Source organism: Saccostrea cucullata, unplaced genomic scaffold (assembly GCF_032062105.1).
Source record: "Saccostrea cucullata isolate Sc308-1 unplaced genomic scaffold, CSIRO_AGI_Scuc_v1 ctg1589, whole genome shotgun sequence".
In the NCBI taxonomy this organism is placed as follows: domain Eukaryota; kingdom Metazoa; phylum Mollusca; class Bivalvia; order Ostreida; family Ostreidae; genus Saccostrea; species Saccostrea cuccullata.
In genome coordinates, this window is record NW_026920855.1 from 64,462 (window position 1) to 136,550 (window position 72,089).

The 72,089-nt window shown below is 34.2% G+C and overlaps 3 protein-coding genes and 1 long non-coding RNA gene across 4 annotated transcripts; 3 read left to right on the forward strand and 1 right to left on the reverse strand.

Annotated features, from left to right (window-relative positions):
- Positions 1–6,699: 6,699 nt before the first annotated feature.
- Positions 6,700–14,971, reverse strand: LOC134258509 (uncharacterized). Its single transcript, XR_009990165.1, has 3 exons — positions 14,792–14,971; positions 7,795–7,843; positions 6,700–6,861 (listed from the first exon to the last, which is right to left on the reverse strand). It is a non-coding gene; the product is annotated as an uncharacterized LOC134258509 (long non-coding RNA).
- Positions 14,972–17,400: 2,429 nt separating this feature from the next.
- Positions 17,401–19,295, forward strand: LOC134258514 (cyclic AMP-dependent transcription factor ATF-6 alpha-like). The gene has a single exon (XM_062741078.1). The coding sequence runs from the start codon at positions 17,500–17,502 to the stop codon at positions 19,165–19,167; it is 1,668 nt and encodes a 555-aa protein (XP_062597062.1). The 5' UTR covers positions 17,401–17,499; the 3' UTR covers positions 19,168–19,295.
- Positions 19,296–19,885: 590 nt separating this feature from the next.
- LOC134258511 (uncharacterized) lies at positions 19,886–20,539 on the forward strand. The gene has a single exon (XM_062741074.1). The coding sequence runs from the start codon at positions 19,886–19,888 to the stop codon at positions 20,537–20,539; it is 654 nt and encodes a 217-aa protein (XP_062597058.1).
- Positions 20,540–33,409: 12,870 nt separating this feature from the next.
- Positions 33,410–55,170, forward strand: LOC134258512 (uncharacterized). Its single transcript, XM_062741075.1, has 12 exons — positions 33,410–33,458; positions 33,648–33,825; positions 37,911–38,011; positions 44,349–44,483; positions 45,343–45,516; positions 45,798–45,913; positions 48,640–48,766; positions 48,953–49,305; positions 49,998–50,045; positions 51,204–51,554; positions 52,699–53,035; positions 54,741–55,170. The coding sequence occupies exons 1-12, from the start codon at positions 33,410–33,412 to the stop codon at positions 54,899–54,901; spliced, it is 2,130 nt and encodes a 709-aa protein (XP_062597059.1). The 3' UTR covers positions 54,902–55,170.
- Positions 55,171–72,089: the final 16,919 nt, after the last annotated feature.

The following is a 72,089-nucleotide window of genomic DNA, read 5'->3' on the forward strand; positions in this document are numbered from 1 at the left end:
CCCCAAACTGAAATTGCTTCTACAGGCCTGTCTAGGTATAAAATTAAAGACTTTTAAAAACTTCTTTCGGTACGTCTTACCTAGCAGCCATCGTTTAATAATATTGCCAGTTGTAGTACTAGATTTTGAGACTGAATATTTGATGGGATGTATTTGTACAACCATTCATAAAAACTTGCATTTTTTTTCTATCTAAACGCCTTCCTTTACATTTGTAGTTTAATCAAAACAATTCTGACCTGTAATGACGTGCACACACTCCTTCAAGGTTCTTTGCAAAGCTTCATAAATCACTTCTAATTTCATATCATGTTAATAAACATTGGTATCTAAAAATGCTTTTTCGGGATAAAAATTTCTACTTTTAATTAGACCTTTCTGAGAAGTTCAAAGAACCCTGAAGCACATTGAGAGGCATATAATGAAAATTTTTGCATGAAAAGATTTAATTTTCAAGCTTCATTTAAAGACTTTTTGAATTAAATTATAAATTAAAGAGTTGTCCTTCCTGGCTGAGGGTCGGAGTCCCTTAAATAATATTGCAAGTTCAGAATTCACAGCAAATGGAATAATGATTTCTGGACTGTTTTGAATAAACAAATTTCTGGTTGTATTTATTTTTTTAAACTAACACATGAACAGAAATCCACCTTTCCGCAGACACTCACTAGAAAATAAAAGTTCAGTTTGCTTAGAAACAATCCACGTAGAAAAGGGGGAGGGGTTACATAACTTTAAATGTCTCTATGCGATTTTTAAAACACTATATGGTATCAGTGATAAATCCTCTGAAAAGGGTATTGATGATTACCCTAATTCATCACGAAAATCTGCAACAAAATTTGATTCTAATAAATCAATATCGACTTCTTTTTATCAAAAATTTCCCGAACTCTTTCGTAGTCCTCTGGCTTTTCCCTTAATTCTATGACACTCGGAACTCGAGAGTTACCCGCTAAGTGTCGTTTTTGCATCACAACCGTAATTCCTGGTTTGACATTATTCTCTATCCAGAGTTGTTCCCGCTACGCTCGCATGTAGCTAATTAAATCAATATATTATAAAATTAATGAATTGACAGAAATTGCATATATCTATTTTTTCTTTTGTTTTATTTTATTTTCATCGGCTACTACACTATTGAAAATTGTACTCAATCTGGCTGACGAAAAAAAAAAGTGTTATTACATTTTGCGTTCTTGCCTTTTGCTTGATCTCGACGCAAAATGTAACAACGCAATATGTAATAATCCAAAAATTATGTTATTACATTTTGCTTTATTACATTTTGCGTTGATCTCGACGCAAAATGTAATAACGCAAAATGTAATAATCTAGGTTTATTACATTTCGCGTTGCTATTACATTTCGCGTTGTAACACTGTCTCTTTCAAAATTCTGAATTTAATGGCCTCAGGGTCAGGGGTTCTGGTGTTAGGGCAGGGCTCTATTGATAATATAGTGAAAATGCATAAATTCTTTGAAAATCTTCTTCTCTACTCCTGGGTATTCAATAAACTACAAAGTTATGATGAACAAGAATGTTTCTTCCAAAATTGTGAATTTCATGGCCCCTGGGTCGGGGTTCAGGTGATAGGGCGGGGCTCTAATGATGATATAATGAAAATACATTTTTTCTTTAAAATCTTCCTCTCTGCTCCTGGATATTAAAAAAAAACTTAAACCAAGTTCATGATTATGTTGAATAAGGCTGCCTCTTCAAAAATTGTGAATTTCATGGCCCCAGGGTTAGGGGTTCTAGTGTTAAGATGGGGCTCTATTGATTATATATTGAAAATGCTTAAATTCTTTAAAAATCTTCTCTGCTCAAGGACTGGGTATTAAACCAATGAACTATGAGCATAGTTATGATGAGTATGATGAGGAAGGATGTTTCTTCCCAATTTTATGAATTTCAGGGCCCCTTGGTCAGGGGTTCTGGTGTTTTGACGGTGCTCTAATGATTATGTAGTGAAAATGCATGAATTCTTTAAACATTCTTTTCTTTGCTCCAAGATATTATGTCAATGATCTAAATATAAATTTACGATGAAGAAAGGTGCCTCTTCCAAAATGATTAATTTCAGGGCCTCTGGGTTAGTGGAACCTGGGGGGGGGGTTTACTCAGTCTGAAAATACTAGTAAATTAATGCTTTGAAATCGCCTTTTTGGTATAAATCAACCATTTATGATGAAATAAACTTTATGATAAAATGTCCAAAATTTTAAAATATGTGGCCCAAGGGTCAGTGGTTGCTGTGGGACGGGGAGCACAACTGGTGATTATTAAGTGGGCATGCATTTTATCCTTGTTACTCTGAAATACCTCTGGGTATTAAGTAACCAAAGTAAGCATGCTAAGTGTATAATTATGGCAAACAATGGTGCCTCTTTCAAAATTGTGAATTTCGTGGATTTTGGTTTCAGACACGAGCCAAATTCAATTGCTGGAAAGTTGTTACATTATGCTCAGGTGACCTATAATAAGGCCAATGGGCCTCTTGTCTTTATAAAAATCTGTGTTATATCATGACTTATACTTGTATGTTGTTGGACTAGAGCATTTCCCGCCGAAATATAATGAAGCGTGTGTTTAGGAACTTTTTTTTTTAAATCTGGAAATAAAAAATACGAATTTCGAGACGCATCTGAAAGACACATATCCTTTCAACAAGATAAATTTCTCCTTTAATTCTTAGAAAATAGAAATTTTGTTATGCATTAATAAAAAATATCAAAACTTTAATCCAAAAAATTGAGAGTAGAGATGCGTGAAAGCAAAACCAGCCTCGAGTATTTGCAGATGTGTGCGTAGTAACAAAATGGAATATATTGAAGTAACACGTAAATATTAACAATATACAGAATACATGTACCAGTTTGTATCCCTTATTTGATACAAGCACAAATGTATGACTTGCTGTAAAGAAAAGAAGATTAGAATGTTTGGATACCAAGAATATTCATGTAAGTTCAATCCAAAACTAGATATTTTTCTTGAATAAACACAAATTTAAATTGTAAATAACGCCATTGTGTCCAGGCCCCTTTGAAGTATATACTTTGTATTTACAATGTCAAAGAGGCATATGACCACCTGAACACACTGGCCAGGGAAAAGCACACATCACAGATTAGAATAAGTGATAGACACAATGTAGACACAGACAGATCACGATGTAGATCAGACAGATCACAATGTAGATCAGACAGGTCACAATGAAGACACAGATAGATCACAATGTAGACACAGACAGATCACAATGAAGACACAGACAGATCACAATGTAGATCAGACAGGTCACAATGTAACACAGACAGATCACAATGTAGAAACAGACAGATCACAATGTACATCACACAGATCACAATGAAGATCAGACAGATCACAATTTAGACACAGACAGATCACAATGTACATCAGACAGATCACAATGTAGACACAAACAGATGACAATGTAGACACAAATAGATCACAATGTAGACACAGACGGATCACAATGTAGATCAGACAGATCACGATGTAGACACAGACAGATCACAATGTAGATACAGACAGATCACAATGTAGACACAGACAGATCATAATGTAGATCAGACAGATCACAATGTAGACACAAACAGATCTCAGTGTAGACACAAACAGATCACAATGTAGACACAGACAGATCACAATGTAGATACAGACAGATCACAATGTAGATCAGAAAGATCACAATGTAGACACAAACAGATCACAATGTAGATCAAACAGATCACAATGTAGACACAAATAGATCACAATGTATACACAGACAGATCACAATATAGACACAAACAGATTACAAAGTAGACACAGACAGATTACAATGTAGATCAGACAGATCACAATGTAGACACAAATAGATCACAATGTAGATCAGACAGATCACAATGTAAATCAGACAGATCACAATGTAGACACAAACAGATTACAATGTACACACAGACAAATCACAATGTAGATCAGACAGATCACAATGTAGACACAAATAGATCACAATGTACACACAGACAGCAGGGATGGGGTAATTGAATAAAGTAATTGTATTTTAGTGTAATTAATTACATTTTTCAAAGTAAGATCACAATGTAGATTTCACTTTTAAAATTTTAAAAAATAAAGGTTTATATACTGATACACAGTTTTTACACTCGTGGATATAACCTACAGATCACAATGTAGACACAATTTACAGATGTACAATGTAGAAAATACACAGACAGATCACAATGTAGCACACATTTGTTTATACAACATCACAATGTAGACACAAGAACAAAAACACCGAATAAAAATTCACTATAAAAAAAATCACAAAAAAAAAATTCTATTTTTAAATAAGTCAAGTAATTGAAATGTATTTAATTACACACATTTGAAAAAATCAATGTAAGATCACAATGTAGACACAGTAACACCCCAAGCCTGATCACAATGTAGACACAAACAGATTACAATGTAGACACAGACAGATCACAATGTAGACACAAACAAATCACAATGTAGACACAGGCAAATCACATTGTAGATCAGACAGATCACAATGTAGATCAGACAGGTCACAATGTAGACACAAACAGATGACAATGTAGACACAAATAGATCACAATGTAGACACAGAGAGATCACAATGTAGATCAGACAGGTCACAATGTAGACACAAACAGATGACAATGTAGACACAAATAGATCACAATGTAGACACAGAGAGATCACAATGTAGATCAGACAGGTCACAATGTAGACACAAACAAATGACAATGTAGACACAAATAGATCACAATGTAGATACAGACAGATCACAATGTAGATCAGAAAGATCACAATGCAGACACAGACAGATCACAATGTAGACACAGACAGATCATAATGTAGACACAGAAAGATTACAACATAGACACAGACAGATCACAATGTAGATCAGACAGATCACAATATAGATACAGACAGATCACAATGTAAACACAGACAGATCACAATAGACACAGACAGATCACAATGCAGACACAGACAGATCACAATGTAGACACAGACAGATCACAATGTAGATCAGACAGATCGTTATGTAGACAGAGAAATATAACAATGTAGACACAGACAGATCACAATGTAGACACAGACAAAACACAATGCAGACACAAACAGATCACAATGTAGATACAGACAGATCACAATGTAGATCAGACAGATCACAATGCAGACACAAACAGATCCCAATGCAGACACAGACAGATCACAATGTAGATCAGACAGATCACAATGCAGACACAGACAGATCGCAATGTAGACACAGACAGATCACAATGTAGATCAAACAGATCACAATGTAGACACAGACAGATCGCAATGCAGACACAGACAGATCACAATGTAGATCAAACAGATCACAATGTAGACACAGACAGATCGCAATGCAGACACAAACAGATCACAATGTAGACACAGACAGATCACAATGTAGACACAGACAAATCACAATGAAGACACAGACAGATCACAATGTAGACACAGACAGATCACAATGTAGATCAGACAGATCACAATGTAGACACAGACAGATCGCAATGTAGACACAAACAGATCACAATGTAGACTAAGACAGATCGCAATGTAGACACAAACAGATCACAATGTAGACACAGACAAATCACAATGAAGACACAGACAGATCACAATGTAGACACAGACAGATCACAATGTAGACACAGACAAATCACAATGAAGACACAGACAGATCACAATGTAGACACAGACAGATCACAATGTAGACACAGAACATTGTGTATAATTTTGGATATAAGATATCATAGTGATTTTTTTATATCCTACTAGTATATGATTTAGTTCCTTGGTGGTAATGTTCTGTTGTAACACGTAATTTAAGGTTTTTTCGTATTTAGAAATAAGATATAATTTTCAGAGTTTAATTGGGATATGACATAAAGTCGGTCATGTGATCAAATTCTATAATGCCCAAATGGCTATAAAGGCTGATCATGTGACCTACTGAATGTCACTGAAATTCAATTTAATAAGTAATTTCACACAGGGAAAGACATATTTTCAGCCACATTTTCCATTTATTTAATCAACATACATGCCGTTTAAAGTAAAAGTCACAGTGGGTATAAAAATGGAAAATAACTGGCACTCTTACACATTATGAAATTTATTAAATTTTTGCTGGTGCAATCAGTGATTGTGGTAGTATTTAAGAAAAACTTGATTCATCTGATTTTTTTTTCACACTGTGCACAAATAAATGCTTGTAATACCTTTCAATCTACATTGAAAGAGGTTTGTCGAATCAGCAGAAGCATGCACGGATCCAGAAATATTTTCCAGAGGGGTCCACCCCAGTCCCCCCAAAAAATTCCAACCCAGAAATTTCTTGACAAGCAAGGGGAGGGGGGGGGGTAGTCGATGACTTCTCACAAATTCACGTTTACAACAACTTTTTTCTTGCTTTAGTATATAGATTTAATAACCTAGTGCAAATTCCAGGGGAGTCCTGACCCCCTATCATATAGCAGAATCTCACTATAATAGTGATTTACCACTATTAAAGTGTTTCCTCCCAACCTGTTCAAATCATAACTCAATCATCAAAGTCATTGGGCTAACACTTTGTTCAAATCATAACAGTTTTCAAAGCATAAATCAACAAGAAAAAAAACTTTTTTTTTCAGAAACCACTTTAATCCATTTGTGCTCTAAGTGCAAAATTGCATCTTATAGAATTTAGAAACAGTCAAGTGTTTTATTGTCTCTTGATTTTATCTCAATCCTGGGTAAAGTTGTGGTGAGTCTTTACTACCATTATCTAGCTCCACAACAAACTGCAAAAGAAATAGAAACCTTGCAACATTGTGAAATATACACTTTATCAAAAATGAGAATGAAAGAAACAGAGCCAATGTTTATCAAAGGACAAATTGGTCTTATATTCTGAAAAACTAAAACTTATCAACCTCAGTTGATATTCTGTTAAATATAACAAGGCCCATGGGCTATGATCTTGGCCCTCATGTTCTACAGAAAGAAAATAAATGCATTTTTACTACAACTTGTTATGACCATAGTGCCCGACTCTAATGCCCTGTTCACACAGAGAGTTGTTATTACTGTGACTTAAATTTGAATTGCGATGCGTTCACACGGAGAGTTTAATGCAAAATAGTTTAATTAGAATTAATTTACAAGGGCCATTCAAAAATTACGTGGACTCTGCTATTATTTACTCTTACAGACGTCATATGGTTTTGAAATTTCACAGAAATATGTATCTTAAAAATCTTAATAAATTTTGTGCAAAATTTTTGTATTTTAAAAATTTTCTCCTAAAATTATCGCTGTGTTGATATTGCTACTCATGGTACTAGTAACTCAAACTGTATGTACAGGAGGTCTTGGGAAAATGTTGAGAAAATGAAAGCTCATTTTTTTTTTTATAATGTCCGTGAAGTTGAAGATTTTACTGCTCCGTGACTTAATGACACGTCCTGATAAATCACCAAAAATTGATATCAATTTATAATATTTATAAATTTTGAAGACCATTTAAGTAAAGATTCTTTTATATTATGTGTGACATTTTGCCTGAATATGTCGTCAAATATTTTTTCTGTGCAACAAGTCTGCGTAATTTTTGAAGGGCCCTCGTACTCTCCATTCAAAAGGCTAAAAAATATTAAGTTTACACTGAGATAGGACAAGTGGTCTACAACATGAATGAATACAAAAGCTAAATCTATGATAAAAAGCTGACTTACCTTGAAAATGTTATTTCGGGCATTCCCTCATCTGCACCTTTTCTAAAACCTATTAAAAAAGTTAAAAACATTTAAGAATTCAAATCGAAAACATTTCTAAACAATAGGCCCACAAGCCATGACACTCCCCTACATTTGTAAGATAAAATTCTCTCTTTCTCTGAATGTATGTAGCATTATTTGTAATACAAATATTTGTATCAAAAAACCTTAACCAGGTGATTTGAAAAAACATGAATCTAAGGATTCTTGCATACATGTATCATGACTAACCACTGTTGTTTGGAATAAGTTTTTTTTCATATATCTGTATTTCTATATTCACTACACTTGACATATTTGCTTGTTCTCCTAGGATTCTGTATAGAAGTGAACAATAGTAGGAAGCATTTGATGCTGACTTTTTATGACCTTGAATGGAACTCTTCAGAGGTTTAAACAAATGTCAATGCTATGAAAAATCCATTACTTGATTTTTGGTTGGATTTAAACCCTATATCAAAAGGTGAGAAAGTGACAGTGAGTGCAGCATGTGTTACAAAGCATCACTTGTCATTATGAGCTTGCTTCTCAATCTGACTAAAGCCAGACCTCTATTTACGCTATCGCATAGAGGCCTCTATGTGATAGCGTAAGTAGTCTGGCTTTAGTCAGATTGATTGCTTCTCATTGTACTGAATCAATTATCTTGTTGACCATAATTGGCTTCCTTTATAATTTCATAGAAGAAGTAACTGTATCAATTGCTTAATATAGCCCAAAATCTTTTTTAAATTTTGACACAGTCTCTCAAAGAGATGCAATTTAATGAGTGATTTTAACATGCATTATTTTCAGAAGAGTTGAGTTTAAGGTTGTATCAACTTGTCTGCTACCACTGTACCAACAGGTCCAATACAATCTCTTGATTTAGCTATATAGCTTTATTAAGCTATTCAAAGTTGCCTGGTTTAGCTTGATTTAGCTATTTATAAGCAGTTTTTCACCAAAATGATTTTTGTAAGAAATACATGTAGACAAACAGTTGCACGTATTTAACTCTTCATATATGCACTATGGGCTATCAAAACAACAACCAATATTAAATGGTGTCTTCCCACTTAGCCAAAATTCTGAAATTGACACAGGTGACTAGGTGGGAATGGTGTACAGGTAAGGGGAGGGAGAGAACAAAAGAAATTAATTACAGGTGACCTAAAGTCTGTTTTTAGTTAAGCACAGGAAAAAGGTAAAAATATACTTAAATTCAGATAAATCAATAAATGGTAAAATAAAATAAAATTAATATTTTATATTATATTTGAGATCAAACATAGTTTAAAATTAAAAGGTCTTTCTACTTGCTTAATACTTTATATAATTTTATATATTCAAAGATAGGACTTTCCCGTAAATTACAAAATTTAAATCAATCGCATTTCATAAATATTAGTAATTTTAAACAATAACCGACGTCGCACAAATATAGTTGAATCCACACTTTTCAAATATTATGTCCCTTGGCCCCATCTTTGGGGAAAAACCCATAGAATCCTCACAGAATCCTTTATAGTTTTCCGGTTTGTAGCTTTGTCATCTGACTGGGAAAATTATGTGCATCTAATATAAGGCCATGTAAAATTAAACTTTTGATTCTCATCCTAATTTGCTAAAAAATTGGGGCGGGGCAGATTTTATTTTTTAATTGAAAATATCTACATAACACATACTCTTCTTACACAAAATTTTCACATTATGTTAATGCCAATATGAATTTATTGTTTATTCTTTTAATTTTCTACCAAAGATTCTTGCTATAAAAATTAAATATTTAAAATCATGTTTACTGAATAAAAAAAAATACACAGATACGGCACAAGCCACATGAAATGGGGTGCAAATCCCAACTTATAAACTGCAAATATGCTGTATGTAGTAGACTAAGTCAAGACTTCTCATAGGCCTTTCTCAAATTTATTACCTTTTAGATTTACCAGAAACTCCTTTTGTTCTGTGTGAAATATAACAGATTTCCAATGTCCTCATACATTCTTTCTTGAGAGTTGGACTTGACACATCAGACATTAATTAAAATATGTCATTTTTGCGAAAGAGGATCATGAGGATGTATAATACTTTAAAATAATATCTAGAAAAGCCTTAAAGCTGAACAGTTTTAGGCTTTACTATTTCTCTAGCACTATTATTTTTCTGCCTTCTCTATATTGGCAAATTATTCTTTCCCAAATTATTTACACTGCTTTTATTGCTGATTTCTGTCCATTCTTCACATGGCTTTTGTGCTATAAATAGCACCACACGACTTTTAATACAGATGGGAGATAACTCTTACATCTTTTTGAGTACAATACAGTCATGTACAAAGACTTTTTGGCCCAAAAACCAAAATAAAAACAATGGGGCAGGGCAATTTGAGAGGGGCCGGTGGGGATGAGAATTTAAAGTGTAATTTTACCTGGCCTAATGATTGTCCCAAGACAGGACATGTATCGAAAGAATTTTTTTTAAACACTGTGGATTTATCAACCCGTACCAAACATTCTAACAAATGCTCATGAGCAGCTCATGAGACTCACATGAGAATCAAGTAAGAATTGTATGCAAATAAGGTAGAATTGGATTTTGCTCATGTGCAGATTGTGGTTAGGGAGGACTAACCAAAATGCACATGTGCAAAATTATATGCTCACCTCAATGCTCATGAGCAAAAGTCTATTCAATTTGCTCACCTAAAAACAGCCTTATTTAAGATACAGCATTGGTAGTGATTTTTCTAAGTTCAGTTTTCTCACGTGAGCAAGAAGTGAGCAAGAGGTGAGGAAAGTGGACATGCTCAAAATTCAGTATTACAAGTAGAACCAAAACCAAAGAACATACTCCTGAGGCTGGAGAAGAGGAAATACTTTGACACTCTATGTGGTCCAACCTTTCAGCCTTTGTACAAATTGACCATGTGTTAAGTGTTTTCCTGCTGATAGCATCACAAATGATTGGGGGCCAGGCACAACGCATTTCTTGAGCTTCTAATCTTTATATTCATCAATTTGAAAATGCCTTCCTCTGCCTAAACAACCTGTTGTGTCCCCCACTGTTACTTAACGTGCAGCAGTATCCAATGAGGAGAGCCAGTTAGGATTTGTTACCACACCTTCAAAATTTCAATACAAAATGGACATTGAAAGTACTGGTATATGGATTAAAACAGTAAAGAACTGAAATATGCCTTTGGAAATACATGTTATCACCATTTTGAAATAGATGCCAGCCTTTAAAAGTTACAAATGTTCTATGCAAGAAATAAGGATCAACTTTTAAACATCAATGAATTAGGAAAGTTTTGATATCTGAGAATAGGGTAAGTGCTTTGAAATTTATTATCCCCCCTCTCATTTCAGATATTACTAATCAAAAAAAAATAATATGTTTTGTGTTAATTATCAGCGTATTTAATTTTGATATATTTAATGCAGAATGTTATCACTTATCAGGAATTACAGTTTAATTAAGAACTATAAATATGGTAAGGCATAACTTAAACAAGTTATTTTCAAAAATAACTTAAATTAGTTATTTTTTTGTCTCAATGAGTTACTTCTCAATTTTTTTGCTATGACCTAGATTTTTCCCAACCTTAATAACTCAAACACGTTATTTTTCCAAAATAGCTTCAATAAATAAATAACTTGTTTAAGTTATTTTGTGTGCCACTCATTTCTCCCTAACTTCACACCCCGTGCACCAAAAAGGATTTTGCATTGGATGCACCAAGACAAAAACAAATGTTTGACTAAATATAAACATTGCTCAATGCAGAAAAAGTGTTCAAAGTCTTGGGAAAAGTGGGGAATTTTTTTTATTTGATGATTAAAATTGGAGATATACACCATGTGGATAAAACCACAAAATAAGGAGTAAAATGCTGTTTATCTCCACCTCCTCACCAATTCTCCATTGGAATCGGTGAACTCCATCTCACGTGAGCTGCTCATGAGCAAATTGTGAGAATGGTTTGGTATGGGAAGCACACCCAAAATGCAATGCAAAATGGCAGGAAACATGCAAAGTGTTTCCAAGAAATCAATGTCCAAGTAGGATATAAAAATAACTTATTTAAGTTATTTTTCAAAAAAAAAATTTGTGTGTGAAATAATGTAAAATAACTCATTTGAGTTATTTTTGAAAATACATGTAACTTGTTTGAGTTATGCCCCTGACTGCTGACAGATGTTTTAAAATGATACCTTATTACTTATATTTACATTTGTGACTTATTCATACTTTATATTTGCCCGACTGTGGCCTTTAACGTCTGAGAAGCATTATTTTTCAAACCAAACAGCATGTATGTAATCCACTGAACACGCGTCGACCCTTTATGACGTCACTGAGAAATTATATCCAACATTTATCCATACGCACATCTTTGACCTCTTGACCCCGTACTGGTATTTATACAGTTATAGATACGCATTGCTTTCAGTAGTATTATATAAAGGAAAACATTTGCAAATGTAAATATTTGGTAATGTAACTGATATACGACGTCATGTGACGTCAGAGTCTAGACGCATCAAATGGCACGTGCGGCTTTACGAGCCCAATCTCAATCATAACAAAAAATATCTGCGTTCGCCATAACGGTCGCACCATCAACAAATCAGATATTATTGCGAACTCCTGTGGCGCCATGTGCAACCTTGTAAGTTGCTGTAAGCAGGTCCAGGAAAATCACTAGCTTAATTTACCTATATACCTTTATTTACCTATATAAAATAGCTTTATTTAGCTATTTTGGAAAAAGTTTCTGTTTTATGAAAAGCAGAAAAAAAGTCGCATGAAAATTAAGGCTGATATTTTTTTTAAAAGGTTTGATGAAAACAACCTAGGGCATAGATAGAAAAACATTGCCTCTTTTAAACACTTTTTAACCAAAAAATGCATCTCTATTGTTTGGATAGCTGTCCCTCACTGGAAGTGCGATGAGGCATGGCTAAGCGTGATTGCCTTGCATTGTGCTGAATTATTACCAATCAATTATCTTGTTGACCAAAACTGCTTTTCTTTGTTAAAGTACAGTGGAGTCGCCAATTCCGACAATGAGATTTGCAGTGGTTCTAGAGCATTTTGCTTTAGAGTTAAGAAGTGGCTAATTTTAAATCGCAGGTTCAAATCCCAATGAGTAAAGTTAGGAAAAAAGTTAGATAAAAACTTATGTCCAGTGTCGCAAAAGATGCTGGCTCAAAAAAGATCCCCCACTTCTTAATGGTAAAAAAGTGCTTCAGTGGTCGTCTCCAATTCCAGTGAAATTGAATGATGTGTTCACTATAGGTGAGTATTCACAAGGTGGGCCCCTCATCTACTCATAAGGCGGGCCTTACCATGGTCATTTGTTTGTTGCTTAACGTCCCTTCAAAAATTTATTCACTCACATGGAGACGCCAAGACACCAAAACACTCCTCATGATAAATTTTATTACTGAACTGTTTCAAACTGAAGAATTCCAATTAGCTAAAACCATAGAAATTAGACCTTGCCATTGTTTTATGAAGATTTTAATATGGACGTCATTTTGTGTCCAGCAAATGTTTAGAACTCGCGTGTACTTTATGCCATATTGTTAAAATTTAAGTGCAAAAAACTTAATGAATACGCTGGTCATGAAGAACTGGTCTTTCTCTATGTAATTAATTACAAAATTTTGAATATAAACTTGAACTGTGTCTTGAAGAGAGCATCTGACAATAGAAATTCTGAAACGCATGCATTAAAGACTTGGATGTGTCTGCTGCGGTGACGGGCTACTTTTGTTTTTGTTTGCTGCAGAAAGGCTGATATAAAAGTTCTAGATAAATAATAAGAGTTGAAAGTATGGTAAATGCATTTAATTTTAACTCTGTAACAATAAAAAAAATATTTGAATAATCAAAAAAATCATAATGATCGCAAAGGTATTTTTTATTTTGGCCTTGTTAAAATTTAAGTGCAAAAAATAAAATTATAATGATAATTAAATCAAACTGTAGTAGTTTCTCCAATTGCGAAAGGGTCACGCAATCATAATGATCGTGGCATGAACATGTCAAAATTCTATGTACAAAATCAATCGACAACCATGTATTTACCTTGATTATCAAAAGTATTATAACTGGAAAATATTTTTTCTAAAAATTAAAATCGAGTTAACCCTTCAATGCATTTTTTAATAAATGAATTTAATTGTATTATTTTTAATCCTAATACATTTTTTTTAATTCTACATACTGCAATTTGTTTTGTTTTAATTGTTTTAAAAATAATTGAAACATATTTCTGTGGCTGTTTTACTTTTTTCCAAGCTGCATGAATTGTTTTATGTTTCAACATCATAAAAAATGTGTTCCGAAATGTTCCATGAATATTACACAACCGTGAAGTCACATGACCCGGAAATGGAGAAAATGATTTGTAACTGGGGAAGCTAGGCCTTGCTGAAATACCCCTGTAAATATTATTCCTGTGTAGCTACTTTGAAAATGAAAAGGTGTTTGAATGACTCACTATTTTTTCTTTCAATATATTGCATAAAATATAAATTGAACAGATTTACAAAATATAAACGAAACACCCTAACGTGACCCGGAATTGGTGACTTCACTGTAGCTGCTTACTCACAGATTAACTGTTATACACAGCCCCAAAACTTTCAGATCTTTGATTGCAATTGCACAAAAGGAGAATCATTTTTCAAAGTGGGTTTTTGGTGAATTGTTTTCACTCCATTTTAAAGTTGAAAACTAGTACTGCCTCATTATACGACTTTTTGTCTGCTTTTTATAAAACAGAAATTTACTCTGAAATAGCTAAATAAAGCTATATTATACAGGTAAATAAAGCTATAAAGGTAGATATAGCTATATAGCTAAATATGGTGATTTTCCGACCACCCCGTTACCCCAATCCCTTAGAAATAACTATCGCCATAATGGCCTTGTCCTTATTGATTGAAAAGACAAATACCTAAATATATAACGGTGGGAATAAATCCGTAATGGAAGACTGTTTTAAGTGAAGATAAGAAAAAAGACAGGAGTTTTCTCATCTCTGTCATGTTGTCTTTTTTTTCAGTCTATGTAGTCAATGTGTTTGTCTTCTCTTCGTTCCAGGGCTTGCATTGGAGCGTCTCGAAGAACCGGAATTTAAACACGTGCAGTATGCGATAAACATAGTATACTATCAGTTAATCAGAAATTTGATATCATAGCATGTTTAAGCAATAATTTATTCTCTTTCCAATTGATTTCCTTTTTTGTGTTTTATTAATATGAAAACAGCGTTAAATGTAAACCAGTTTATTTTAATTATTGGTTATACATCAGACGTCGTCTCACCTCTGTGTACTTATTTTACCAGCACGGCGCTGAGTATACGGAGACAGTAGTCTCGTTCAACCAGACGCTCGGCTGTCTCCGTGAACTCCGACCAGCAGCCTCTGGGTGGTCGGAGATTTACGGAGACAGCCGAGGGTCTGGTTGAACGAGACTAACGGAGACAGCCGAGCGTGTACAACCGGAAAGGTCCGAAAATACGCGATCAGGATTATGGGTAGTTTGTTAAAAATTTCGAACCCCATTCTTTTACGCTACTAGGATATTTTATGCTACAATGGCAAACAACATATATTTAAATAGCAATACGTTAGATCTTAATTCATTTACTTAGTAATTCATTTACTTAAAATGTCGATTACAATATGTTTCGTATCTGAATCGCCATGATTATCATGATGATAGGGATAATAAGTGATAACACATTGTGTATTCTGATATTTAACATTTTCCCTAGCTTGAAAACACATTTAAATCACAAAATTCCCTGCAAGCAACATAATTCAACATTATTCAAATTTCCGACAGTGGGGTACATTTGCTGAAATACATTTATTATATATTCTACGCTGAAAAAACAAGAGATATATATCTTATGATTGTTTCCGTTTTTTCCCCCCAAACATTGTCACAAATTTAAAAAAGAAGAAGCCATATTTAAAATGTATGTGTGAATTTTCTTATGTAAGTGTTACTCCCTGTTTTGTCAGCATACATGAAAACTATACTATAGAAGAAAAAAAAACTGATTTAAGGTCGTATTCCCTGCCGTGATTATTTCTGCATGTAACCATGGTAACATTTAGATTTTTTGTCGAGTCTCTTTACCGCCACTCTCACCCTAATCCCATATGACATGATATGAAGTTCGTTGTATCACAGGTTAAACAGTTTAACGTTGCCTTTAAACAATACTTTTTACAAAGAGTCAAACACTTTAGAGTGTACGATATACATGAATAGTATATTGCAAAAGAAAGTGCTTGGAGCTAGGTTGCAGTAGATATTTATTATTTTAAAAACTTTTTCCCTCTCACCCCCCCTTTTTTTTGGGGGGGGGGGTCAAAAGGAGGCAAATGTATTGACGCGCTGCAGCTGGAAGCTCTCAGTAAAAAAAATTAATAATAAATTAGTTTGTTGATCATGTTGATAGGAAAAACTAAAAGAAACATTTTTGTGAAAGTATTTTTTTAAAGAATGATCTCAAAAATAGATTTATAATAAATACATGTGTACGTAAATAATTTAAAAAGAAATCTTTCATCGGTTGTTAGTACGGAAATTAATGTCGCAGCTGTTACAGAAAATTAAAATACATAACCACGGGCACTCCCCATATTAATCATGTTAACTGTTAAAAAAATATACATTTACTCTACCAGGCGCGGATCCAGGAATTAAAGTTAGAGGGGGCGCCAAAAGTAGGCAAGGGGTCTGGGGGCCGCCCTGAGGCCCCCAGTGGGTCCAGGGCAAAGCCCTGGTGGGGGCCCAGGGGGCGAAGCCCCCGGACGCTCATGGATTCTAGAGTTTTTGTAGGGTAAAAGTGAGGTCTACCAAGTATACATATTAACATTTTCTAGACGAAACTGTGATTTACGTTAATTTTGACAATTTTTTTGGGAGGTGGGGGGGGGGGTCGCCGGGTGAGCCCCCCCTTACATCCGCCACTGTCTACTATAGATATAACATTTTTTAAACAATTAAGATGGGGAGTGTCTTTGTACATTACCCGCGTAAGCTTTTTATTGTTTATATTTAGGCCAAAATAAAATATACTCTTGTTTCCTGTCAACCGACCTACCCTAAATTTTACCCTCCGACCCTAAAAGTTTTTTTTTTACATTTTCCAATTTTGGAGGCTAGTTTTTGAAATACCTGCAAAGTCGACCAACAATATTTACAGAACTAATACATCATAAGTGTACAGGATACATTTAATTTATAAATCTTTATTAACAAACTTGCTTTGTAAACTGCAATATGCTGTTTTCTTTTTATTATATGCTATATGTTCTGCATTCATTGAGTTTTGAAAATAAAATTTTTTCTCAAAATAATTTTTTCCCTACGTATACTTACCTTATTTTTTGGTCAGGGGACAGAAAACAAGAGTATTTTTTCTTTTGGCCTTAGATCTGTATTCTGTAGGAAAAAAATGAAACATACATAATAAGTAACACAGACCTTTGCAGAAGGTTTTTGATTGAATGGTCTTAACGCGACTCGACATGGGACGAAACGTCCGGTCACATATTTTTAAGGAACGAAGTCAACAGATACCGATATTTTAAACTGTACGTCGATATATATTGACTTTTATGAATTTAACACATCATAACAATGGCTTTCCTATGGAACGAAAGGCAAGATATTTTTCTCAACAATAATAATTTTGATGTCGAAACACCCATTTTGACACTGGATGAAGAGACAGTCAAGCTAGCAAATGAGGACAGTGAAAATTTCGATATGAACGACCACGTGTATTCCAATGAACTATTTCCAGAATACTTTACAGAAGAATCGCTTCACACTGAGCTCAGTGACAGTTCAGACAGCGGAATAGGATCAGCCAATACCCCTGATGGTAACTGGCCCCAATCTGAGGTAATGAAACTCGAGCCACAATCCCCAATCTTCTGTAGTTCAGATTGCAACATTTCAGTCAAAAGTGTCCTACAGCAACCAGTTCAGGACATGGTGACATCAGATACAACTAAGTCACAAAATCAGCTAAATCATTTAGAGGGGATGCAAACATATGCAACTTTCATCATTCCACATCGAAAATCATTAAACATCAATTCCATCATGGATTCTAAAGTGAAAATAAAACCAAAACCAGTAGCACAGAGTGATTCAAGAATGTTTATCACAAATATTGAAAGTTCTTCACCCCAACATGGTCAAGTGGTAAGTGAAGGATCAATTCATCATAGCCATCTTAGTGCCTTGAATCCACTCAACAATCATGCTCAGATGGACAGTGAATTGAAAACATTGAAACGTCAACAACGAATGATTAAAAACCGGGAATCCGCTTGTTTGTCCAGAAAAAGAAAGAGGGACTATCTTAAACAGCTGGAAGAGCAGTTGCATGAATGCAGTGTCCAAAATGAGAAGCTTAAAGAAGAAAATGATTTGCTTAAAGAAAGAATAAGAGAGTATGAAACAGAAAATGTAAATCTTAAAAGATCATTACCACTGACATCAGCGAAGAAAATCTGTTTAATGGGAGTGTTTATGATCTTATGCATGAATTTTTTCTCAGGAAAGCTGTCTTTGATACATGATGGGCAACAAATACGCAGTGCAGAAAAATTACCAAGTTACAAAGGAAGACAACTTCTGTCATATCCTGATGTTGAGAAAAATCATTTCAAATCTTCCATTCCAAAGGACAATCAACAAAAGTTAAAGCAGTTTTTTGTTGATGATGAGAGTGAGTTTGCAGCAAACAAAAGTGAAGTCAACTGTGCATCATATTTTAATCAAACTGAATCAATAAAGTTAGCTGAACAGCTTTCAGGTTGGATGCAGCGATTTAAACTTGAAAAACAGAAAAGCTCAACAAAAAAACTGAGGAAACAAAGAAAAAATCCACGTTCCAGTTACTTTCAGTCATCAATAAGAGGACAAATCCAGAAATTTTCAGCAAAATACGATCAAAGTCAGTACCAGCTACAGCTCTTCAATTACACTCGACAGGAAGATTTTTGGCAAATCATATCAAGGAGAAATGACACATTTTATGTCATGTCCTTCAATACAGATTATTATTTAGTACCAGCTACTCTGCAGAACAGAAATAAAAGACCTCGAATATCATTATTTATGCCAGCTCTTACTCTAAATGACACAGTCAAAGCTCCTGTCGGAAAAATTGGCATGATTCAAATAGACTGTGAAGTCCTAAAAACAAAATTGGTGTATGTAAGGAAGTCAATACTTCCATCTCAAGAATTTCAGCAAAATGTGCCATTTTTTTCACAGTATGGTGACAACTAATTTATTTATTATAAATGTATTTTATTTATTGTACTTTAAAAATTTTTGTCAAAGACTGAGGAGTGGTTTCTTTAAATTGTCATTATAAATGTATTTGTCTCTATGTTATTAATAAACATTTAATTTTATTTGTGTAGTATCTTTACCAAAAAAAAATATGTGTTTGTGAAACACTGATGCCCCTGTATGGCAACATAGCCAAGATTAAGTTTTCTCAAATGTAGATCAAATATGTTGGTACCAAAAGTAAGGCCTTGCATATAAAACACTAACACCACCTGTTCAAAGGTTATGACCGAGGTTACCGTTTTTAAATGTAAGACAAACTCCGGGGTCAAGGTCAAAGGGTCAAGGCTGTTGGTTTCTAAAGAAGAGCCTTGTCTCAAAGATTGCATATGGGAAGTATGAAAGCGCTGGCCCATATTGTCAAAAGTAATGGCCAAGATTAAAGTTTGTAAAAAGTAGGTCAAACTCCAATGTCAAGGTCAAAGGGTCAAGGTTCTTTATATCCAATGAAGGTCTTGTCACAAGGATTAAAAATGTTTTTTTTATAAGTACGGAAATCTCCAAGGTCAAAAGGTCAAAATTGTTGGTACTCAATGAAAGGTCTTGCCACAAAGACTACATATATGAAGTATGAAAGTCCTGGTATCTACTGTTCAAAAGATATGACCAAAGTAAAAGTTTGGATTGTCTAGGATTAAACAAGACCAAAATAATGAGAATCAATGCACGGAATAACAACCCCATACAAGTTAATGAAGAGAGTTTGGAAGATGTAGACACCTTCACATACCTAGGCTGCATTGTAACAACATCTGGAGGTACTGACGAGGATATTACATCAAGAATCAACAAAGCCCGTCATGTGTTTGCCATCTTAAAACCAGTTTGGACCTCCTCCTACATGACCACTAGGACAAAGCTTAGGATCTATAATAGTAACGTAAAATCAATACTATTATATGGATCAGAATGCTGGAAGCTCCGGAAAGACCTCGCAAGGAAACTGAGAGTGTTCGTAAATCGTTGCCTACGGACCATATTTAAGATCAGGTGGCCAAAAATAGTCTCCAACAACAAGCTCAGGGAGATGTCAGGACAGGAAGACATAGTAGTGGAGATTGTAAGAAGAAAGTGGAGATGGGTTGGACATGTGCTCAGGAAAGACCGTCATAACATCACAAGAGAGAGCATATTTTGGACAGCAGACGGCAATTTAAGAGAAAAAGGGGCAGGCCAAAAACAACATGGCGTAGAGCTAAAAGAAATAGGGCTGACATGGAAAGAAGTAGAAAGAAAAGCAAAGGATAGGACTGGGTGGAAAGACTGTGTGGCTGCCTTATGTGCCACCTGGCACGAAGAGGCCTAAGAGAGAGAGAACAGTTTGGAATTTTTATGCAAAAGGGGGTCAAACTCCAAGGTCAAAACTCAAAAAGTAAAATTTTGTGGTACTTATAAGACCATTTGTTATAAAAAAGAAAGGTCTTGTCACAAGGAATACACATGTGAAATACGAAAGTCATAGCTCCATTTAATCAAAAGTTATGAGCAAGGTTAAAGTATTTGCAGACACACAGACAGACACGACAAAAAACTACTAGTATATACCCCGAAACTTTGTTTATGGGGGCATAAAAATTGAAAAAAAATGATGCTATCTGATCTTAAAAATATTATGTCTTTCAGCGGAATACAGACATTTTACAATCAATTTAGACTATAGTTTTCATCAATTAACCAATGTATACAAACATACATAAACATTCCAAATAATCATGTTTTGAAGGCTTGAAAATATGAAAAACTTGCTGTAAAAAATACACAAACTAAGAATATTAGGTCATTGTTGTGTGTTATAATTTTTAAAACAGTGTTAAATTGTTAAATTGAAGACATTTCAGAATTCAGGAGTGTAATAATTATTTAAATAACAAACAAAAACCAATTTTTTAAACATACAAGAAAAGAATTAAACTCAAAGTTTTAATAGAAATAATCATTTAAATCTATGGTACCATTTTGAAGCATGAAAAAATTAATTTTCTTTTGATTATATATTTAAGAAAGTTTTGTAGGATGTGGGGATATTTTCTTTTTAGCTCACCATATCGAAGGCTCAAGTCAGCTTTTCTGATCACATTTTGTCCGTCGTCAGTTCGTCCATCTGTCTGTCTCTCCGTCAGTAAACTTTTCACATTTTTGATTTCTGTTCAAGAACCACGTACGGGGCCAATTTTTACCAAACTTCCTTGGGCACAGGGGAGTTTAAAAATTTTTAGTATAGTTTGCAGTTAAGTGTGACGTTTTACGTTACGTCACGATCTAGTTTGATAGCTACGTTCAAGGTAAATAGTACACGCCTCCTAACAGCAAGCTTTACTACTGGAACTTTCTTCTTATCCCTGATTAGTTGCTCGTGCAACAGACTATTTCCGTACGTGTCAATTTTGATAATATGAGTTGACCAATCACGCGAATTGTTTACGCTGGATGCATATGACAAAAAAGATCGTGACGTAATGCAAAACTTCACACTTAACTGAAATTACTAACACTTAAAAAATTACGGACCAAGTCTCCTCACAAGAGGAGACAATCAAGAAAAAACAAATATGTTGCACCTTTAGCTAGGTGATTTTGAGGCAAAATTTTGCATCATTCAGTGTTTATATGTTTATCTGTTTATATCTATGTTTGACATTTGCTTTTTGCAATTTATTTATGTTTGTATGGATTAATATATGGATTTTGACTTCTGACAAATGTGAACAGCTGATCAATGAGTACGTATTCACTTAACTTCTCTGAGCTATCGGAGTATTGTCGGTACCTTGAGTTTAAAAAAAAAACATGGCACAATTATTGAAACCTGTGTATCTTAATTTCTTAAAGACAGTGAACTGCCAAAATTACCTAATGCGTTATTATAGAAGCTGTGATGCATTGTATAGGCGATATGGTAAAATGCGTGCAATTAGACCGTGACCTCTGGAGGATATATGTCAGCGATAAAGATACAGACCCTAAACCGTGCTACTACACCACTTGAACGGTACGGTTCGGTACGCTTTGTGCACGGAACGGTACGCTTTGTGAACGGAACGGTTCGTTTTGTGAACGGTACGGTACGCTTTGTGCACGGAACGATACGGTTCGTTTCTGAGGTGTAGTAGCACGGTTTAGGGTCTGTAGCAGAGACAAAATCCTCACAGAAGGCTTTGACTTAAACAATCAGCACATTCAAGTATACGATTCGAACCCTTATTCCGAAAGTGAGACCTTAAAAATTACGATCTGCGGTGTTCCGCTATCTGTCGATGACTCTTCTATCTATGAGATGCTAAATAAGCTTGGGGTCAATCCTAAAAGTGACCTTCACACTGGGAGACCGGGCATTTCTTCAAGGTGTGCCAAAATGCACCCCGGTGCTCAGCCTGTAAAAACGAGGGCCATAAACCAGGCGATGAGATTTGTCCTCAGTTCACTCAAAACAACTCCAAAGTGGTTGCTTTCGATGGGGAGCAAAATATCCTTTCCAACTTCTACCCCTGTGACCTGAAGGTCTTTGGGGAGCATTTCAAGTCAGCGGAGCAGGCTTTTCAACTCACCAAGGCAATGCGCTATGGTGATCTTGTGGCAGCAGAACGTATTCGCCAGGCTAAATCCCCTCTTGAAAGCAAGTTTATTGGAAAAGCTATTCGTGCACCAGATTCATGGCTACAGGATGCCCCTTCCGTTATGGAGGAAATTATAGCAGAAAAATTACAACAGTGTAATGAAATGAAAGATCTCCTTACTTCCTCCACTGCAGATGCGCTCTTTGCCCATTCTGTGTATGATCAATACTGGGACACTGGATTAAACGCTGTTCAAACCCTTCACACAAAACCGGTGGCGTGACCAGGTCAAAATACTATGGGAAAGATCATCATTAAACTCGCAGAAAAGCTACGTAAAGCTCCAGGCAGCGCATGGTCTCGTCCGAAGAGGTCGGGCTCCACCAACAAAAAAAGTCAACAGGGCCTAGACAACTACCTTAAGAGGTAAATCTTCAGACAATGGCAAATATCAAACTCTGTTCATTTAACTGTAGAGGTCTAAATAATTATGACAAAAGCTCAATGATATTAAATGTAATATTATATTGATTTTTTACAAGAAACACATTTTGTTCAAGATAGGATTAACATTTATGACTCAAGGTGGCATGGTTCCTCTTATCACAATTTTTCAGATTCGCCACATAGTAAAGGTGTCTCAATACTATCTAGTAAAATTTTTCCGTTTAAAATTCTTGATGTTCATAGATCTGCTGATAGTAGAATTTTATTATTGAATATGAGAAAAGAGTTATCTCTCTTGTTAATGTATATGCTCCGAATTTAGAAAATCATAGAGAAGAATTCTTTTAAAAAGTTATGAATTCGAAGTGGATTTCCCAGCACACATTAAATGATGAAAATATTACACTTGTTAGAGACCTTAACTGTAAAATTTGTAATGAAAAAGATAGAAGCGTGGAAGTTGTTAAAGATTTAATACAGAGATTCAATATGTATGATTTGTGGTCGGATTTAAAAATCAGAAAAAGCAGGTCTAACGTGGTGTGACGGTAACAACTTGCCTAAAAGTAGAATAGATTATTTCTCGCATAATCACCAGTGTTAGATTGACTTGTCCGTGGTGAGACAGCAATGTGAGATTTTTCTGTTTTACACTGTGTACTACTACGCCGCGAACAGACGATTACGTAAACATTCCTTCTTTATTTAACAAATTGTAACAATGTTTAAAAATACATAAACTTAAAATGTTGTTATTTAACTTATTAAAATAAACTTATTTTCATTCAAAATATTGTCGTATTTTCACTTCTTAAGTGGTACTATGTTTTGATCGCGGAAGAAGTCTTCTAAAATGAATTTGTACGCTATCGGATAGATATGTTTTTTTATTTCCATTTTTTATCTATCAGTTTAATTCATATGGACCGAAATTTATTTTCGTAGTTTACACTAAGTGTAAACCATTTTCAGGTACGCTTTTTCCGATGGTGCATTCAGATATTTAATTAGATGGAAAGTTAAAAAGATATATCTTTAGCCTTATGGCGACGTCATTGACCACAGGCACCTGAAGTATGGATAATACCCCCCTTTTTTTTTAATGAAAAAAAATGTAAGAGTGTATAATACCTCGAAAATATAAAATTTCCCCGTCAAACACACCTATATGTCGTTATATGCAAACAGATTGTACTTTTTCTCACGTTTAAAGAATGGCCCTATTCGGTATAATAAAAATACACAAGGTAAGGAACAAACGTTGTAAACAAACGGGGGTTCCCCACTTCGAGACAGATTTCCAAAGTAATAACTGTGTTACCTATCATAATTTTGCAAACACTCTATCTGGGAGATGTTCTTTTACTAGTCTCTTCAACCTAAACCCCGCTATAAGCGTTTGATATGCCGTAATCGAACGATTTATTAATCGGATTCATAGATTTTCTCCATTGACAGCTTTGGAGGAGGTTTTGGAGCTGCTTTTCTATTTCGCCTTATCTGATTGGTTAATTGTAATACAGTTTAAATATCCAACCAATCAGATAAGGCGAAACAGAAAAGCAGCTCCAAAACCTCCTCCAACGCTGCCAATGGAGAAAATTTTATTTATCCGATTAATAAATCGTCCGGTTACGGCATATTAACCATCAATGGCGGGGTTTAGGTTAAATAGTTTTGTAGAAAAACATCTCCCAGACAGAGTGTTTGCAAAATTATGATAGGTAACACTGTTATTACCTTGGAAATCTGCTGTCTCGAAGTGGAGAACCCCCGTTTGTTTACAACGTTTGTTTCTTACCTTGTGTAATACATTTTTACTATACTGAATAGGGCCATTCTTTAAACGTGAGAAAAAGTACAATCTGTTTGCATATAACGACATATAGATGTGTTTGACGGGGAAATTTTATATTTTCGAGGTATTATACACTCTTACATTTTTTTTCATTAAAAAAAAGGGGGGGGGGTATTATCCATACTTCAGGTGCATTTTTTACTATACTGAATAGGGCCATTCTTTAAACGTGAGAAAAAGTACAATCTGTTTGCATATAACGACATATAGATGTGTTTGACGGGGAAATTTTTATATTTTCGAGGTATTATACACTCTTACATTTTTTTTCATTAGAAAAAAAGGGGGGGGGGGTATTATCCATACTTCAGGTGCCTGTGCATTGACAGGCCATTATTTTGTATAAAATAATGCGAGAAAAATAATCATTCATTACATACTCGTGTGGGATAGTGAAATTCCACCTCGGGGCCAAGATTCACGGTCTAGGACTCGGCAAAGCCTCGTCCTAGACTGTGAATCTTGTCCCCTCGGTGGAATAGAATGAGCGATCATCTCTCATTAATTTTTAAATGTTCCGTTTCATCTAACGATAGGGGAAAAGGATATTGGAAATTAAATACTTCTGTTCTACAAGATCCCAATTATTGTTCCTTGATAAATGATTTTTTACCAAACTTCCCAAAGATATAGAAAATGAAAATAATGCTCACACTAAATGGGAATTGATAAAACATCACATAAAGAACATAAGTATTAAATTCTGCACCCCCAAAAAATAAATCTTTGAAAAGTAGAATTCAAAATATTGAAAAAGATATCGAGAGGAAATAGTCACTATACAAAAATCAACATGATTCAAAAAAGGGATCTAGAAAACGAATTAGACAAATTATATGAATATAAATCTAAAGGTGTTCAAATACGATCGAGGGCTAAATGGATTGATGAAGGTGAAAAGAATACCTCTTATTTTCTAAGGCTTGAAAACAAACATCAATCACATAATGTTATGCATACAATAAGAAAAGACGACCAGATCTATAATAAAACTGACGACATTTTAAATCAGCTTTGTTTATTTTATGAAAATTTGTACTCGAGTGTACATATTCCAAAAGATGACATCGATAGCTATTTAAATAATATTAACTTCGTTAGCAAAATTTCAGAGGAGGAAAAAATAAATTGCGATCAATTTCCGTCTCTAAAAGAATGTTCAGAAGCAGTATATCCAATGAAACAAAACAAATCTCCCGGAATCGACGGTCTACCAGTAGAATTTTACAAAATGTTTTGGAAACACGTTAATAGATATTTTTACAATGTCTTAGTAGCGTCGTTCGAAAAAGGTGAATTATCACAAACACCAAAATGTTCTGTGCTTTCTCTTATACATAAAAAAGATGCCATAGATAAGCTTGAAAATTATCGACCAATTAGACTTACTAATACCGATTATAAAACCATAGCTTTCGTGTTAGCGGAAAGATTAAAACGTGTTATAGATAACAGAATCAGAATCAGAATCAGTTTATTCGCTCAAACCATACAGATAAAAATATTATATAATAATCCATATTTTTACATAAAAATCATGGTACATGAGGAACATAAAGTATATACAATGCATCATTATAATGTCGTCAGAGGTACATTAGTATAAATATACACACATATAAATAATTAATATAAATATATATACGTAAATAAATGTTTTACAACTGCATGTAGAGAGGATGTACCTATAGTACATGTAATAATAAAGTATATGCATGGAAAAGAAAATACCAGGAGGACAGCGAAGTTAATAATGGAGGAATAGGAATTATTGATTTTGAGACGAAAGTAAAGGCATCAAATATTTTTGAAATAAATGTACATAGTTTTTGTAAAGATTGTATATTTGAATTGGCCATGAGTTCATAAAACTTGACAACATTTGGTCAGTGTAAAGCACAAAAAAAGAAGCGGTGCAGATTTTAACTTTTGTGTAAAATTTTTTTTCTTATCTCAAAAATGAAAAAGCTGTGACACACTCTAAAATGTCAATTTTGTGGTATTCATCCGCCTATCTTTCCATTGCTCTTACAAACTATAACATACTCTATCATTTAATGGGGTGTTTTCTTCCACACCACCTCATAAAATCTTCAATTATATTTCAGAAAACATCATAAGATATAACATTGCAGGTTCAAAGCTCCAACTAACCTAAAGTCAAAATGGAAAACCTCTAAGCATGTAGACCTACAATAAAATTTAAAAATCAGACAGTCTGGGTAATTAAAGGCCTTACTGGTTGATCATAGCTGTGCTTAAATTTGCTAGCCATTAATATTATTTTAGCTGAACCTTTATTGTGAAAATAATAATAAGGAAGTTCTGGATTCTGCTTTTTGCAGATTTCCACAAGGCTTTTGATTCATTTCTGTGGAATGGGATTTTTTTGACAAGAGTTTTAATACTCTTCATAAAATATACATCCCATGTCTCTTTATATCTTGGTAAAGGGGGGACGAATACCTCTCATTAGAAGTTTTATGGAAACAATGGATAAAAATATTATATAATAATCCATATTTTTACATAAAAATCAACCTCCCTTCTGGATGGCTATCCCCATGAGTTACAATGTTCAATGAAAAGGAGAATTGAGACAACCCATCCGACAGAGAGTTGTCCTGTTTTATTCCTTTTTTGTTATGGAAGTGCTTTCTTGCATAAAAATAAATTGCTTCTGAATCTTGCTCAGACATTGAGAAATAAAAGGTTTTAGCATCATTCACTTGAAAATGAAATCAAATGTATTCAACATCTGATGACAGTCTGCACATTTCCTTTCCCGGAAGATAAATACTCTCAGACACCATCCCCAGAAAATGCATAAAAAATAATCGAAAATTTTGGTCAGAAATGCCTTTTCTGGTACAAAACTAAACATATCAAAAACTCAGATTGCTTGCATCTGTCTGTATAACTAGGACGATTCATTACAAAATTTGTGTCGAAAGATTTAAGAAGAAGCAGGAATCTGAAAATTTGGTTCTTTACTTTTGAAAAAGAATGATTAACAGTCCTATCAGACAAATAAGATGCTTGACAAAGGCATATCTATCGGAAATGATAAAACTGCATATAATGAAAAAAAAATTGGCTTAATAAACTTAAAGAGTTTCGAAGGAAAAATAGGGGCTACTGTTATCCCTAAGACAAAGGACTTTCCCTTCCCAAATAAATCTGAGAAACTTACTGAAATTCTTTGGAAAATGTCAGATGAAATAAATGTCATTTAAAGGTTTTTATCAAAACTCATATACACGGATAATGTTTTGGAAAATCCCTTGAAATGAGGAAGATTCACCGGATGGAAATTTTATTGAAAAACTGAGATTTTCCCAGTTTTGAGAAATATCAACCTGATATATGTCAAAACAGGAAATTTTAATTTGAAGTGGGAACTGATCGTGAACGCATTACTGGTAAGGAACCTGCACCACAGTTCCTTCTCTCGTTATTGTTATCATAGAAATAAAGTTAATAATCGTTTTCTTTGTGGAAGAAGGAAATCTCTCTATTATCTTTACTGTCTTTAGCTAAATATGTGAATTATTGATTTTGAGAACGTCCTCAAAGTCAACAAGGCATCAAAAGTCTTGCGTCTGTCTGTGAGATACACATGGCATTTTCCAAACTTATGAATAACATCTGAAAGTAGTTTAAAAGATCTTTTAAACGATTTTGTGTATTTATTATAATTTTCTCTACCTCCTAAAAAGTTTTTTAATACGATCTAATATTATTTCTGATACTAATGCCAGACTCAATATATCGTTATTTTCAACTTCTCAAAAACCTGTGAAGGCTGAACATATCTTTCTGACGACTAGCGGAAAAACGCTACCTCACGAGGTTGTTTTTCCGACTCATCAGAGTGACGGAATCGGCGTACCAGCATTATTAGTGCCCCGTATTGGCGAGATGATGCGATTGACTACAGACTTGAACATACTGTCTAAGTTACCTCGCTTTTATAAGGAAGTCTTTTAGTGCGTTTAATCAGTGTAAAGCACAAAAAGAAGCGCACCGAACCAACTTTTGCGTGAAAATATATGGTTTAATAAGGATTTGAAATATAAAGGAAAAACTATTTATTTTAAAAACTGGATCGAAAGTGGTTATAAATATGTAAAAGATCTTTTTGATGAAAACGGACTCAAATCTCTCACAGAAATTCAGAAAAAACTTAACCAAAAAAAAAAAAACTATCTTTGTGAATACTTAGTAATTAAAACAATCTTTAGTAAATGTCAAGGTATAAATTCGAGTAATATTCCTTTTATCAATATAACAACACATGTCATTTATTTTCCTTTAAATTTCACAATAAAAAAAAAAAACATTGAAGACAAAACATCAAAAAATTTTTACAAAATTTTATCGCAAATAAGTCTCAAAGGCCGATTATGGAAACTATATGGTCAAAAGAATTTAATATCAACTGCTCAAATCAATGGCAAAAAGTATATGAGGAAAAAATCAGAAAAAATCTTGATAAAAATGTTGCTGAAATTAATCATAAACTAGTACATAATTTACTACAGAATAATCTATATCTTAGTAAATGGAATAAAGATATTGATAAATACTGTCCAGTTTGACGCATTGAAGAGAATTCTAAGCATCTGATTTTTGATTGCATTCAAGTTAAATTAATATGGAACAAAGTTTCTGAAATCATAGGTATAGGTATTAGTTGGAGAAATGTTGTTGGTTTTAGTCATGGTATCAACCAAAATACTTTTGTTTTGAATAATGTCTTATCATTTATTGCTTGTAAAATATTTAAATATAAAATGAAAAGTAGAATTATGAAAAATAACATTACAGGTGAAGATAAGTTAATTTTTTTTGAAAAATGCTCTCATGAAATTCTATCTTGGCGACTAAATGATCCCAAAGCATCTCATACAATTTTCACATTTTGAGATCTTTGGCATTAAACTTGTAAATATTGTATTCAAACATATAGATATGTTTGTTATAATATAATCTATGTATGAAGTATATGAGGGTGACCTGGCCCTCTATACATGTTGCTCCGGGGTGTGTTGGACAGTGTTTCGTGTGTTCCCCTAGCAACATAAAGATATTTTTTATCCGTATCTGTACTTTGTCAATATACAAATTGATTACTTTATATACTCTATTGATTTAGGTATTGTTACATTTTTCAAATACATACCGGTATATTTTGCTATCCAATCTAGGGAGCCCCTGCATGGCACCCCTAGTGAGGGTTATTATAGGGGGACATCTGCGGATGTCATTGCCCCAAAGTTATCTTGTTATCATGTTTTCATTGAATAAAGTAATATATATATATATAGGTTGGGGTTATTAAAAAATCTTCTCAAGAACCACTGGAACAGAAAAGGTAAAACTTATGTTGAAGCATCCTGGGGTAGTGTAGATTCTAAAGTGTCCAAATTATGACCCCCGGGGGTAGGACGGGGCCACAATAGGGAATTTAAGTTTTACACCAAACTATGTATGAAAAATCTTTAAAAATCTTTTTTCTTAATAATTACTGGACCAGAAAAGCTAAGATTTATGTGAAAACATCCCAGGGTATTGTAGATTTTAAATTGTTCAAATCATGACCCCCGGGGGTTGTGCAGTGCCACAATATGGAACCAAGGTTTTACATTTAAATAATGGAAAAATCTTCAAATATCTTCTTCTTGGGAACTGCTGGGCCAGAAAAACTGAAACTTGTGCGAAAGCATCATGGGGCACTGTAGATTTTTAAATATCCAACCGAAGGGGGTAGGGTGGGGTCACAAAAGGTATTACAAGTGGGGAATCTGGACAGGTAAAGAACTGTGTGGTCAAAGCTATTCAGGTGAGCGATGTGGCCCATGGGCCTCTTGTTTCATAAAATGTTTAGCTAAAAAAAAACTGAAACTTATATTCCATTGCCACTTAAAAATGCATGTGCTATTTGAAGATATAAGTGTAAAATAATTATGTTTAAAATTGAAAATTTTCCAAAAAGAAGAAAATCAATTCGGTCGTCATTATTTTTTAATTCAACCATTTTCATGTGGCAAGACCCTAAGGCCTTCTTTGGCCCCATTTACACTGGCACTGGAATATGACCGACTTCTTGGGAAAAAATTACCTTTGTTACATTTTTATGCTCCCGTAAAAGAAGTTTCGGGTGTAAAAGTTTTTGTCGTGTCCGTCCGCCCGTCTGTGTGTGTGTGTCTGTCTGTCTCTATGTCTGCCTCTCTGTCTGTCTCTCTGTCCGCAAAAAATTTAACCTTGCCAATAACTTTTGAATTAGTAGAGCTATGATCTTCATATTTCACACATGTATTCCTTGTGACAAGACCTTTCTTTGGGTACATGTACCACCAGATTTGACCTTGACCTTGGAGTTTGACCAACTCTGACACAAAATTTTTAAACTTTTACTTTGGCCATATCTTTTGAACAGTAAATACTAAGACATTTATACTTCAAATATATGTTTTTTGTTGTAAGACTGTTCATTGGATACGACAACCTTGACCTTTTCTGTACTTATGAAAAAACTTTAACCTTGGCCATATCCTTTGAACGGTAAGGAATAGGGCTTTCATATTTCACATATGTAATCATTGTGAGGATATCAATCAACAACTTTGCCCCTTTGACCTACTTTTAAAAAGGAGAACTTGTCCATAACTTTAGAACGGTAAGGGATATGGCTTTCATACTTTGCATATTCAACCCTTGTGACAAGACCTTTCATTTGATATCAAGACTTTTGACCCTTTGACCTTGACCTTGAAGTTTGACCTACTTTTTAAAATTCTTAACCTTGGCCATAACTTTTGAAGGGTTAGGGCTAGGTCTTCCATACTTCACATATGTATTTTTGGTCGCAAGACCTTTCATTGGATACAAATTACTCTGACCTATTGACCACATTGACCTTGGAGAATTTCGTACTTGTGAAAAAACCTTGGCAAAAACCTTTGAACGGTAAGGGCTAGTGATGTCATACTTCACATATGTAATTCTTGTAAAAAGACTCTTCATTGCATACCAAGAATTTTGACCCTTTTACCTTGGAGTTTGGCCTACTTTCAAAAAGCAGACCTTGACCATAACTTTTGAACGGTAAGGAATATGGCTTTCATTCTTTAAACATTTAATACTTGTGACAAGACCTTTCATTTGATAGCAAGACCTTTGATCCTTTGACCTTGACCTTCGAGTTTGACTTTAAAATTTTTAACCTTGGCCATAAATTTTGAAGGGTAAGGGCTAGGGCTTCCATACTTCACATATGTATTTTTTGTGGCATGACCTTTCATTGAATACCAATTACCTTGATCTTTTGACCTTGGAGATTTTCGTACTTCTGAAAGAACTTTAACCTTGGCCTTCTTTCAGATTTCAGTATTGTATTTCCAGTGAGTTTGCTTATAAGAAAAGTTTAATCTTCGCTATGTTACCAGAAGGGGACATCAGTATTTTACAAACAAATCTTGTTATATATTATCAACTATAAAGAAAAGGATAATGACCTTATTGTCTTAACACAAATTTTTATTAAAACAGAAATTTGTGGGAAGACATTACCGAACCTTGTTGAAGTAAAACTGTCCATTTTAATCTTTAAGTATTGATCAATGCCATCAGTTAGAAATATCGCTTTTTTAATATGTCAAAAGACAAAAACAGTTAAAGTTTGAAAAAGGTGATGACATGAAGGAGTAGGTTAACATCCACCCTTACACTTGTTTACTGCCCTAATGGTGGGATAACACGTCTCTTGAGGACCCTATAAAATAAAATACCTGTATACGGCATTAATAACCAAAGAACAATCTTCATAAAACTGGTTCATTAGTTCGATGATTTAGGAGAAATATAATAATATAGATACAGTATTAAAAATTTTGAAGTAAATGTAAGCCGCGAAAAACGGCTGAAAAGAAAAACCCCTATTCTTTATTTACTTTTAACCAACAACTGTAACCGTTTTCTGTGCCGGGTCTGAAACAAAATAAAGAACAGGGAGAGGCTGCAGGCATTTTAGGAATCGGTAACATTCCTTATGTTTACTTGTCTTTAGATCTGAACTCTAAATCTGCGTTAACCGGCTGTTAAATCCCACTTTTTCAATCTTTAAAATTCATGGTAATCCAGATTAATGGTTACGGACTTTAAGATATTAAATTTAATCTCAATTATTCACTTAGAAACCAAATCAATCAGTAAATGTCCACATGAGCAGAAAGATGTGATTGATCAGAAGCAATTAAGTGTTTCTGACAAGGAAAACACATATTACTATGTTGTAAAATGGATTAGATACAAAATGAGGACAGAGAGTGTGATCATTTTGTTATGTCTTTTGGTCACTACAGGTATTTCTCTAAGATGCTAGTCTAAAGATTTAATAAGCGTCAAATCAAGGTTACTTTTGAATTTTAGTGAATTTTTTTTTCTAGTAATCCAGTATAAAAACGTTCATTATATCCTCCTATTATTAATTACATTGATTATAAACATTCATTGCATATTAATTTTAAACATATTTTTCTCCGAAATATTAGAGAGCGCATGTGTCCTGCCAAATAATCTTTGGTCGACGTCTGGTATAGATACATGGTATGACAGCCACAAAGGGACCCTCAATATCACCTCCACAACCATTGTGGGCTGGCAGGTGTGGACCATAGGAGCCTATACCTTTACCTGCGAGAAAACGGACAACACATACTATGTTCTCAGGTTAGATTGTTACACAGGGGGGCTTAATATCGTGATTTCTACTTCTCCGAACTTTAAGCTACTTAGCTGCTGTACGATTAAAGGGTTACGAACTGATCTCAGCCTAAATTTCTAGTGAATACACATTGAGGTTTTATTTATTGACTTAGAGAAGTAACTCACAGATTGTAACTTTGATTCACTTAGTTCTTTTTCATATGATATGATCATGCCCCATGATTTCACTTGCTCTTTCTCTAAAGTGTTGAATATTTCAACACCATTCCATGCCTCAGCACTCAAGATACATGTATAGGGTGTGACAGACGGAGGGACGGACAGACATACAGACTGCGGGTAAATAGATCCCTAAGTTTCGCTCTGCTCTGCAAACAACATTAGAAGAACACAAACGCTGTAATTCACATCGAATACACTCTAATCGTTCGAGAAGATACATGATGTAAAAAGGTGCCCCTGAATATCGACCCTGGTTGGAAAAAAAAATACCATTTTTAAACGCTGATTATTGAACTGGGGATATTTTTTCAAAGTTGAAAATAGAGACCAAAAGTCGTGAAATTTATGTATCCCAGGTCATATTTCAACAGCTGCTTTTTTTTTTTAACCTTTTATGATCTTAATACGTTAAAAAACCAGTTGAATATTGACCCAAACTACAGACCTTTGAACTGCTTTTGAACTGGAAGTTGTTTTATGGGGATTATCCATATATCTATCTATAAATTATTAATATTATATAATTCAGTTTTAAAATTTTTCTTTTCCTAGAATGACATACACGTATATGGAGATAATGAACAGTATAATCAAGCTGGAAAGTCCGTATAAATAATGTAATTGTGGAGGAGAGCAAACACGGACCTCCAAAACATCAGAGGTGGGATCAGATGCCATGTAGGAGTGAGCACAGACTGCCGACGGACACATTCATAGTGTTCTTCTTATCAGGATCGCCCCCCCTCTCGGGAAAATCCGTTGACGATTCAGTAAATAATGACCTCGCTATCAAATATTATGAAAAATTTCAGTCAGCATTTGCCTTAAAAGTTAATGATAGACTGTATTTGCTGATGTCATTGTATCGGCCATTGAACTGACGAAATGATGACTTTAAATTTTGCTTCAACATGTTTGTCAATAATTTATCTAGTTTTAGACATTGTTTTTTACGCAGAGCTTGCTCTTGTGTATCGAATCAACAGATATATATTCGTATATATATTAACCCCGTATGCAGACGTTGTATGCAATCTAATTAAAATCAGACTTCTTAGATCCGCGCCGTATACACTCTGCGTAAGAAGAAGAGTGTATACGGCGCGGATCTAAGAAGTCTGATTTTAATTAGATTGACGTTGTATGTATATTGCTGTGCAAGTAGAAAAAGTTGACTATTGAAAAGTTAAAATCACCGTGTAAATGTTATTATAAAGCTGGGTTGCTGGATGACCATTGGCGCCTTTTTCTTGTAAAATTTCCAAAAATGAATCAGATGTGTCAGACTCTGTGCATAGGCGTAGGAATCGGGGGGGGGGGGGTATTCATGTCAAGCTCAGTGGGATATATCTTATGGATATAATTGAAATAACCATTAAAATTGACAATACTTTGTCGATATTTATGAATGTCGAGTTGAAGGCCTCGGTAAAAGTTTTCTTCTTTTCACTTATAAGATTTTGAACAAATTCTGCTTCATATGAATACAAACATAGGTCTGCTAATAACGGATTTTTATTGGTACACATGGGAAATTAAATAGATTGTTGGAAAAACTGGTTTCCAAAAACCACATACAATGACCTTGTCAGCAAATACAATTTATCATTAAGTCAAATTTTTCATACTAATTGACACACTTGCCGACGGTATTTCTTCGTTATTTTCGATTCACGACAAGAAGCACACGGTGTGCGACTGGTCGGCAGGGGATGCTCATTCCTCCATGACACCTGATCTCACCTCTCATGGTTTAGAGGTCAATGTTTGCTCTGCTCCAAAATTTGTGTTGTTAGATGGAATGGTCTTTGAGCTTGAGTACTGTTCGTTATCTCCCTCTCTCAACATAGTGGACAAAGATTTATGTAATGCCTTCTTTAAACACTGTTGCTTAAATCCCTGTAACATTATCCTATCTACAAGTAGTCTGTTTCAGCTTAAAATCGATCGCACTGGAATTGAGATAAGTAAACACCATATATACAGGTGAAAGCGGAATATTATTTCACAAATATAAGGAAATAAATTTTTAGTAAATATAGTCAGTCCAATATGAAACATTTGTGGCACACCCGTTGGTGTCTTTTAATTCAAGTTTACTGGCGACTCTTGAATAGAAGTAAGTGATATTAATGTAAACATATTACTCTAAAGAATAAAAACTGTAGTATGTAATTGTATTTGATTGAATAAATAAAGTTATGAGAGCAATTCAAAGGTGTGTTTTATGCTGTTGTATTTAGAACTTCACGATCAAAATTCCACGATCCTGCTAAATTTTCAACGGACAAGGGTCTAAATTTAAACACCTTTGGTCTCAATATTCAACGCTAAAAATGACCTCCTGGGTCAATTTTCAACCCGGGACAAAATTGTACATTACCCCGTTTAACCCTCTTCTCACTTCTATAGGGTGATTTAAAATGATTATGTATCTCGCCATTATACCACAGAAATGCAATAAAGTAACTTATATTTCCAAATTGAGATAACAGATTAAGGTATTACAGAATGTTTCACTACAAAAACCCTGATACATACCAGTAGCCACTTGAAATTAACTTTTGAAGGGTAAGGGCTAGTTGTTGCCGTGGTTACTAAAAATAGTAAACTACACTAAGATACAAAATTCTATGCATCGGTTTTTGTGTTGCCGTGGTTACTAAAATTAGAAATTTCTGTGAAGTGCTTTCAAATTGCTACTCCTTCTACAGTTTTGGACTGATTTCAATATAACTTGATACACAAGTTGACTACACTAAGATACATAATTCTTAATTTTATCGATTTTTGAGTGAACGCTGTTGCTGTGGTAACTAAAAATACTATTAGACTTTTCTGTGAAAATTTTTTTAAAAATGCTTTTACAAGTACAGTTTTAGTTTGATTATAATGTGGCATGCAGATATGTAATAGTTAGATCATATTAAGTAAAATTTTAGTCGTTAAGAAGGGGCGGAGGGAGCTAAGCGACCGAGCCCCCTTCTTAACAACTAAAATTTTACTTAATATGATCTAACTTACTTAGAACCTAATCGCGCTTTTTCATTGGCTAATTAGTCAGCCCGCGGAGTTACTGTATAGACATACAATCTTAACAATTAAGTGAGCAACTTAATAGAAAATTTAGCAGCTGCTGATTGGAGGAAAAGCGGGTTAGGTTCTAAAGTATATTAAGATTTATTATTGTCTTTTATTGTCTTTTTTAAATTTATTTTGTTGATTGTTGTTGCCATGGTAACTAAAATTAAAAATTCTTTAAATTCTTATTATACTACTCTTACAGTTGTAGTCTAATTGCAATATGGACACAAAAAGTGACTTAATCAAGGATCGTTTTTCTATTTATTGCTGTTTTAAAGTTTCAAGTCCCAACAAGTTCTTTTCTCTTCCTTTGTTATAAGTAAAAACCGGTAGAGCTACAGTCTCGACAGAGACTTCTGGTTTTCTTAAAGTACGGAAGTCTTCAAGGTAAAGGTCGAAAGAAGGTCAAAGTTGTTTGTGTCCCTTGGAAGGGCTCGTTACAAAGAATGCATATGTTAAATATGAAAGTCCTAGTATTTTTCCTTCAAAAGTTGGACCAAAGTTAAGGTTTGGAATTTTTAAAAGTGTGTCAAACTCCAGGGTTAAGGTCAAAAAGTAAAAGTTGGTGGTACCCAAAGAAATGTCATGTCAAAGGAATACACATGTGAAATATGAAAATCATAGCTACACTAAATCAATGGTTATGGGCAAGAGTAAAGTTTTTTTTTTTTTGGAAAAACAGTCAAACAGATAGACAGATGAACAGAAAAATCTTCGATTACAGGTGCATAAAAAAGATTTGATCTACATGCATGATGTTTTAAATACAACATTTTATCCAGGTCAGAAGAGTTCTCCTACTTGGGGCTGAAGTTGGAAGCTTTTCTCTGCTTCCAATTCACAGAACAGGCATCCAGTAAATTTACCTACTATCTGCCAACAAGTAAGTATCAATGAAAAAGACGTACTAAAAAAATAAATAATATGAACAGGGAAGTTAAAAACTGTCAAAATGAACCTGCTATATACATATGTTTATAGTGTTAATGTGCGTTCTGATACTAGTAATGAAAAGCAAAAGTTATGGCGGAGTTCAGAGGATGAGGAGGAACATTGATCAATCTAAAAAATGTAGTCAATACAATTGTTTGAATAGGACATTTACACAAACCCATTGAAGAAATGGGATCAGATACATGTACCTAGCAGGAGTGAGAATCCCCTAGTTCAACGGCCACACGCGCCTTGATCAGGTAGACCAAAAGCAGGTGATAGCGGGCTATTACTACATAAACAAGTAAAATTGATGCAAAGCATCAAATCGGCCGCTAACAAAATTTAGCATGTCAAAAAAGTTCTTTCACAATTCAAAGCATTCATGCAAGGAAAGCACAGGCCATTCAAAGCTGAAATAGTGATCATGGCGCGGTGCAAAAATAATCTTTGTGTCACTGGCAGCTGTACAGCATATTCAAACAAGTTTTTACTAGTTGACAACTTTCCAATTTTTAGGTCACCTGAGTTTACATCTTGAGAGGCCTTCATCGTCATTTTGATGACAATAATTTCTCTTGGTATCTGTTTTCGTCCGTCGTCGTTCGTCGTTCGTTAACATTTGAACATTTTTAGCTTCTTCTCTGAAACCAACAAACCAATTTCAACCAAATTTGGCATCTAGCATCTATGGGTGAAGGGGAACAAAAATTCTGAATTTCATGGTCCCTGACCCCTGGGGCCTGGGGGGTGGGGCCAAAACCACTAAAATTAGTGCAATCTTTAAAAATCTTCTTTACTCCTGGACATCAAGCAGTCAAACTGTTGGTATGATTGTAATCAACATTGAGTCCTCTACCAAAATTGTGAAATTCATGACCCCAGGGTCAGGGGTTCTAGAGGTAGGGTGGGGCTATATAGATTATATAGTGAAAATGCATTATTTCTTTGAAATTCTTCTTTTCTGCTCCTGGGCATTAAATAAACTAACCAAGTGCATAGGTAAGTTGAAAATGACCGCCTTTTTCAAAATTGTGAATTTCATGGCACCAGGGTCAGGGGTTCTAGTGCTAGGGCGGGGCTATATAGATTATATAGTGAAAATGCATAAATTCTTTGAAATTCTTCTTTTCTGTTTGTGGGCATTAAATAACTAACCAAGAGCAAAGTTATGTTGAATAAGACTGCCTCTTCTCAAATTATGAATTTAATGGCCCCAGGGTCAGGGGTTCTAGTGGTAGGGTGGGGCTATATAGATTATATAGTGAAAATGCAACAATTCTTTGAATTTCTTCTTCTCTGTTCATGGGCATTAAATAAACTAACCAAGTGCATAGCTATGTTGGTTGAATAAGGCTGCCTCTTCCAAAATTGTGAATTTCATGGCCCAGGGTCAGGCGATCTAGTGCTAGGGCGGGGCTATATACATGTAGATTATATAGTAAAAAATGAATTATTTCTTTGAATATCTTCTTCTTTGCTCCTGAGTATTAAATAAACTAACCAAGTACATAGTTATGTTGAATGAGGCTACCTCTTCCAAAATTGTGAATTTCATGGCCCCTGGTTTGGGGATTTGGTGTTGGGGGGGGTTTATTGATTATGTAGTAAAAATGCTTAAATTCTTTAAAACTCTTCTTTTCTGCGCCTGGGTATTTAACCAATGAACTATGTACATAGTTATGAGGAGGAAGGATGTCTCTTTGAGATTTTTGAATTTCAGGGTCCCTGGGTTAGGGCTTCTTGTGTTAGGGCGGTGCTCTTATGTTTATTTAGTGAAAATGCATGAATTCTTTGAAAATCTTTTCCTTTCTTGTTGGGTATAATGCCAATGATCTTTATAGTATATATTTATGACAAAAAAAACCTGCTTCTTTCAAAAATAGTTAAATACCTGGCCCCTGGGACAGAGGAACTTTGGGGGGGGGGTAACATTGTCTGAAATAATTTAATGCTTTGAAATCTGCACTTTGGTATTAATCAACAACATGATGAATAAAATTTTTAAAAAATCCAATATTTTGAAAGATGTGGCCCCAGGGTCAGTGGTTCCTGTGGGATGGGGAGCTCAACTGTGGACCTGACCCAGGGGCCCTGAAATTAACTAAAACTGGAAATGCATTTTGTCTTTGTTACTCTGATCTACCTCTGGGTATTAAGTAACCAAAATAAGCATGCTGAGTGTATAATTATGATAAGCAATGGTGCCTCTTTCAAAATTGTGAATTTCATGGCCTCTGGTTTAAAACATGAATCAAAATCAATTGTTGGAAAGTTGTTGCATGATACTCAGGTGACCTTTAAGGCCCATGGGCCTCTTGTTTATTCACCATGCACTTTTACCACGTTATTATTATCCGGAAAATCACGACGATTTCCTTTTGTATCTTACACACTCCCAGAATGGGAAGTGCCTATTGTAACCTCTTTTTATTTAACCAAAAATTATGAATATTATCTAATGCCAAATGAGAATGAAATGCTGACCGGGTGTGTCCTTGTTTTAGTGCACACTACAGTATACAGGTTCATGTGTCCTTGTTTTAGTGCACACTACAGAATACAGGTTCATATGTGTCCTTGTTTTAGTGCACACTACAGTATACAGGTTCATATATGTTCTTGTTTTAGTGTTCGCTATTGTATACAGGTTGCTGTGTGTCCTTGTTTTTGTGCTCGCTGTACATTTAGGTTCATGTGTGTCCTTGTTTTAGTGCTCACTGTACATGTAGGTTCATGTGTGTCCTTGTTTTAGTACACACTATAGTATACAGGTTCATGTGTGTCCTTGTTTTAGTACACACTATAGTATAAGGTTCATGTGTGTCCTTGTTTTAGTACACACTATAGTATACAGGTTCACGTGAGTCCTTGTTTTAGTGCACACTATAGTATACAGGTTCATGTGTGCCCTTGTTTTAGTGTTCGCTATAGTATACAGGTTCATCTGTGTTCTTGTTTTAGTGTTCGCTATAGTATACAATTTCATCTGTGTCCTTGTTTTAGTGCTCGGTATAGTATACAGGTTCATATGTGTCCTTGTTTTAGTGCCCGGTATAGGATACAAATTCATCCATGTCTTTGTTTTAGTGCATGTTTAGGATACAGGCTCATCTGTGTCGTTATGATGATAATAATTCACTGTAGAAAACGCGTTAAACTATGTCCGATTCCAGTTTATCTATAAGACATCCTTTTTTAGACGGAGGCTGTATGACAGCCTCCGTGTATTGTATATGTCTTGCCCATGACGTAAATAATGAGGATTCACCAAGCACCATCTATCGGTGGAATTGTTTTCATTACCTTTGGAATTCTATTTTTAGAGCGACTCTGAGTTTTACTGGTACACCGGCCGCCAGGATAGGCATAGTCTAAAGCAAAGATCGCGTCAAAAACAAGTATAAACAAACAGTTCTACTTTTTCTAAATAAACAGGATTTGTCGAACATATTTAAAATGACGTGTATATAAATACATTTCCTAAGGAATATGTAAAAAAAATGTAATTTACTGTAAATTTTTTATCAGACAGAATATAAGGAGATTTTGTTCCAACAAACGATGATAAAGCGCGTTTTACAATATGCCGAGCCTTTTCCCACCGATTCTCACACCAAAACAAGAACGAGAAGAAATGTAGTGGCGGATCTAGAGGGAGTTTGGGGGGTTTTAACATCCGCGGAGAGTGATCGAGGAGCCCCACTTATCAATTGCTTCTTTTATTAAAGGAAAAACTATCTCTAGTTACAGATAAGTTTAAACTTTAGTTTTATATTTAATTGTAAAAACTTCCACCAGAATTCGCTTGTATCAAACTGAGTGTGGAGACGCAGATGACTGTGTATTATGTATTGAAGAATATCCTGCAATGTCGCATGCAAATGTTTTATGTCACAGGGATAAATATAAGATAATAGATCAAGCATTTCAGTTTCAATGGAATTTTTTTTGTGCTTGATTGCTGTTTGTAATCTCATTTTTCATTCCTTTTCTAATTTCTTCTTGAAAGGACCGATGAATTTGTTTGCCTCCGATTTTTGACGCTTGCGTCAATAGGTTTTTTTGTGAGTTTTGTAACCTGACAAGGATCGATGAATAAACAAATGCATACACAGTATTTGTATCTGTAGGAATATTTAAGTCTAGTTTTGAATTGTTTATTTGATATGTATAATTTTAGGAAACACATGAAAATAAATTTACACTTTCTACAAGCGGTTTGAGTGTTTGGCGTACCCTCACATTAGATAAGAGAGAAACAAACGGCAACTCTGATATTGAGATCAATATGCATCTGTTACGTTTGACCCTTGGTTACAACCCAAATCTTGGTTCATAGGATTTACATGATTGATCACATTATATCCTGATTAATAATTAAAAATTATATCTTCTGAAATAAGTTGTCTTATTGTCATATCGTTTATCCTTATTTGCATTTGATACTTGTGTTTTACCTCTTTCACATCTCAAACTTTAATTATTTTTTTTTAATATATAAGATTACATGTATTTCTTATCATTGGTATTCGTGTCAATTTTTTTTACCCTACATCATTGGTAAAGTGATTATTTTAACAGAGTTACTGAAAAGCAGAAATCATAGTTACTCTATATATTTATAACTTTTTCTCTACATAATTTGTAATCATGTCTCATTGTTAATGATTGTTTTAAACAGATAAACTGAAAAAGGACAACCATTTCCACTGGTATACGAGTAAAGAAAGACATTTTTTGGGTTAAATCTGTCATATGATATAATACTACATTTAATACTTCCAGAAATATTGGTTGTCAAATTTGTCAAGATATATCTTTGTTATTGTAAGCAATACTCTAGTTCTCCAAAAACAAAAACTTGTGAAATAGCAAGTCTTATGAATTTTTTGTTCAAAATTGTGTTCTGGCACGAACATTTATTGCACGTTAATGAAGTTGTATTACTTGAAAAAAATTCTGTGTTGCTTTCAAGCTAGGTCACCCCATTTTGTATCACAAAGGTTTAAGACAAAATGTGCTATATTATGTTGTTCATGTCCAGTTATCTGGCTGCTTCTTTTTTCATGTTGGCTCATATCATAACATTATTACAATAAGGCCGAGAAATTTTGATTTTGGTAGCTGTTACATGTCATAATTATGTTAACAGTAGGTCTCTGTGATCTATAAATAAGATATCTTGAAATATGGAAACTCCTGACTGGCTGAGGCCCAGTGCTGAATCCAGAAATTTTGAAAAAGGGGGGACCAGTTTGAGGTCAGGGGAGGGGCCCAGAGCCACAATTAAAAACATTCATTTATCAAATATTGTTCTTTTTTTGGATTCAAAAGGGAGGGGGCCTGGGGCCCCTTCTAAATCCGCCAGTGGGCTCATGACTGGAACAGACTAGACCTACATTCATCAAACCGGGCCTGGGGGCATAAAACTTAGACAAGCTCACTTTTGATCTCAGTCTCACTTTTCCACTATATATTCCTTAAGAGAGACTGAGATAAAAAAAAAAAAGAGCTCGTCTAAGTTTTATGTCAACCAGGCCTGGTCAATTACTGTTTCTTACGTTGAAGGGTTTAATATTGAAAGTATTTGATCGAAATAACAGTGAACTTTAATCAAGGTGAAGTTTACATTAAAAAGATGAAATCATAATATCCCAACAACCTCATGAATATTGGAATATCCTTTTAAAAAATGTTGAATTGAAAAAAACTACATATTATTCCTCATAATATTCTTTACAGCAATGTATGACAAATATATTAAATGTTTTCTTTTGTATTCTCTCATACATGAAGCCTCCGTCTAACAGTACTTTCAGTACTTTGATTAATTTAAGGTATACCATAGGTTCAATCTGTATGATGCCAATTGTTTTAATTCATGTTGTAAAATACGGGTTATAATAATTTACGGCCAAGGATACTGATTGATTAATAACGCAATAAATCAGTGTATAAGACTCTGCTTCTCATTGACGGTTACTGTAAAATCACCTATTTTCGTGGGGTCAAATTTTCGTGGTTTGAGGAAAAAACTCTTGGTTTGTGGGGATTTGATTTCGTGAATGTAGAATTGTTTCGTAGTTATGTATGTAACTTTTTACATTTTGTGGTGGACATGAAAAAATAGGTCTCTTCATACCTTGAAAACAACGAAAATTACCCCCCCCCCCCCCCCAAAGAAAATTTGTGATTCCACAGTATTATGTTTTTTGTTATGAAAATAGAATGATAAAGAATGTAATATTCTGTAATATCAGTAATTTTTCTTTATTTGGTTTAAGCTGAACTCAGTGATGCCGGAAATGAAAGAATTAAGATCTATCTGAAAGATGACAATAAAGTTGTCTCCACGTTAACGGATTTCTGTGACGCAACTTCCGCCACTAATCTAACTCAACACATCATGGTGGAAGAAGGTAAATACAGGACGAAAAAGATAATTTATGTTTAAGTTTTTTTAAATGATGCAAGTAAAACTCCATTGTCAAGCTCGAAAAGTAAATATTGTTGGAATTTAAAGGAAGATCTTGTCACAAATAAAACACCTGTGAAACATGAAAGCCTTATTGCTTATACTGTTCAAAAGATACTGCCAAGGTTAAAGTTTGGTATTTTTTGTAAACGCTGGTCAAACCCCACGATCAAGAGGTAAGGTTTGTTGGTAGCCAAAATAAGGTCTTGTCACTAGGAATACCCCTTTGAAATATGAAAGTCATAGCCCCACCCACTCAAAAGTTATAGGCAAGGTTAAAGTTATTGCGGACAAACAGATAGACAAACAGATGGACCGACAGAGCAAAAACTATATACCCCCTAATCGAAGATAATATTTATCATTATGTCTACATGATATTTAATTTATAAATAATTAATAAAAAATTTATACGTTTACAACATTTACACAGTATATATGGTAAAAATCGCAGTATATTAATCTAGAAATAACAATTATGTGTACTGATTAAGAATCACATTATCATATTTTAATTATGAATTTATAAATGCATTCTAGAAGGTGAGTTTTCATGTAGCACAATACTGCTATTTTAAATGAAAAATATGAAGCATTTGAAGTATAATATTTTCGACGTATACAGATTCAATAAAAAAAATACTAGTAAATAAAAAAAAAAAGATAATCTTCTATTAAAATGATGTTCAATTTTATACAATGTTTGATATTAAGAAATCGGTTATTCCTCAGAATACCGGTATATATTTTATTTTTTTAATCTTTTATAAATAATGATATAATATAAATTATGTTGTTTGAAGGAAAAATCGATGATGCAAAAATTACTTGTCCAACCGAACTCCAAAGCAGCTGGAATTATACTTATGATGCCGGAAGTGGGAATGTGTGCGGGGACGCGTATCTTGATGTCTGCACTGACAAAAATTTGTTGGACTTTGACTATTCAAAATGTTCTCAAGTCCAGGCATATTCAAGTGCGTTTGATATTTTTTATTCGTTTATTTAACATCTAGTTGTTCAAAAATTTAGTAACATAATCGATCATTTTGTGATATACATGTAGCTTTGTATTTGGCATCTGCTGTATAATTTTATGTAAATTAACTCTGTCTATCTCACAGCTGTATTCATTTATTAATATAATTATTCAATGAAATCAATGATTAGCAGGGATAGAAATGTTTTGCATGTGTAAATTAATTAAACTAGCAGATTTACAAAAAAAAAAAATACGATTCACTCAATGACTTTACAGCTGATGGCGAGTTATATTGCCTTCATTCCTATACTACTGGCTCCTACACCAACCTGTATGTGTACAACAAAGATTCCAGCACTAATGAACAGTCAACTTACAGATTCACTTGTTATGTAAGTACATGAACACTTGACTTTTTAAAAAAATTGTAACCCTCATTCAAGCCTAAAAATATTTACCTTTTAATATTTACTTCTCCAATGTCTTTGTCCGAGATAAAATTACAAAAATTGTAAATTAATATACTCTATTTCTACATAAATCTATTGGTTCATCGATAGCGCCGTAAAAAAAGGTCATGTGCAAGACGAGACAAGGAGACAGAGGTGGGGCTTTATTATGGTTTCATGACGATGACCAATCGATTGGCTTGCGTGATAATTTCAGCGTTTATGCAAATTATCACGCAACCAACTCAATTGATCCCACCATGAACTGAAGCGAAGCGGTTTATAAAAAAGCGTATACTGCCCTAAGTTATGTTATATCTTTTAATAAAAGTTGAAATAAGCTTCATTCCTTATAATTCAATTTCAATGTAGACAATAAGACAATTTTTTCCATTTTGTTTTTCCTTCGAAAAAGGGCTTTAAATATAGCAAAATTTAAAAGTTAATCAAGCGGAGTAATACGTTTTTTGACTTGACTCATTGTGACGTAGGCAAGTTATAATATACAAAATGGACAAAACCTTTCATCAATCAAATGACCTGTAAACTCTGGTGACATATTGCTATCTGTTTTCGTCCGTCGTCATGCAGTGTGCGTCGTGTGTCGTGTGTTAACATTTGAACATTTTTTTAGCTTCTTCTCTGCAACCATTCAACCAATTCCCACCAAATTTGGCATAAAGCATCTATGGGTGAAGGGGAACAAAAATTTTGAATTTCATGGTCCCTGTCCCCCTGGGGCCTGAGGGGTGAGGCCAAAACCAGTAAAATTAATGCAATCTTTAAAAAAACTTCTTCTTTACTCCTGGACATCAAGCAGTCGAACTGTTAGCATGAATGTAATGACCATTGAGTCCTCTACCAAAATTGTGGAATTCATGGCCCTAAGGTCAGGGGTTCTAGTGCTAGGGTGGGGCTCTATTGATTATATAGTGAAAATGCATTATTTCTTTAAAAATCTTCTTCTCTGCTCCTGGGTATTAAATAAACTAACTAAGTACATAGTAATGATGAGCAAGAATGCTTCTTCCAAAATTTTGAATTTTATTGCCCCAAGGTCATGGATTCTGGTGTCAGTGCGAGGCTCTGTTGATTATATAAAGATATGCAGAAATTCATTGAAAATCTTCTTCTCTGCTCCTGGATATTAAACAAACTAAGTATATAGTTATGATGAGCAAGGGTGCCTCTTCCAAAATTGTGAATTTTATGTCCCAGGGTCAGGGGTTCTGGTGTTAGGGAGGGGCTCTCTTGAATATATAGTGAAAATACATTAATTCTTAGAACATCTTCTTTGCTCCTGGGTATTAAACAAACTAAGTACCGGTATAAAGTTATGATGAGCAAGATTGCCTCTTCCAAAATTGTGAATTTTATGGCCCCGGGGTCAGGGGTTCTGGTGTTAGGGCGGGGCTCTATTGATTTTATAGTGAAAATACATTAATTCTTTGAACATCTTCTTCTCTGCTCCTGGGTATTAAACAAACTAATTAAGTAAAGAGTTATGATGAGCAAGAATGCTTCTTCCAAAATTGTGAATTTTATTTTCCCAGGGTCAGAGGGTTCTGGTGTTAGGGCAGGGTCTATTAATTATATAGTGAAAATACATTAAATTTCTGAAAGTTTTCTTCTCTGCTCTTGGGCACTAAGCAGATGAACTACACATATAGCTATGATGAGCAAGGGCCATTCTTTCAGAATTGTGAATTTTGAAGGCCCCTGGGTCAGGAGTACAGGGGGGGGGGGGGCTCTACATATATACTGAAAATGAATTAATTGATTGAAATATGCTCCTTGGTATTAATCAAACATTCTTGATAAGCAAGGGTGTCTTTTCCAGAATTGTGAAATGTGGTCAGGAGTTCATGCCTGGTAGTAGCACTACTGATTATTGCTGAATATTACTGATTAGTCGAAATGCATTTGTTCCCCTACTTTATCTATGGGTATTAAGTAACCAAAGTAAGCATTCTAAGTGTATAATTATGATAAGCAATGGTGCCTCTGTCAAAATTGTTAATGCCATGACGTCTTGTTTAAAACATGAACAATTTCAATCGTTGGAAAGTTGTTGCATGATGCTCATGTGACCTATAAGGCCCATGGGCCTCTTGTTGTTTTTTTTTTTTACCAAACTATCCATGCTGATACATTTTGGTGAATGCTATTTACATGCACCGTTTCCTTTGACCATACTTTTCTTTTATTTTTAATTTGCTTATAGTTAAGTTTTAAAGAAATTGTTTGAGGCAATTCACACAAAACTGTGCTATCATTTAGTGAAAAATCTTTCAATTGTGTTCTAATTTCATATTAAGTTTTTGACCTTCCTAATGAACTCTTTAAAACTTTGAACACTAATACAAATTTTCTGCTTGCATTATTTGGATCTCTGGACTGCAAAAGAGGAACAGGAAGAAAGGGAGAGAAAAGAGAGGGAGGAGAAAGAGAGAATCCGAATGGAACAAGGCGCACTTACCCCAACCTTGGATCTGGGCTTACCAGACGATTCTGTATACGATATTACCCGACTATTTTATGATGACGAGGAGCCCGTCACACCAACTAAAGTCGAGCCAGACATGAATGAAAGACTTTTAGATCATCATTCATGTTCTATGGACATATTTTTAGTTTTATTTATTTTTTATAATACGTTTCTCTTTCAGATGTATTCTTCCGATAGTGGCGCTGTCTACTTGTCACAAAGTCCACAAGATTGTCCACCAAATGGCAATTCCACATATGCTGCTTCAGACGGGGCACTGCTTGTTTTATCTCTTCTTTCGACATGCCGTAATATATATTTTAGTATTGACAAAAAAGTAATGCGTTTTTAAAGACAAAAGAAAAAAAAATTCGTTTTTTGAAATAAAATTCTTTACCATGAATCAAATTACATGTACTGTTACATGAAATAAATTTTCACAAGAACTTTTAGCTTTGTTTTTAAAACCTTAAATAAATGTGCATATTTTACAGCAACCAGCACAACATATTCTGCCACAGTGGAAATTGTACTGGGCATACTAGCCTTTCTTGTGGTTCTGGCTATCGTGTTAGCACTGATCTATTATTGTCACAAACGGAAATTAAGACTCGCAGAGGAGGCTCGTAAAGCAAAAGAGGAACAGGAAGAAAGGGAGAGAAAAGAGAGGGAGGAGAAAGAGAGAATCCGAATGGAACAAGGCGCACTTACCCCAACCTTGGATCTGGGCTTACCAGACGATTCTGTATACGATATTACCCGACTATTTTATGATGACGAGGAGCCCGTCACACCAACTAAAGTCGAGCCAGACATGAATGAAAGACTTTTAGATCATCATAATGAGGTATTCCATAAGAAAAGAGAATGGAGGTTTCATTACCATAGTATTTATTCTTAAATCACATGGCAAAGTTTAAACTTTAATATATGTGATGGATATTATTTACCAGATAAAAGTTTAACCATTATATCAAACACTTTGATAAGTAGATGTAAAGGTGTATTCAGCCCAGACTACTTTTGACATAACTGTTTTACTGTACTTAAAAACTAGTTTTAATCTGTACTCATTTATTATTGGAAGTTTTCAAGGTCATACCAGTTAGGAATAATAAAAAATCAGAAATACTTTAATTTGAACATCGTTGTAAGTATGTTATTGATGTATTGCTTTAAGTCAATAAGTATCCCTGTAGTAGGTCTCTAAGAGGAATTTCTTTCCAAATTTTCTTATTTTGTCTTGTCTTGACGTTAAAACTGTTATGAATAATGTCTAAATAATGTTCAGTAGTCTTATAAATCATAATCTAATAATATTACGGCTATTATTGGGTATTTTTCTCGGGTTTAGAAATCCGATGTCGGTAATCAATATTATTTTAACCCTTATATTTTATTTTACTCCTTATAAAACCTCTAAGTCCATTATCATTGTTGTAACTAAGAACAGTATGACAAATTCTGTCACATTGTACATTGTATCAGGGAATTTTGAGTAGTATTTAACTGACAAAGATTGAATTTTTTTTTAAACAGGCACTCAAACACGATGACTTTATGGATGAATACAAACTTCGGCAGATGGTAAGAACTATTAATATGTATTCTTTTGATTTTGGTAAGATAATCATTTAAATTGAAGAAGTACATCAAACGCTATTTTATCAGTGTTTGAAATAGTAGACCTTAATTGGACTGCTCTAATGTATTACACAATAGTTTAACCAAATACTTTCTAGTATATCTTCCCGTTTCTGGTTGTTGAGCAAGTCATTTTCTTTTTGATTTTTTAAAATTAACTTTCCATATACTAGTAATACCAATCAGTTCACTGTGCTGTGGCAACATTTTTCATCTTTTCCTTCACAAACATCATTTATCATCAAATTTCATTTTTAAAAAATCAAGCAGCCAAATGCAAGGCCGTTAACATTCTGAAAATAACAAAAGAGTGGTGCGCGATGTGTAGGAAGAAACACGCACGATTTCCTTTTTTTCAACGCCTTCGTTTTCTCCTAGGAAGATTAATACTCTATTATTTAACTTCAGTGGTTTAAAACAGTTTTTTCAAATGCATCTTGCAGACAATATTCATAGACTGAACATATTAAAACTTGTGGGTTTGCCAAAATGAAGAAAGTAATAAACAACGAGCTCGAGATATATAAGAATGAGAAAAATAAATGTATCTATAATTTCAGCATTGGTATTAACTGGGAAACTGATTTTTAAAGTGCATAGCAGTTTTGTGTTCGTCCAAATTTAGTTATGTTTGAAAGGAACTCTCCTCTACAATTTATAATTATTTCGTTACTCGCCAACAATTTAATTTTGATAACAAACTTTATAAACTATAAGGGAACTGTTCAATTATTTTGGGATGTTTTTTTTTAAAGGAAAACGTACACAACATAGTGTGTTATTGCAATAATGATATCTGTTGCTCAAAGCTGCAGTTCAACCAAACTGAACAGCAGAGAATCTTATATAATCACTTTTACTGGATACAGCTTCAATTTCGCTAGGGAATATTTTTGCGTATTCCAAACGTAATCAGTGTTACCATTTTGAAAATGTACTTCTTTAAAATGGAAATGTAATCATTTAATATTTTATTCAGTATTTTTTAGTGTTGATCCCACGGCTCTGTGTTAAGCGAAAATAAAACTGGAACGAAACTTAAGCTGTATACAGTATTTTCGAGGCGTAATCTTACAATGAAATCGTGCGTGTTTCTTTTAGATGGATTCCGAGGAATGGATTGATGCCAGACGGCGAAAAGAAGGAGTCGACGAGCTGGAAGTTGCTGAACCCCGCACTAAAAGTGCTGTACAGAGACTTAAAGAACTGGCTCGAGAAAAAATCAAAAAAGGGAAAAATAAGTTAGGTCTAAAGAATGACGCAAGTGTCGATGACAAATCTGCTGAAAATAAAAAAGAAGGCCCACAGATTATCCCGGATCTGATAGACACTGATTTCGAGTCGGATGAGTATGATTTTATGTCACAAGCGGGTTGGAAGAAAAGAGCGACCGTTTTAGATCTCGACGGGGAATGGGAATCCAAGAAAAAGAAAAGGAGGAAAAAGAAGAAGGTATATGCATATGAAATATTTCTTTATCTAAAAGAATCAGTAATAGAATCAATAGAATTGTAATAAAATCAGTAGAAGATTCCTTCACTTCGAGTGTGATCTTCAATTCCTCTCTCAGATGATGATGATTTGCAATGAAACTACACATTGTATTTAATAATTTTTAAGGAATGAAGCTTATTTAAACTTATATTATAAGTAATAATATAAGTTGAAATGAGCTTCATTACTTATAATTCAATTTCAGTGCAGACAATGAGACAATTTTTCCCCCAGAATAAGGCTTCACATTGATTAAATTTTAAAAGTAACGTCAAGCGGAGTAATACGTTTTTTGACGTAACTCATTGTGACGTAGGCAAGTTATGTTATACAAAATGGATAAAATCTTTTATCCAATCAAATGACGTGTTACAAGTAAAATTAAATTATATTCCTATAAAGAATTGTTGATGATGATAATCCTTGTCGTGACTGGACTCTGTAATGCTTTAAGACTGCTGAATCCCTCGCAGTCTCGAAAACAGATGGTTATCTTTATAAAAGGGATTAGGTTTTGTAGCGTCTTTAAGCTCAATATGTACTGCTATGTTTAATTGTTTATTTTCAGCGAATTGTATTTATAAGATTTCTTTAAAAAAATGTTTGCAAAATAATTTATACATTTAAGATTTTTAGGTAATATTTATTTTAATCAAATCGGCATTAAGATCTTCAGAAGCAGCATACTGAAGCAGCACACATACTAAATATTGAATCAACCAACTAAAGAGATAGGAAAATCAAAATCAACAAACATATCAGGAAAATGTCTCTGTTCTGTTAATGAAGGACATCCGTATTGGAAAGCTAACCTACTGTATTTGAATTTATCTTCAGTTACAAAATTCTGATTAAATATTACAGAAAAGTAGCTTAGAAAGATTTCTACGCCTGGAGATTCATCGAAATCATTAATATGATTTGTCTTTTTCACTGACTTTGTCATTGGAATTTATCTTCGACAACAAGTCAACCACGGTTTTCCAATGTAATGTTTAATTATATATACTTCTTAGTCAGTTCTTCCTGAAAAGACATTTTATGATTTTTTCAAGATTATGTTTAAATTTATAAATAATTATAGAATTTTTTTTTTCAGAAGAAGTCAAATTCATCAACCTATGGAGATTTAAAGATAAACAAAATTCCGCTCAGGAGAGTCATGCGAAAGAAAAGAATAGATCCAGATTTACCAATTGTCGAGGGAGAAATACACTTGCCATTATATCGCGAAGATCCCAAACTTAAAGACCTACCACCACTACAAAGGGTTCACCGTAAGCGCAATCAAGCCCTCTGGAGTGATATGTTTGGAGACATTCATGGAGGAAAAGCTCTTGATTTGGAGGCAATAAACAGAGTCAGAATGTCAGAAAATAAATGGAAATTGCTTCTGGAGGAGCTTTACGCAGACAAACAATACTTTGATTATGCAAGAAGTAGGTGAAATTAACAACTCCACCACTTTCATTAATTTCAGTTACTCAGTAGATATATAAAGAAAATTTTTTATAGTCACTGACAAGTAATATTTGAATGACAGAACCAGAAAACAAGTCAGATCTACAAATTTAATGCCTTCTTCTTCTAAATTATGACCGTCTTCATCCGTTGTATACATTGCAATTTGTATGTTTCTAATTGTAAGCGCATTTAAAGGTCTTCAAATCAAAGTCTGACAACTAACTTTGTCTAGTTTGTTTACATTATAATACATGGATTAGGTTGAGGTAAAATAGAAAATATTTTTTTTCATGAGAAATTGATGTGAAAAAATCTTTATGTCAAGATTAGTAATATAAAGATGCAAGCATCCTCAGATTTTATTTAAATCCACGGGAAAAGGGTTGTGTCACCCTAAGTGATCAAAGTTAATCTAAAGTCTCCGAAACATCACGATCATTATATCTACATGTACATCAAATTTCATACATCCTCGGGTGTCACTGATTCTGTGTTCAAATCATATTCCATAGGGCAAGATAAAGGATCACAGTTTTACATCGGATAATGTATGGAAAAAAAAACCCATAGATTTTTTTTCAAAAAACAAAAAAGACGCAATGTAAATCAAATTACCAAGGACACATTCCCAAATAATGCATTTTCATTGTTTTAAAACTATAATTCAGAGACAGAATAAATGTCAAGAAGCACTGGGCAATTAAAAGACAAAACTAGAGTGAGAGTTTCCAAGTACTAAGAACTGATTCAAATTTGTTCAAATCATGGTCCATACGGAGGCAGGAATAGGTAAATGTGATGGAAATTAGTTTTGCTGGGCAAGTTTAAGGGAGAAAACACCTTAAAAACTGTTTCACGACTCTCTATCGTGTGATACTAGTATCTTTTTTTTCATTGTGAATCAGTTCAACCAAACTTGTCACAGATAGGGTTCATATTTGTTCGATGGGGATATGATTAGTCATGTTAACTTTATGTGCATGCATCCTAGGATGCATAGTACAGATCTATTTGTTTTTCAAAATGACCCCATGGAGTACGGTTGCGCCAAGTAAATTATGAACCGATAATAAATTTTACAAAGCAACATATGGGAGGATATTTAAAATTCTTAATAAATTTTTAAAGCATTCTCGAGAAGTCAAGCTTCAATTTTTTTTTTCCCATTCATAATCAAGAGGTAGCGATGGGCTACAGTAGGGATGTATGAAAAATATCTCCTTTACAAAATCTTGTACAACAAGGCGATGATTAGTTATATTATTAAAAAAAAATCCATTTTCAACATGAATTCACATTTATTAAAACCATGGTACCGTGAATGCTCTTCCGATAAACTGGGCCGTAAATCACATCAAAATGTATCATTACCAATGGTGCTTTTATATTACTGATCCTGAGATTTGTTTGAATTTCTGAATGAAAATATTCTCAGAATGCATGCACTAAAAGCGACAATTAAAATTTCCTTCAGTTTGTTAATTCATGACCTTATGGGTTTGCAATATGGGTCAAATTCTTAGGAAAGAACAGCAGGGCAAAAGTGACACACAAAAGTGGGCACTGTAAACCATAGACCTTTTATTTGGTACCGAGTCAGCATGTTTTTCCTTCATAAGAGGAAACTCTAATTGTGTATTAACTTTGGAATTAATTTTCTCCTTTTTAATCTCGTTTTAGAGTCCTCGGCAGGTAGGCGTGTGGAGAGAGACATTAACACCACCTCTCAGCAGAGTCTAGGCTACCTGTACGATAGGGCCAAATACTGGCAGGAGCAGCCACCGATAGAACCCAGGAGCACATTCCGCTCTCCTAGATCCGCCAACAGCACTCATCGCTGAGTATCGTTGGATAGTTTTCAAGACTAAGCTATAACTTTTGTAACGTAAACACCAATTTTACTATACGTTAATGGAGCCACACATTCAGGACTCTTCATCTTTGATGTTTTACCTTATGCGTTTAGAATTGTTTTAAATTTTGTTCGTTGTTCTTACATATGCCTGGTATTGGAGGAAATGATGAACCATTTGTTCATTTAAATCTACTAAAGATTGCATTTTACCAGGATGTCATTAAAATAATAATTATTTTTTATTCGCACATTATCATGCCTGTTACAACGTGTTAAGTTATTTTTCTTCAAAAATGTCTTTTAAAATTAAATCCATGACTTGTATGAAATGTTTTATGATGAAATAAATATCCATTGAAAACTGTTTTGTTTATAAGAAAATAAAATAACAATATGATAAAAATACACGTTTAATGAAAATAATCCTTGATTAAATATAATTTATGTCAGCAAGTTTCTCGGCTATATTTATGATACTTAAATGATTTAAATAAGTAGATCACTTGGATCAAAACTGAGAAAATGATACATCAAGAAATGAGAAAGTTCTCTGAAAAAAAAAAATCAGTCCTGTTATTTCTATCAAAATATTAACAGTTATCACATTGTGCATTTCTTTTTAAAATTAATTGTATTTTATTGTGTGGCTTGTAATTTAGAAAACTCGTGTTGATACATGATTGATTTCAGATCTAGAGAGTGACATATTTCTTAGAAACATTTGCTGACATTATTCACCAAAAAAAGTGTTTTATCATCTAATATATTACACTGTACAAGTTCAACATAGTCGATGATCTATATTCTATAATGTATCTACCACTTGCAAGTGTAAACGACTTCTACAGAGGCCTACTTTGTGTTATTATCATGCTATGGCGGGTTAATATTTAAAGTGTATTTTTCTAATAATAGGTTTTAAATTGAAATGCTATTTTTTTTTAGAATTTGCTACTAAGATGTAATGGAGATCTATCTGTTATTAATAAGAGTTTACCTCGTACTTTATCCTTTCCACTGTTCACACCATTCAATGTTTTTTTTTTTACCCTTTGTTAAAAGATTTAATAATTCTAATAATTTTAATGTCACTTTAATCAGTATAAAGTTTTTGCCCTGTCCGTCCGGCTGCCTGTTTCTGTTTGTCTGCAAGAACTTTTTCTTGCTCATTACTTATGATTGGTTGGAGCTATGGTTGGAGTTATGACTTTCATGTTTCACATGTTTATTACTTGCGACAAGAGCTTTATTTGGGTACCAATACATTCGATATTATGATCTTGGAGGATGTCCCACGTTTGCAAAACATGGGCGTCGGAAGCAAATTGAAAGTGGGGGGGCTAAACCAACAAAAAAAAGGTAAACTCCAATTTTCAATGCCTATATTATGTATACATTTGCAAAAAAAGTGGGGGGCTAAGCCCCTCTCCCCCTATCCCCCCCCCCGGTTCCGACGCCTATGCAAAAGATACCAAAATTTGGAGTCATGGCTTTTACATTTCACATCTTTATTGATAATATATCTTTTTAGGAACCCATATATTTGACCTTGGAGTTGGACTCACTTTTGCAAAAAATTTCAAACTTAAACCTTACATGTAGCTGCAACTTTTGAACAGATGGAGCTAGGACTTTCATATTTTACATGTATATTCATTATGACAAGATTTTTCTATGGATATAATTATTTTTGACCTTGACCTTTGAGTTTGGCCCACATTTAAGAAAGGCTCAAACACTTACTATATTTTTTTTACAGTCTGTCCTAAGAATTTTATATTTCTCGGGTGTATTCCTTGTGACAAAACCTTTCTTTGGGTACATACCAAACTTGACCTTGGCCTTGGAGTGTGACCTACTTTTGAAAAACTTTAACCTAGACAACAACATTTAAACATATTATACAAAAAAGTAATTATTTTTTGCTTTTAGTCCTGTTCTTCCTTATAAACTTCGTATGCAGTTGATGAAGGTAAATTGCTGCATAAGTAAGGGAAGTTGACGATTGACAAGTTTTTATCATAGAACTTGGTTGTTAGATTACCACTTAACGTCTTTTCAAGTAAACTATCTAAATATGAACATATGTGTCAGACTCTATGCTATCTTTTATCTAAAGCTGATCAGGATACTAGTATATTGTATCGACATAAGAATGAAAATTACTATTGTTAATTGACAATGGTCCGTCGTCGATATATCTAAATGTCGAGCAGTCTGATTAAAATCAAACCTTCACTAGCTCCTTTTTATTAGGTCACCTGAGTTTACCTATTGCTATCTGTTTTCGTCCGTCGTCGTGCGTCGTGCGTCGTTCGTCGTGTGTTAACATTTGAACATTTTCAGCTTCTTCTCTGCAACCACTGAACCAATTTCAACCAAATTTGCCACAAAGCATTTATGGGTGAAGGGGAACAAAATTTGTGAATTTCATGATCTTTGCCCCCCTGGGGCCTGAGGGGTGGGGCCAAAACCACTAAAATTAATGCAATCTTTAAAAATCTTCTTCTTTACTCCTGGACATCAAGCAGTCAAACTGTTTGAATGATTGTAATCAGAATAAGTCCTCTACCAAATTGTGAAATTCATGACCCTGGGGTCAGGGGTTCTAGTGCTAGGGCGGGGCTAAATAAGTAGGTAGTGAAAATGCATTATTTCTTTGAAAATCTTCTTCTCTGCTCCTGGGTATTAAATAAACCAACTAAGTACATAGTTATGATGAGCAAGAGTGCCTCTACCAAAATTGTGAATTTTATGGCCCCAGGGTCAGAGGTTCTGGTGTTAGGGTGGGGCTCTATTGATTATATAGTGAAAATACATGAATTCTTTGAAAATCTTCTTCTCTGCTCTTGGGTATTAAATAAACTAACTAAGTACATAGTTATGATAAACAAGAGTGCCTCTACCAAAATTCTGAATTTTATGGCCCCAGGGTCAGGGGTTCTTGTTTTAGGGTGGGGCTCTAATGATTATATTGAAATGCATGAATTCTTTGAACATCTTATCCTTTGCTCCTGGTTAATATGCTAATGATCTAATAACATATTTAAGGCCAGGATTTATTTTATTTTCAGTTTTACAAACCCTCCGCTCAAGGTTTTGAATTTTCAGAAAAAAATAAAACAATTTTTTCCTTTCCGATGTCAAATTTGAGTCGGGATCGAGATTTCAAATTTACGAACTCGCACTTCCGGTTTTACGATGAAACGGCGGGTAAATAAAACTAGATCTAAGAAGATAGCTTGGTTTAGTGTAAAATTCATCGATAAGAGTGCCATTCAAAACGTTTCATCCGTTCAAAGGACAAATAAAATGCTGACGACTTTGTTGCATAATGACATGCTGGTGAGATAATTATGTTTTCGTTTCAAAAGTAACTGTAAATTATTTTCCTCCCCCAGGTTTTAAACTTCCCGTGGTAGCTATTGCATATTGCCAGGGACATTGTTTAGGTCTCTGTTATAGCTTACAGTCTAAGCATAATTCTTCAGAAAAGGGTTGCTTATGCATCAGATGTAATGAATAAAACTATGGGAGAAATGAAGTCCATTTGAGGAAGAAATAAACAATAACCTGAAGAAATAAAAAAAAAATTCAACTATTAAAAGGCAAGTTAAAAAAATGAAGATATATTGAAAGACTTTTAAAGAATTGATTTTTTAAAATATATTTTGATCAACATCACAAAATTTATATAACTGGCCCAAACTGGCAGCTGATGAAATAAGCAATTAAATGTTCTACTTTCCTATTTGTATGCATTATGTGTCCAGTGGTAAGGAGCCTATTAGGATAGCATAAAAAAAGAATGTACAAATGTTAATAATTGATTTATCAAAAACAATTTTTATTTCCTTCTCCTTCGGGACTTTTTTATTCTCATGTTCATAACTAAACCTAAACATAAAAAAAAAAAACACTGGCCTTATAATGAAAAAAGGGGCCTCTTTCAAAATAGATAATTTCAGGGCCGCTGGATCAGGGGTACCTGGGGGGTACTTTGACTAAAAATAAATGCTTTGAAATCTGCCCTTTGATAAGCAATGGTACCCCTTTCAAAATTTGTGAATTTCATGGCTTTTGGATTAAAACACGAACCAAATACAATCGCTGGAAAGTTGTTACATGATACTCAGGTGACCTATAAGGCCTGTGGGCCTCTTGTTTTGTTTGTCGCTTCACGCGACAAACATAATAAAAAGGAGCTAGTGAAGATTTGATTTTAATCAGACTGATTCAAATGTCGAGTTGAAGGCATTTGTAGCAAGTGTTTTCTTCTTTTCACGCATAAGATTTTGAAATTCTGCTTCATGTGAATACAAAAAATAAATTATCTATTTACATACTGATTTGTCACGGACTTTTATATGTGAACCGATCATGAACAAGAAACGGCAGATGTGACCGGCGGACAGGGAATTCTAGTTAACTCCTCCATGGCATGTGATGTTTTGGTGGTTTGTGTTGCTCTGCTCTGTATTGCTTTAATGCACTGGCGCTTGAGCTTGACAACCGATCAGTTTCTTCATATTACATTGCAATAAAATATGTTCAAAAACCAGAGGATCAAACTTTATGTATTAAATTTACGTTTATGTTCTCCTCTAGGACATGGTTATATAAACCTGCTTTTAATATTCAATTTATTACATTATGTTGTCGACATGCCTTTTTAAAAATTCACCTTAAGGCTTTAATTTCTTAATCTGGGATGTCCAGTTCTGAGGTAGTACATGTATATGTGGTTCACCACAAACCACAAACCGTCTGAAATACAGGTTTTTACCATTTGGCTCACTGAATACATCTGTAAAAAAGTCACATTCGATAAAAAGTTTTGTAGAGGTACAAAGCTTTGACTGTCACAAAGTATATGTTGTACTCTGATTGTTCTATCCGCATTCTACATTACTATTTATGAGTATACTCGATGCTTTCCCCTTCTTGTTGAACTCGTACTTGTAAAATATCAAACAAGAAAATAAGCTTTAGGTTTTTGGATTTGCAAAGAATGCACATTTTACGTGAGTTTTTGATGTTTCACATTCCTTGCGATTTTCAATAACAAAACGTATATCTCAAACAATGACACAACAAAATAACTGGGTTACAAAATGGTAGGAAAAATCTACTTAACAGTTACCGTGTTACTGTCATTTGGCCTGTGCATGCTGTGTGAGATTAATTCTATGTTGATTGGAAATGAAAATTTTGACATAACATTATGACTTCTAAGTTACAAAAGTAAATTTACACGATAATGACAAAAGCTAAAAATACATAATTACAGTGTATATATTTGTTTTACTTACGTTAACTTTCACATAGATACGTTATATTTTAGCTGAAACAGAAACGGGCAGAGCGACTGAAAGGGAAGAAAGGGCGCCCTTCTGACAAGTTAGACTTATCAAAAATTGACAAAACAAAGGTATGGTAATTTAGGTATCAACACTTAAATGATACTTTAATTAGTATTTTTAACTATTAGTATAAAATCTTCCAATGATCTCTGACAATTTTCTATAGAACCGATGGGAAATACATAAAATGCTGGCTGCCGCAAGTCGGGCCCACGCACGCGCAGTAGCAGACGGAGATTCCTCTTTAGGGAGTACCCCTTTTAGATCCACAGGTTCTAAGCTGTCATTCACAAAGCAAGTAAGACTATGTTGAAAATTGTTGTTTTCAGGTAATTATGTTCCCCAAACGAAGTTGGGGAACATATTGTTTTTACTCTGTTTCTTATTATTATTATTATTTTTCTTCTCGGGAAAATTTTGTCCGCGAATGATCTTGTAAAGTACACATCCGATTAAGGGGAAACCTTTTTAGGGTAAGTAGGCATGTTATGTAGATTTGCGGAACGAAGGTCATTTTGCGCGCACGTGCTTGCAAGAGCGCGCACGTGCAACACGTGAAATGACCAATATACTTGAAATTGCCGTAACTTTTACATTTTTCGATGTAATGCACATATTATAAATGTAGATAAGATGCATTGTCAACATGCCATTTTGCGCGCACATGCTTAGCGCGCAACGTGAAATGACCAATATATTGGATTAGCCGTAACTTTTCTATTTTTTGATGAAATCTGTTGAAATTTATAATGTAAGGATATATAAGTAGCGTAGACAAGATGACATGATCGCTCTGATTGGCTGAAACTAAAGTCTCTATATCTTTCTTGTTTTTCGACGAAATCCTATGAAATTTTGAACATAGCCACATTAAGATATCCTGCAACATGATATATAGCAATTATCATGAAAACACGTGCATGCACGTGTGCTGAAAATCTGATTGGCTTAAACTTTAAAGAGCTATCACTACTTTGGTTTTCAACCAAACAGGATGGAATTTGGAACATAGATAGATATAATGAACTTCTAATAGAAGGTATTATCACCATGCACATGCATACACGTTCGTGTATGTGCGCTGTAATCTGATTGGCTGAAACTTTAAACAGTGATAACTCGCTTGGTTCTGTGGGATTTAGAACATAGATAGATGTAATGGACTTCTACAAGAAGGTATGGTCACCATTTTACGCACGTGCGTGCACGTGAAATGAGTAAAATCAAAAATACACTTGAATAGCGTATTTTTTAATACTTTTGGATTAAATACTTTAATATTTAGTATATAAAAAATATATAGGTTGTGTAGACAAGATGATATGGTCATTACGCACATGCATTCACATGCGCACGCATGCAATGCGAAAATTTGAATGAACTTGGCGTTGTTAGAGTCTCAAATGCATAGATTTTGTCCTATTTAATGAAGCTTACAGGGAATATGGCACCAAAAGGGAGTTGGGGAGCGTTTGGGGAACATCTGTAACGGTCCCCGTTACAATTAGCACTAGTTGTGTATCAAAGATGACTCCAAGATTTTTTTTACGAGGTTAGGTAGGGGTTACTCAAAAATACATGTTTAAGAATTGGGGACTTTTTGACCTATTTTATTGGATGTGAATAAGATATCGCATTTGTCACGGATAAGCCGCTTACTATAATTATACTCTTCTTAATAATAATAATAATAATAATAATAATAATAATTTATTTAAAGAAGGTAACCTGATTAGTGCAAGCACTATTCTTCCCAAGGGCCTTCTGACAATTAACAATATAAAGATACATAGTTATACATATACAGACATATTATAAATATATACATAAATATACAAATACAAGTAAACATGAATCACAAATTATTTCGACATTGTTTAACATAATGTTTTACTTGTCTCTTGAAAGCATTAAGAGTTGGTGACATTTTTATGTGCACCGGTAAAGCATTCCATAAAATGGCACCAGAGTACTGGAAGGAATTTTCAAAAAGTTTACATTTATGAATTGGCACACACAAATCAACATTGGATTCAGATCGAAGAGTATAGTGGTTATTAATTTGAAATTGAAACATTTCATGTAAATAAGTAGGACAAGAATTAAAGAGGGATTTATATAACAATACATATTTATTTACAGTAAGCTGTTCATAAACAGTAAGCCAATCAAGTTCATCAAAAAGGGGTCGTGAGGGTGCATCGGGGGGGGGGGGGGGCATCTAAAATATACCTTGCAGCACGTTTTTGAAGTTTATGAACTCTGTCAAGATTTGATCTGGACGTATTTCCCCAAATTGTAAGGCAGTAATCAATGGTAGGCATGATGTATGCATTATAAAACAACTTGCGTGTTTGAAGAGGAAGGCACTTTTTAATTCTACGGAGTGCAGAAATTTTACGTGACAGAGTTTTACACACATGGTCGATATGTACATTGTATTGTAAAGAATTATCTAAATATACCCCAAGAATTTTTTCATATGTTACATTGTCTAATTTCTGGTTCGAAACGTATAAAGGAAAATCATGGTCTAAGAATTTTGATCTCTTCTGTTGTGTCCCTATTAACATGCATTTAGTTTTTGAGGCATTAAGTATCATTTGATTTTGAGTGCACCATTTTTCTATACAAGCAATATCCATTGATAATGAATCTACAATAGATTGGGAATCGTTGCCGGGAACATGTAAAGTGGCATTATCGGCAAACAATTTTTGATATAAAGTGGAAGATCATTAATGTACAGTAAAAACAGAAGAGGACCTAGTATAGATCCTTGTGGAACTCCCGCTGTGACTTGCTGATAAGATGATTTTTTGTTAGACAGATGGACACTTTGAAGCCTGTCACTTAAATATGATCGAAACCAATGTAAAGTTATTTCATTAAAATTATAACACTGTAGCTTTTCATGATTTACTATGTCAAATGCCTTACTGAATTCGAGAAAGACAGTACCAATAAGTTTGCCTTGGTCCATTTCATATAACCATTTATCTGTAATTTTTGTAAGGGCTGTTTGACATGAGTGCAATTCTCTGAAACCTGATTGAGATTCTATTAAAAAATCAAAGTCTGAAAATAGTAATCGTACATATTTTGCCACATGTTTTTCTATAATTTTTGATAATGTCGGTAAAATAGAAATGGGTCTGTAGTTATTTGGATCCAGTTTGTTTCCCTTTTTATAAATAGGTGTAACTTTGGCAAGTTTAAAACTTTTCGGGAAAATACCTGATGTAATACTAGTATTTACAATGGGTATGGTTTGATTTTGAATGTCATCACATTAATATGGTAATTACAGGTATAATTTATTTTTTGATAAGGTTTCTAAGAAGAAGGAGGTTCCAAACATTTTGCAGTATGCATCAAATATGCTTGTGCTTCATTTGAAGAACAGTCAATCCACTAAGAAGGTTGGTTCTCATAAACTTTTTAAGGTATATACACTTAGCAAAACTTCTAAGTTTTCACTTTAATAAATGTATTTATTTAAAAACTACTTTATAGAATGGTATGATATTTTCAAATTATTACAACAAATGAGTTTTCTAAACAATTGTAGAAAGAAAATTCAATATCACTGATGAAAACTAATGTTCCGTGACGAAGCTTAAAAACAATAAATATGTACTTTGCGGCACGTGTTTTGTGTAATAAGCATCTTTTTGTGATCATTATCAAATTTTAAAAACTGGTTTCACTAAAAAACGCAAAACATTGGCAAAATGACCATTGAGATCGAAGGGAGAGCCGTTGGATTGTTGATATCTGGACCATCTTTGCACCACGTTTTACTCACTTTTATTTTATTGCTTAATTGTACTTGATATTACTTTTAAAAATTATCAAACAGTATCAAAACCCATTTAAACACATTTTTCTACAGGCTGTGCTGATTTTTCATCACCAATTTATCACAATTTGAAAGTTTTTGACAAAATTTATCCACACCGGAAGTGACCTTGATCTTCTTCTGAGGAGAAAATTTCGCGTCACACTAGGTTTAAAGAGTGTTAAAGTGTCCTGAAAAAATCTTAGAAACATGGAAACAAACCATTTCAATCGTACGAAAATGATAAGAAATCGGTGCTCGAGGTGGTCTTATATCGGCTCAAGCAGTCCGAATTATCCTTAAATGGCGCACTTACGTGCTAAACACCTTAGGATATTGACCAAAAGGCCTCTGTGTGATGAATCACTGTCAAATTCCCGGATCTGAATCCCATTGAACACATTTAGGATTTTAAAAGAAATGTCAAAGCCCCCCCCCTTTTCCTGACAATTTCAATGGTTTGGAAAGATCTATGCAGTACATGTTGGTGTGGCAGCAGATGGGTTAATCTCCTGTTCAGGGGTACATGGTATCCAACAATAAAGATTGTCTTGTAGTAATTAGAGCGAGTAGTGGGTCTTACTCCATCGAGATTTTTTTGTGTGAATTTTCATTTTAAGGGTACATCATTTCCTTGACACTTTACTTTAAATTCTGACGAGATACCTACATGAAATTTACGCTTCGAACTTCAATATGCATCAGTAACCAAGAATTAAAGAAATTATTTATTGTTTGCATTTATTCTTTAAAACTTCAAAAATGTTAGGTGAACACTTAAAAGTTTGGTTCAGTGTATATCCTTTGAAACCATGCAATTAATCTTTTTTCTATACCTTCAGCATTTTTTACCAGTGCAATCTTATTAAACGTAGCCTTAAAATATTGACATGAGATTTAAAGCGGTTTTGAAATAATGTTTAAATCTTTTTCAAAGTAACTAGACTATTAAACAAATTTTAATATATTCTATAGTGGACTGAAGAGAATTAACGATTTATGGTATTTTCCCAATGTTTAAAATAATTACGGCTTTAGATTTTATTTAAAAATCATGATAATACAGGCCCATATATGGGAATCGAGGGATGGGGAAGGAGAGAGGGTGTCTTCTCCAATAAATTTGCCAGTACAAAAAAAACGAAGCATATTATTTGTAAGTCATACGTAATGAAGCAAATGGTTGGGCGACCCCTTCTTTAGCATCATCAGCTAATGTACATGGCGGGCCGACAAAAGAACGAGCGACGTTAGGAGTCATTTAATTCTAGAACAGCATCAATAAAAATATTTTAATGTCGATTAATTTGCATCGTTGTCAGACATTTACAAAAAACTAATGCCTCAAACACCAGTATCCGTTCTAAAAAACGATCGACGGTCGATGTTTTTTAAGTTCACCGACCGTTGTCTTAGCCGATTTTTACAATCTGTCTCGTTGGCCGACCAATTTTATGTTATGCCCTAGGTCACATTTAAGGACAGACGAGACGTTCCTTAATAATAGATAAATTTTTCTAAGAGTTTGTCATTGAAGTATTACTACTTAAACATGTTTACTCACAAATAATTGAGGTACCTTACCAGGCATTTCTGCAAGATACCAGGGGTAGTTTTTCTTATATAATCCTTTGGGGAAGAAAAATAATTTTCCAATTTCAAATGTTTAAGTGTTTGGATCTTTTAAAAACGTTTAGAAACTGGTTTTAGAAATAAGAATGTTATTAAAATTTTGAATATTTTTCATACATTATGAAGATATACAAAACAGATTTTGAGGAACGTCTCATCTGACCTTAAGCCGATGGTCTGGCGACCAAATTTTTCTGGTCTTGTCGACTGAAAGAACATTATTGGCCGACACAGAGTATCGGGCGACACGGAGCAGTCACATTAACCCCTAGGAACACCGATGACTTGGATAAATAACAGCAATATTTTTCATAGATCTATATTCAAATAGGTGACAGGAGTAATGTTTGTAAGACAAAATGGCAGAATTTTGTAAGATTGTGACACAATGTTAAAAATTTGTGCACAATTTTGAATAGAACTGGAAAGAAATGACAAAAGGTGCATATATAAGCAACAAAGAAAACTTGTGAAATCTTTATATTATACGGATTTATTATTTATCTTACTAGTATTTCCATTTAGAAATATAATATCAATCAAAAGTTTGTTTGTGTTATGTATCCTTAATAGGTTAAATATTCATAAGTCGGCCAATCGTCGCCCGATCATCGAGCTCTGAGCTACAGTTTGATTTTAACCGTCGGCCGAAATTTTGGACACCCTTATTGTCGAACGACGGAAGAGCGACTTTATAAACTGACAGCCGATGGTCGGACGATGATCGAAGGTTGGTTGACGGATTGTTTTAATTAATAAAATTGGTAACCGACGCAGAAAAAAATATAACTTGGACCAATGGACACAAAATTGGTCGGCCGACAAAAAAAGAGGTCAAAATCGGGCAAGACAACCGCCGAGGAACTGCCGACTGTCACCCGAAGAATTAAATTTTGCTTTAAAAACCGTCGGTCGTTGGTCGATTTCGAAATGTGACTGGGGTTTATGTTTCATTTCCCGGCCGGTAGCCATAGACCGGTGGTAATGCCTAGGTCACATTTCCCGGCCGGTGGCCGTAGACCGGTGGTAATCGGTGGTAATCTGTGGTGTTAACGATGCTCCAACATCGGTCCACATCGGCCTAGTAGTCCTTAATGAATCAGTCACTTTATCCAGCGATGGATATACGATGGGCAACCAATGCGTTTTATGATTAAAATGGCGTGGTTGCCGGCCGGACTTACAAAGGCCCAGCGAAGCATTGCTAATCATAAAACGATGTTCTAGGATAATCCGCCGATGCATATTACATCGCTCATACATTGGTGAACATCGTTCGAACATCGATTGACTTTGGGCCAATGTTTGGTCGAACATCGACCGGTGATCGGCCGTTATCTGTTGGACACCACTCAACCCCCCGATGACCTCAGATTCAACGGATATTGAACGATGCTCGGCCATACATCGGCCGATCCGTGAAAGATGTGTTAATGATGGGTTGCCGATGAGGAGCGATGTGAGGCATCGTTGGAGACATCGCTGAATTTTAACTACGAATTATGTCCTACCGATGACCCCACCGATTCGCAAAATGACCTCAGTCACCTTCCGATCACTAGTGGAGCCCGGCCGGCAACCACGCCATTTTCATCAAAAAACGCATCGGTTTCTCATCGTATACCCCATCGCTGGATAATGTGACTGATACTTAATCCGTGGTGTGAGCGATGCCCCAACATCGGTCAACATCGGCCAAGTAGTAGTGGGGTAGTAAACCCCCAGCGATGGGGTATACGATGGGGAACCAATGCGTTTTTTGATAAAAATGTGGTTGCCGGTGTAAAGACGAAAAATGACCCCCATAGAATAATGACATGAGAAAATGAGACATTTTGAATGAAACTATTTGAGACTTTCACATGCAGAATTTTTTGTTACATAGTGCCATTGTGTATCCTCTACTATACTTTTTGATCGGACACACACTAATGAATAAAATAAAATGATACTTTAACACATTCTTTATTAATGTACATAATGCCATTGTGCACCTCCTATTTTACTTTATGATCTGTGGCTCATTTCGTGTTTTCAGGAGCAGTGTATGAACTTTGCTAATATACTTTTAATCATAGGAGGCGCAGGAGGGGGTATCACTGACTGAGCTCAGTGCTCACAGTACCTCTAGTTTTAATCTTGTTTTATTCTACCCTTTCACTTTGTTCAGTGTACAATTTTAAGAGCGCTTTTAATATGAAAATCAGAACATTTAATTTCATTTTTGTAACGTTTTCTTCATACTGTGTCAAAGCAAAATATGAAAAATTAATTGAAGATCGTTTCTTTTATTATTATAGGATTAAACGTTCTTTTTTTTTTAGAATTTATCGATGTGTAAACTCTGCCTTTTTACTCACAAACCGAATAAAAGTGCGATGCACTTTTATGTAAAGTTTGTGAGTAAAAATGCAGAGTTTACACATCGATAAATTCTGAAAAAAAGAACGTTTAATTCTTATAATTCCAATTACGAATTTTTAAAATTATTAAAATTATTTCTCTTTGAGGCCGCCATACAATCCGTTGTTTTGTACGGCGTAGGAACACTGTATGCCGCAAAAAAACGTATACAAGATAAATATCGATAAAATCTTACTTAAATTGTCAAAACAATCAATAAATAAACTTATAAAAACTCATTGAATGTCAACAAATATCGTAAATACGCGTATTCTCCAGAATGATTCGTCCTTGACCATGGCCATGTTGACATTAACGACAACGCTCATAGCGAAAGTTGCAGACCGACGACGTCCTCGATTTGCTTTGGTTCGTTCAAAGATTTAGGGAGAATATGGGATCTGTAGGATGTAAATATATGAATTTGATGCTGATAAGGCAAGAGTCTGAGGAACATTTCTTTTCCCTATCACAACGATACCAACTGAGCTGATATGGAACGTCGAGATAATGACAGCATGTTCAGCGATTTTTTTTAAATTCACACTCGTGATCCGACAATGACATAAACATAATATTCACGTCTGCCAGTCCTGTTTATCTCCTGTTTTGCTTTTTTTATTTCAAGTTTCTTGTAATCATAATTTAGCTAAAACGGACTAGAAGTACTAGAAGCTAGATCAAGAAAGTAGTCCTGATTGAAAAATTCATCGATGTGTAAACTCTTTCTTGAATTTGATCTCGTCCAATCAAAACACAGGGAATCAATTAAAAAAAATTAAGATTGGAATTATACATGTATATACTTCACACATGTACCTGTAAAGTATCTTAACAACCCATGGACAGTCAAAACTAGAGGTGCTGTGAGCCATGAGATCACCCCCGCCTCCCACATGATTATAATGGCAACATTTATGTTTTGCTCTTTGAGACCCAAAATAAGTGTCAGATCAAGAAGGGTTGGTTGTGTTAGATTGTACACATGGGAATTATTGAGGCCTTATTTTTCATTGCCTCGATGAGATAATTTTTTGTTGATAACAAACATGAAAGTAATTAATAAAAGTTTTAAAATTTCGCTTTATACTTTGTCTAAATGGTTGTGGTTAGGTTTTTATTTGTTTTTTTTTCTCCTCAGATGTTCATTTTTTTATGATTTTATTTTAAAAAGTTGTTTGCATGAACTGCTCCCCAAGGAGAACGTGCATAACGTTTTAAGTTTCTGGATATGAAGAAAAGTACTAGTGCCTAAAATAACAAATAACTTGTACACGTTTTATGAAAAATGGCTTTAGTAAAATATTGTTTTGAAAACATTAATTATTGCAGTTGCAAATGACAACGAATTTTAAATTCCTATTTTCACAGAACTTCGTCATTATCACTAAATATGACAAAGATTATAGATATCAGCATGTTGCACGTCCTTTTTTGTCAGTATTTACACATTCTAAATCAGTCATTTTTGATACTTGTCGTACATGTACTTGTATTTGATTCAATAATTCTATGATGATGCTACTCTATTTTCATTCTTGCAAGTTGCAAGTCAGGGGTCCTGCGTAAACACGTTGCCGTTTATGGCACGCCAAATTCACAAAAATGAGCTAAACAAAGTTTCACAGTCGATAAACTAGGTTTATCGGTAGTAAACTATAGTTTACGAACTGTAAACTATTGTTAACAACGTTAACGTTAATCTATATTTTACATCTGTAAACCATAGTTAACACGTCAATTTATGTTTGAGAATGTAAACTATACTTAACACTGAAAACAATCATTTGCGATTGCAAGACATAGATTCCATGTATCTGATAAATACAGTTTCAAGAATTGTAGACTATGGTTTACAACTCTTATCTATAGTAAACGATCTGATAAATATAGATTCACGATTTGTGAAACTATTATTAACAACTCTTAACTAAAGTTGTAAATAATAGTTTACAGACATGAATCTATGATTATCAACAAAATCTATTGATAACGTTTTATTACAGACAAATAAACTTAGATTAGCATTCGTAAAGTATTGTTAACAACCGTTAAACATAGTTTTACAGATAACGAATTGTTAACTATAGTTCACGGTTTGTAAACTATAGTTTACAGTCGATAAACCTAGTTTATCAACTGTGAAACTATTATGTTTAGCTCATTTTTGTGAATTTGGCGTGCCATGGCCGTTGCACAAACGGCAATGTGCATGTTGACTCAGGACCTCTGGCTTTCGAGTATGCCCTAATCTTATATATACACAATTTTTTTTTACTTCTTTGATCACTGAAAGTTATATCAAGATATGTACCATGCATTGTACATGTACATGCATTTTTGTTCTTATTTTTTCCTATGGATTCGTTTTGAAATTCCTTTAAAGTGCTTACTATAAATGAAATATTGGCGATTTGATGATTTGCATCAATTTAAACATTTGAATTTTGGATAATTCTAAAACGGGTCATTTTTCAGCGGGAGTCAATTTTTCATAGGCCTCACATATAAAATAATGACCCCTGAGAATAATAATCCTAATGACTACTTCACGGGTTGTCCTTCAAAAGATATTTCTTTGAATAGAAAATTGATTAAAAATACAGTCATTGAAATATACTTAATGACAGTGTACCAGAAACTATCTTTGTACAATTCATATATGCCTCTTCCGTATTAAGAAAACAATTTTAGGTAGATGTAAAAAAGCTTTATTATTATTTTTCTTTATTGTTCCAACTATCTGATTGGCTCAAACTGGATCACATGTTCAAGTATAAAAAGTGTTACAGACTGGATGTTTCTATTTTAAAATTTTTTAAACCTGCTGTTTCTAAAATTGGAAACGTTCTTCTGTTAAGCAACGATAGTGCTGACGTCACAACAGACTTTATAGACGGGATGTTTCTAAAAATAGATACTGCAGCTGGTTTTCATTACTGTGACGTTATAAAGCAATGACATAACAATGCCTTGTATGAGAAGGTACTAAGTATTAGAAAGAAGGATTTTAAGACATTTCTTATTAACTAATAAAAAATAATAAAACAATTGTAGCCTTTTGATTCGACACAATCCCTCGATATATAGACCTTAGAGAAGGCATATCGACCTCGCACTTCGTGCTCGGACTATATGCTTTCTCCAAGGTCTATATATCGAGGGATTGACCTCAACAAAAGGCTATTATTATACCCCACGCAACTAGTTGCGTGAGGTATAATGTTTTTGACCCGTCCGTCAGAGTGTCAGTCAGTCAGTCAGTCAGTCCTTTTTTTTTGTCAGCGCAACTCCTCATAAACCGCCGCACAGAATTTCGTCAAACTTTGCAGGTATTTAGGACACAATGTGTAGATGTGCATATTACCAGGAAATTCCGATTCCATTATTTTTTCCGGGAATTTCCGCACGTTTTAACTTAGGCATTTGGCCATACCTTTTATATAGAGATAAACAGTTTGTCAGCGCAACTCCTCATAAATCGCTGCACAGAATTTCGTCAAACTTTGCAGATATTTAGGACACAATGTGTAGATGTGCATATTACCAGGAAATTCCGATTCCATTATTTTTTCCGGGAATTTCCGCACTTTTTAACTTAGGCTTTTGGCCATACCTTTTATATAGAGATGAACAGTTTGTCAGCGCAACTCCTCATAAACCGCTGCACAGAATTTCGTCAAACTTTGCAGATATTTAGGACACAATGTGTAGATGTGTATATTACCAGAAAATTCCGATTCCTTATTTTTTCCGGGAATTTCCGCACTAAAAAATTAGGTTTTTGGCCATACCTTTTATATAGAGATGAACAGTTTGTCAGCGCAACTCCTCATAAACCGCTGCACAGAATATTTTGTCAAACTTTGCAGGTATTTAGGACACAATGTGTAGATGTGCATATTACCAGGAAACATTATTTTTTCTGACTTTTT

What these genes read in the sequence shown, in the direction of transcription:
- LOC134258514 (XM_062741078.1), top strand. Translation starts at nt 17,500, where the DNA reads ATGGCTTTCCTATGGAACGAAAGGCAAGATATTTTTCTCAACAATAAT.
- LOC134258511 (XM_062741074.1), top strand. Translation starts at nt 19,886, where the DNA reads ATGAGAATCAATGCACGGAATAACAACCCCATACAAGTTAATGAAGAG.
- LOC134258512 (XM_062741075.1), top strand. Translation starts at nt 33,410, where the DNA reads ATGAGGACAGAGAGTGTGATCATTTTGTTATGTCTTTTGGTCACTACA. An exon ending in ACACATCATGGTGGAAGAAG is followed by an intron (nt 44,484 to 45,342) that starts GTAAATACAGGA and finishes TGTTGTTTGAAG; the next exon opens with GAAAAATCGATGATGCAAAA. An exon ending in TCAAGTCCAGGCATATTCAA is followed by an intron (nt 45,517 to 45,797) that starts GTGCGTTTGATA and finishes ATGACTTTACAG; the next exon opens with CTGATGGCGAGTTATATTGC.